This window comes from Thunnus thynnus, chromosome 10 (assembly GCF_963924715.1).
Source record: "Thunnus thynnus chromosome 10, fThuThy2.1, whole genome shotgun sequence".
NCBI classification, from domain to species: Eukaryota; Metazoa; Chordata; class Actinopteri; order Scombriformes; family Scombridae; genus Thunnus; species Thunnus thynnus.
In genome coordinates, this window is record NC_089526.1 from 17,411,526 (window position 1) to 17,474,231 (window position 62,706).

Below are 62,706 nucleotides of genomic sequence, written 5' to 3' on the forward strand. Positions count from 1 at the left end.
AAAAGAGAGAAAAGACACCCGCTTTGACAAAGGCAGGAATGGTGTACAGCAAAGCCTCACAATTGATTACCTCATATTTTACCGTATATCTCATAACTCTTTTTCATAAGCTTTGGAAATCATTTCTTTACTTTTTTGTGCAGGCTACAGCTTGTATGAAGAATAAGTCCCTCAGAAAAATGCCCTTAACGTGACAGATTTACCTGTGCACAACCTAAATCAACTGGCCTTTACAATGCCAGCACCAAAGTGCTCTGATGAAATTGCTTAACACGAAAGAGTAAAATGCTGAGGCTTAATTGGCTAATCTCCCAGATGTGAATGTGAGTTTATCCACACTTTGTTGGGCTTGAATAAAGCAAGGCCAATAAACAGAGTGCACAAAATAGTTACTTTTTAAAAAATCTTCTTCCCTTGCCACATTTTGTAAGTTTGCTGTCTTGGCAACCGATGCAGCAATTCATGCTGTGAATACTGTAAATCATTATTTCAAAGACAGCCTCATAAATGAGTCATTAAACTGACTACCAGCTTGCTGTATGTGTCAGTTTTAAAAGTGGTCTAACAAACACTATATTTATATGTGGCCTCTTAACTCATCATAATTCACATAATCACTCCTGAATTGCTGATGTGTCACTGCAAACATTGCAAAAATTATGTTTTGTATCAAGTAGGAAAAGTCTCAAAGATCATGTAGCTATACGGAGAAAAAAACTTAAAAGAGGAGCCACTGACTGAAAACTATAAAAAATATATTGTGAGATCACATTTTGTGATTAAATTTGTATTTCTAATAATGGAAGGAAAAACACATGTACACCAGAGATTCTGAGACATTATGTCAATCATCATGGCTAGATTTTAATGAACATAAAATATTCTCACATGAACATACCAGAACCATTTTCTGTCCATGTAGATTACTGCAGTAATTAATTATCCAAAAGGAGCTGTTCCCTGCTCTTCCACTCCTTAAATTCTTTTTATTGGCAACTTTAAAACCTGAAAGGAAAAGTCTTTTCAGATAGTCAGCAAAACTAATTCATGGATCATAGGGGGGGAAATGAGTGTGAGACAAAGCTAGAGCTGGAAAATTTCCTTACCATTAATTTTAATAAATTCTATTTCAATAAAAGAAACATATATTTCTGGATGTTTTGGTTATTTTGCACACCCTCTTCCCCCTTGGTGATCCCTTTAAGTGTAATTACTGCATTTTCCACTAGGTGGGACTGTTAGCAAAGACACTGAACAAAGACTAGGTTGAACTATTAGTCACACTAAGTGCAACTAATGATATCTTGGTTCCATAATATGAGTGGACATGATGGGATTCATGTGAAAAGTCAAGCCACTTGATTTCTCATTAGCTGGATAGTGCTATCTTAACAAATTGATTTCCTCCTTGCCTCCTCCTACCATCTGTATAGTGATGGGGCTGGACAGCTGGAAGAAGACGTTTTACATAGTGGTCTCAAGACACAGAGACTTTACAGCCATACATCTTAATACATACTAATTGAGATAGCTCTGGAGTGTGTGTATTTGTGTGTATCCGTGGTGTGAATGTGTGCACGTGTGTGTATTTGTGTGCGCGCTTGCACATGTAGGAGGAATGGTGATGTGATTTATGGAGAGAGCCCCTTTTAGAGGGACAGTACAGACATTGATCCATGCAGATATTACATCATTTATATCTGCACATTGGCTATATCTGCCATACTTATTGCTTGGCTCCCCTCCCTGTCAGCTGCAACATCATTCACTCTCCTCTCCATCACTTTCCCTCCGTCTCTTATCCCCTCCCCCTTACCTTACAATCTGTAATTTTCATTTTTTCCCTCACCTGAAGCCCTTAATGAAAATCTTCCGGCAGATCTCTTGTAAAAAGGAAGGAACACCAAATTCTTTCTGGGCCAGCGATATTTTTCCTCTCCTGTCATGATTCCAGTGAATGTGGATTTATGGCAACAGAAATGTGAAATAACTCTAACTGAGGCTGTAAGTGCACTTAGTTGCATATAATTCCTCTTTAGCAGTCCCAGGAGGAAGGTGAGGAGTTTTTAATAACTCCTTCCATTCACCTCCATCCTCATTAAGAGGTCTAGTTGAGTGAAAATGGAGAGATCTACTGAGGGGGTGTTGAGAGGATTGATCTCGGCAGAGAGAAAGACAAGTGAGGGGGCTGCACTTTTTTTCTGAGGGAGTTGTTGGAAGCTCTCTCTCCAGAGCTCCGCTCCAGAATTTGACACATCAAGAAGCCTTTTATGGTGTCATTAGTGCAACTGTTCCACCGAGGACAAATGATTCTGCAGGTTAAGAGGAGTTAATCACCTGCCAATCAAACCTCATCAAGCCGCCTCTACGGATGAGGCGCTATACAAATCTCATCATATTTACAGAGCCTTCAATTAAGCAGATACAGGCAGGGAGACACATGCAGAGAGGAGAGAGTGACAGGGCGAGCAGAGGTCAAGCTGGGAGGAATGGGAAGAGAAGAAAGAAAGGAAGGAAGAGATAGAAGGAGCCAGAGACAGTAAGCAGAGCTGGCTGACTCCTGTCTGACACTAAGCAGCAGAAATGTAATGTCTTAAAAGGCCATCGCAGTCAATAAAGTTCCTAATGTGCTTAAAGCAATTACTGTGTCCGGAGAGGAGCAGAGTGCATGCAGGATATTAACCTCAGTAACCCGCTCTATCTGGTCCATAATTAAATTACCCTCACATCCTCATTCTCATACAGACACACACACAAACAGACGTGCATTTATGCATGTTCACAAGAAGTATGCGTTGAACTGTATAGATATCCTGACCTGATGGGAGAAAAAAACACAAATGCAAGTGAAAGATCGATGATGATGTAGCATCTTACTACGGGAAACAGTGCAAGTATTGACTTTGACATTGATAGACGTGTTATGTTTTGAGGGCTGTTATGACAAGAAGACTTTCTGACTCACAACATAATGTAGTTTTCCAGCTATTTGAGGACAAATGAGCAGCGCTCTGATAGTGTCAATTGTGTCTCTTTTTCTTTATTATGATTTAAAAGAAACTATTTTATTTTATTTATTTTAGTTTCCTTTAATTTCATAGAAAGGAACTATGCAACTGTAAATTCTTGGAAAGGGTTCCTGGAAAGGAATTAGTACTAATTGAATGGAGATGGTGTTCATTCGTTTCTTAAAGAGTCAATTCAACATAGATGGATATAAGTACATTTCCAACAGTAAATAAATAACAAATCTTTAGCTCTTATAATTTAGACCAAATTAAATGGTTCTTTCCAGAAATGTCCAGGACAATTATTACACATTTAAAGCATTATAGAATGTCCTTGCACTATTCCATCTACAGTATTTGTACATAATATCCATTTTCCTCTTTGCGCTCTATAACCGTGGCTGACTTTGGGATCTGCTGACTGTTCCTTTTACTCCCCTTTCTTTCTCACTCTGCATGATGTATATTCTAATTTAAATAGCTATGTCCAAGTAGTAAAACTAATAAGCTCTTCAAGCTGATTTAATGCCATTCAATAGTTGTCATACAAAATGTTATTTGCAGAGCCAGAGAGAAATCTTGAGACTATGGACGCTAATTATTGCTTCTGAAAATAACTAACCACCTTGAAGCATTATGCACGGGGCCCAAAGGGAGTCCTCCTTGGCATATGGGACAGCTTTTGTGGTTGGACTGGGCAGCAAGCTAATTTTGTATTTCTGGATGATGCCTTGTTGGCTTATTTTGCTGTTGTGTTTGTATTGTTAAGTAATATTTTCTGACCTTGCCTTGAGAACACTAAGCTGCTGCTCTGGGTCAACATATAAGAAAGCTATCTGCTAAATAAGGATTGTGGGTATGATTGTGCATGCGGATATGTGTGTGGGTGCCTGTGCCTAGGTGTGCATTGTTTACCATGCTGAGGAGGACTCCATTGCTCTGGCGAGACGATACAGGAAGATAGGCTGTCTGGAAAAAAGGTGTTAGCCCATCAGCAGACTTTCAACCACACACTTTTTCCACACACACAGACACACACACACACACACACGCACAAGAAAAAAATACAGCCGTCAACTACTGACTAATACAGAGACGGGTAAGGGAAAGGTAATTTTTTCCACTAGTCACTGCCAGTTTGGTGCATCTACCAGTATGCATGCATATCCAAGAACACATGCAGATGGATTTACCCTCATGTAAGCCTTGTCATCAAAACAACAATTTGTCACCTTGTAGTGTCAAAGCTGTCATGATGAACAGTGTGAATATTATGAACTGAGTTTGTGCGCTGAATTTAATCCAATCAACTGCTGCAAACCCAGCAGGAATTACAGCTTAAACCACATTACAGCAAGTAAGCACTTTCTGAAATTCATACATATGTCCTTGAGGTATTTGAATATCACGTGTTAATGAATATTTAATGATGAAAATAGTAACCTCTGAGCAGACTTGAATTTTCAAACATGCATCACTGCACATTTAAGGAAATATACCAGTATGCTAACTTGTGGAAAATTATGATCTTAATCGGTAGATGTGAAAGCTGAGCGCTGTTAACTGACAGCCTCCTTGTGGCACCAAAAAAGAATTAAGTAGGTAGAGAAAGCAGATGAAAAATGATGTTGCATTAACAGCTTGCTGATGTCACTTACACAATGGGAGGAGGACTTGATCTTTGGCAGTATTATGCCACCTCTCGACAAATGTAAAGACTTGTCTCCTTGTCTATCACAGAAGCCTCTAACGGGTGTTTGGAGTTAATGACACTTGACCTTTGAAGCTTGAGTTTGTGCTACCCTTGTAAAGCAATGTATTGTATAAATGACTCCAGTATAGTACTGCATGTGCTCCAACTGTGGACTTACTCAGCCTTAGGATGAGGTGAAGACTCAGATGAAGTCAACATGCTGTTCATGACTGCGTTATATTGTCCAAATGGAAAGAAAGATTCTAATGCAACACACAGGGATGTCATGCAGCTCACAATATATCTTTCCGTGTGTATTCATGTGCAAGTGTGTACTTTAAGGACCGTGAATTTCAAACATGTATGTACAGTACAAACATATATGTCTGCAAGGATACAGAGTGAACATAAAAGAGTAGAAATTAAGCATTTTTCTGTTTGCCTTGAGAAATGCTAGCTGGTATTTCAGTGAGGGATAAAGCCACTAGACAGTTCAATACTGCATGTACTGCTAATATCCATTTTATTTGCTCTCACTGTGTGTTCACTCTCTTTTTGTGGTCATGGATCATAGAAGGCCAGCGAGAACAAACAAAAACATTTAATATGAGGTGAAAATGCATGACTGTAGCCTTGGGACAGTAGGACAGCAGGGTAGAGACTGTTAGTGTGTGTGTGTGTGTGTGTGTGTTTCTGTGTGCATGTGTACATGGGTGAGAGATAAAAAGAAAAGGACCATTTCTCTCAGAGCCAAAATGAGGTTGGGGAATTGGATAGAACACTTTTGTTCCTCCCAATGAAAGTGGCTCTCTCATATTCGCAGGAGGACATATGGGGTGTGAAGAAAAGCCATCGGATGACGACAGGGAGAGAGGAATGCTCGCGAGCCTGAAGAGATGATGAAAAAAAGAGCAAAAACAAGTTAAGGGGGAATCAGTCGGAGAGATTGCTTGGGAAACCTCGCGACTGGCACCACAGTAAACTTTAATGAAGAAACTTCCTGAGTCTGTCTTATGGGACTCGGTGCAAGTGTTTCAACCATCTAAACAAAACACAGGGATTCTGTCAAACTCTGATGTGCTGCACAGCATGTTCTAACACCGTAGAGCACGACAGTCAGTGTCCACCTCACCTCACTCCATCACCGCCAATGTGCTGATACACTTAGGCTCACACATGTGCAGACATACAGCACACAGCACACACACATTAACAGATACACACACAAGCAAGACAAGGTGGTAGACAGTCAGTGTGGAGATAGATGGGGGAGGTAAATAGGGGTGTCATGGCAGTGTGATGGAATGAGGCAGAGGAGAATTCATCCTGTGTTTCCTCTAGCCTCTGTCCCCCTGCTGACAGCATCCTGAAATAGGGCCCACTGTGTCTGTATATATACCTATATGTGTGTGTATGTGTGTGTGTGTGTGTGTGTGTGTGTGTGTGTGCATTTCTCTTTTGTATGTGCCTCCTACTTTTCTCTGTGTGTTTTTTTAACTTCAGTGTGTGTGTCTCTCCCTCTGTGTTGTGTATCTCAGCTCTGGGAGCCGGATGAAAGCGGCCAATATGGAGAGAGATGGAGATAACAGTATGGAATGAGTGAGAGAGAGAGAGAGAGAAAGAGAGAGAGAGAGACCTCTGGGAAAAGGAAGCATCCTTCCTGTTCAATTTTTATGTTCAGATCTGGTTTGAAGTGGAATCCCATTGGGCCAGTGGTCAGTTAAGTGTTATTAGATCCCACAGAGGATCTGTTTATGTTCTGTACTGGTTGGCAGTACCTGGGGGTAATCATTTAAATGTTGTTGCCGCTAAAGACCGATAGCCGTAAATGTGTTAGTTAGTGTATGTTTTCCTAATTTCAAGCACCAGTGGGACAGGTTTGGGTCATTCAAATAGTGTCTTTGCGAAGATAAGAAAGAAAATAAAAAGTCAAAACAAAAGAAAACATCCTTTGGGTGTGGGAAGATGTTGCCATGGCAGTGTTCCCAGCGCAATAATGCAAATCTACCTTCTGCTACTTCTTTAACAATGGCTATAAAATATAGATTAAATTCTGCTCTGAGTGTTATGTTTCACCAATACTCATTAAAGACTAATCTAAAATTTCAGAATCAGGCAGTAGACCAAAACTCACTTTTTTTTTTTTATCTGTCCCTCCCACCTTCTTGGAGCAAGACTGACTCGTGTTAATATGTTATTTCTGTTTGGCAGACACGACTATGGCCTCTTGGGACGTACATAGTGAAAACGCCATCAATATGGCAGAAAGAGGCTTTAACAGAGTGGCTAAAAATGGCAAAAAAGAAAAAAAAAAATCTTGCAGAAGTAGTAGAGAAAATTGGCTTTAGGCAGTGCCTTGGGAGTGAATGAGAGATCCTTTTGTTCCACATATTTTAATCCTTATAAAGAGAGATGTTGGGGGTTGGTGCTTTGTCAACAGGTTGACATTGATATGGTAGTTCTGTGTCCCAGCAGTACAGAGCACTGTTGTTTAGCACGTTTGCACAGGCAACCTTTTGTTTAGCGGTTGGCCTGTCTAACCCGACCTGCTGGTTTTTTTAAGTGGCATGTTTGTAATTTTGCTGCCATGTACCTCGTAAAATAAGATTTCCCTTCGACTCTGCTGGTGGAGCTCTGTGTGCTTGTCTGCACCTGTCATTTAGAAAGCTAAACACCACAAACGTAGCCATCAGTGAAATAGTGTTAGTTTTACTTTCCTCTTTTCACTTTCAACTCTCTGTTTCTGTTTTACTTTCTTTATTTTCCTGGCTCTGTCTGTCCGCCTTTGTCTCCTACAGACTCTCCTTCTTTCTCAGGGGAATAAAGACCCTCCCAGTCTTCAGCTCATTGAAGCCAGTGTGGAGTAATTAGAATTAAAGTATTAGAGTTAAAAAGGAGGATTTGAGTCTGATTATGATGAAGGAAAACTATAATCCAAATGCTCCCTCGTGGGTTTCATAAAATTTCAGTGCAATCCACTCTTTCAAATACACACAACTAAACAGACCAAACATTATTTGCTGTTTGAAGCTGCTTGTGTGTACGTGTGTGCATGCTTCATACTGTAGGTGTGTGTGTGTGTATTGTGTAGGCTTGTGTGTGCATGGGCGGATGTGAGTGAATGGGCCTCATCTATCTGCCTTTCTCTTTGCAGTGAAGCTGACTTTTCCTCTCGATTAAAAATGAATGTCCCCCCTTCTGCTCTCTGTCACTTTTCCTCGCTTCTGTTCCTGCTCCCTCCCTTTTTCACTGTTATCCCCCTATATCCTCTCTATTTTCTTCAAGCCATCTCTATATATCACCCCACCACCACCACACACACACACGCACACACACACACACACACATACACACATACCCTGACACTTTCTTCCCTCCTGGCTCCTCCTGGCTCTCTCCTCCCATCTCATTCTATACGACCCCCCACCCCCCCCTTTCTGAACATATTTCATCAAAGGCCTCCTCACAGGTAACACTCACCCTGATCTCATTAACTGCTGCTAAGCGCAGAAGACTTGAAAGAACACACTGTCTCAAACACGCACAAGCACACGCAGACACACACAGCTTGTATAACCCTAACAGTAGCATAGGACAAGAGAATCAAAGACGGGAACCTTCCAGAAAGCTCATGTATAATTCTTAAACTGAGGAGAGTTATAACAATCTAATGATTTCAGGCTACGGCACGAGGGCTGAGATAGGCCTTTATATTGGCTCTGTCTGTGTGCGCATGTGTGTGTGTGTGTATGTGTGTACTTCCCTCACTCAGTCTCTGTCCTGTTAGTAGCTGTATTAACCTGGGGTCTCTCTGCTCTCCCGATCAGTGTAACCCCATTAACTCCCATTAACTCTCATTACCACCCTCGTGAGGATCGTTACTGCTTGCTTTATCTAATTTCCTAAACACCACAGTATGCATTCTGTGGATGCCGGTTCAGTGCAACACAATTTTTGTCAGTAATTGCGAGTGTGTTGCGTTGGAGGCGGGACCAGGTGTGAATGGTGGTTTGCCAGTCAACGATTGACAGTAATTGAGCAATCCACTGCCGCCGAAAAAACGAAAAGGCAGCCCACACTGCTAAGGAAACAGTTTTTTTCTGAGGCCTGAAGGGCTGTGTGGAAAAACTACCAGAGAGGGGGCACTGGAGTGACAGCTTGACACAGAGTCAACTATAATTATACATGACTGTCAGAGTGAAATATTCAGCAGTGTGTGGTCATAGGGATGAATTATATATTCACTACCGTCAGGACTTCTGTTCCAGAGTGGGATTTGATGTTGGAGGGGCTGAGAGGGGGTGGAACCTGGAGAAAAAAGACAGAAAAAAGAGTGAATGGAGTGATTAAAGACAGGAAGGGAGGGCAAATTAGATTAGACATGGAGGAAGTGAATTTTTACTTCTACAGCTCACTGAAGTCTGTAATGTTTCCAGGTGCACAGAGATGTGGATTGTGATTTTTTAAATCACATATTTCATTATTTTATTTATTTTAATTTATTTTAGATTTTTGTTTTCAGTATGCATTCAACAGTGTAGGTTAATATTTTCTTTTTGATTATTTGGACGTTACAGATAGCACACACTGAAAAGTGGTGATTCATCCACATCCTTCCTGCAAAACTGCTGAACAAAGCATGCTGCTTCGTTTCATTTCCTTCTTTAGTGTGTTTGACAAAAGATAGTTTTTGTGAAATACAAAAAATATACTTATAACATTTCAGAATTGATTTTACATAACTTATTTCTACAGGTATTGTATAATACAAAGAGTACCTCATGAATGGAACAGGCAGAGATTTCTAGCTGCACTGCCACATTCACACGTGACACACTCTAATTGCTGCAATATCCAACAGAACCTTTGTAATATGGTGGAGTATTTAAGCTGTCAAAAGCCCAGGCTACACCAGAGCAGCTGCTTTATGACTCAGTTTGGAACTTCTGCTGCCACAGCTGCTGCTGCTGGACTTCTGCATTTCATCAACGGCTGGTACTTGACCCACACAAAAGGTTTCGCTAGATAGATATTCCTCTCAATGGCTTGAGGTGTCTAGTAGTGGAATGACCATATGGTAGCTGGTGCCTGCTTCACATATAGAAGATCCCAAATAATATAGCTGATGGCTATATATGATTTGGCTTTGGCATTACTTAATTATAAGCTGAAAAACCTGTGATAACCTGGCTTAAAGTCTTATTTGTCTGTAAAATTAAATATTAATCACTAAATAAGCAACAATCAAAGTAAAAAAAAAAATCTTTAGGTATTATCTATGAAGAGTTTCACACCCAAAAACTGCTAATCTCCTTCCTGAGGACTGTGTGAGAGTGGTTTGATCAGATTTTATTGACAACGACCAAACAAACAACATCAGATTCTTTTTGAAATGTTGATACATCCTGATTGGTACATGAAAATATGTGACATCATTTTTTTGTAACCAAACCCCACTCACTTTGAACCAGTGAGAAGAGTTGAGGGGAAAAAAAAGAAAAAAGAAAAAAAATACAGAAATCTCTCATGTGTAATAACCAAACTTGGAAAGAAAATTACATTTACCCATTGCTCATAGTTAGAGGCTGATAAGGAAAATTTTTTAGGGCTTTTGCAGTGAATGATGAGGTCAGAGCCCATTATATGTGCATAGAAGACATATTGTAAATGAGTGAAGAGTGATAATCAGTAAAAATAGCCAAACATTCTTCATTAAAAGCATTGTTTATTTTTATCCAGCATAAAAACAAAGCTAAAAGATAAAACAGTTCATCTATATTTTAAGTTGAGTCATCAAGTGCTGAGTTTTTTCCCCAATTTTTGTTTAATGTTCTATATTTTAACACCTCTACATCCTTTTAAAGTTTGTTTTTTTGTGAATGTCAATGTGTTCACTTTCAGTGTACTCTTCCATCCAGTGTCCAGACTCTTAGTTCCTTAGGGCCTCTGTTATATTGCATACATCAGTGTTTCCAAAGAGCTACTGCTCCCTCATTCAGTCAGATTTTATAAGCGCTGTGATTAGAACCTCTATAAAGCTGAAACCATGTCCTGATGCTGCTCTGCATTGTAAGAGTCAGAGAGAGAGAGATATAGGAAGATGTGTGTGTCTGAGGAAGAGAGAAAGCGAGGGAAGACATGTGAGTGTGTGCGTGTGGAGTGAGGTGTGTTACAATGAAAGATTGGATCTGACCCATTAACTTTACAGGCCACTCATTGAGCACCAGTGCAATAGGGGTCAGTTAGGGGATTTCACTGTAAATCTCTAAAACGATCACAGTGATAGACCGGAGGGAGAGAGAGCATAGGAGAGAGAGAGAGACAGTGAGAGACGGAGAGAGTCCTTCCTGTCTAACAGGGAAAAAGCTGCTTGCAACACTGTTCCTGACTCTCTCTAAAGCTGAGACAAGTTTCACTCAGGATATCATCTGCTGCCAACCTGCCAGCTGGACATTATTTTCTTCTGTTATTCATTTAAACGAGCTACAAAAAAAAAAACAGGTGCTTTGACTAGCTTAGCCCATTTTCTGAGTAAATGATGAGGGTATATATATATGTGTGTTGTTTTTCAGCTGGGTCCTCTCATATTCCTGCTTTAAGAAAAGCTGTTTTTAGATGTGGCCTTTCCGGCTGTGTCGGGTCATGGCCTGCAAACCCAAAACATAGCCTCAAAAAGACAGCCAAGGGGGCTCATATGAGGACACCCAATGCCTTGAGGAAAACACAAACAGCAGATGTGTCATGTAAAGGAGGTGAAGCGAGAAGAGGGAAAAGTCACTGTACCAAACATCGTCCTCAGACCGGGATGTTTCTCGCTCTTTGTTTTTGCCCTGCGGCACAGCATCTCCCCGGCTTGGTCACACCTCATATCCAACTACTTCTACCCACCAAACCCCCCTGCAGTACTGTGCAACTATTATCTAGCAGGACTTCTATCACACCCGTCCCTTTTCTCTACTATCTCTCTCTTTCTTTTTGACATCAAATCACACTCTGCAACAAATCTTTCCACTGTAGATTATTAATAATTCATCCCCCCTGACCATGCTCTCCACTGAATAATTGCTACAGTTATTCATGTATCTGATAATCCATTACCTGGGGAGCATCTGCTCTGATAACCCCGTCATCATAGAAAACCCACATCACCTCTTCCTTCTTTCTCTTCAGCTCTTTATGTTCTAAATGCCGCCTCGGTCATAATTATACATTTATTAGAGCTGCTTTAAAAATAGCACAGAACCCCACACAACACACTGCATTCAAACCTCGAGAAGTGTAACTAAAAATCAATCATTTCGATAGTATAATGATCTAGAAAGCAGGATGTTACTGAATCAGTGAGCTTTATTTCATGCACCAGAATTCATTAGCATAGACTTGTGTCTCTAATGCACTCTGTGTTTTGCTTAGATAATAAGATATTGAGCAGTATAAAGCCAATCATGGTAATGGCCGTAGCCTGGGAATACTGGGCGATCCAATCATCACCCTTGCCTGAGAGTGCCTTTTTTCCCCCACATCTGACATTTGTGATTGCAGCTTCTATTCAGTTTTGTTTTGATCATCAGAAAGCCACCCACGCCGTTCAGGGCTGGATCGTTTGGTATGTGGCTCACAAGTACTTAAGTGCAGCTGAGGTCAAGCTCTGTTCTTTAGTGCCTGGGCTGTTACTGGTCGATCTTTAAGCTTAGCTTCAGATGGCAAGAAACTCTGGGTCAGTCATAACTGACCACTAAATAATGCAAAAAAATACATCTCACCACAGCACAGCATTGAAACAACGCTGACCTGCCGGCTTTACATTAAATCTTAACACTTTTTTCTCTCAGCCATTCTTTTGTTTGCTTTTGTTCTTGTGTACTGATGCAACAACTGGTGGCTTTTCTTTGTGTATCAAGCCTGACCCAATATCGCATGAACACCACGCTGCTTTTGGCTTCAGGATCTTGTGGGAGGAAGCATACGGGAGTAATTGTTTACCGAACAGCAGATTAATTGCTGTTAAGGTCTCAGGCTAATTACTGCCCAAGAAACCAGATCAGCGACAAATTTCATTACATTATCTTGTGTATGTGTATGTGTGTGGGTGTGTGTGTGTGCACTAGTAAAATACCGTTATATTTGTGTCACATGTAGACACATGCATACTCGCACAAACACACACTTGCCACTTAGTGAAGCAGCAGAGCAGAGGGAATAATTACAGTGTAGGACAGGTCACTAGGTCTGTGGTTCACCTCAACCCTGAACACTGAAGCTATTCTGGACCTCTGGGAAAATAAGAGGGGCTGCACTCAGAGGCCAACTTCAGTTATGGGGCTAAGAACATTAATTACTCATAGGGGCGACACAAGAGTGCAGATTAGACTGTAATTGGAGGGTTTGCCTGCAAACTCCATGAATCAGCTGTTGCCTCTACTGACCACTGTATCAGTGACTGATTATATGGATTGGGTTCTTTCACTCCAAGTACATGGCAAATAACCCCCTGCTAATAAAAATGTGTGTTATTTGTTTCACACACATGTCAAAGTAATTATGTGCTTGGTAGGTTGTGTGAATTTTAAGGTCATATAATGGAGATTGTGTAGGGGAAGAGAGCAGGGGGTTGGCAGCATTCCAGCACATTGTGTTTGCATACTGTGACCTAGACTTGGTCCAGATTATATGTTTGTAGAGAGAACCAGTATTACTGCTCCACAGTTGTGATGAGTAAACTGTCAACTAATCCCATTTTTGTCCGAACTTTCAAAGTTTTATGAGTTTTGTGTAAATTCCTTAATTTGTTAAGATGATCTTGTCTTTGAGCACCTTATATCACAGAAGAAAAAGTCTCACATTGTGCTAGATGTGCATGTCCTTTTTGTCCTCAAGTTCACTGGGCGTTTCACTTATTACCTTCCTGTTTTTATTTGTGTTTCTTACTGCGAGCATTCATTGCAGTAATTTGGAAAGACCAGAGTGTTTTGGAGTTAAAGTGTTTCCCATTGTTGCATAACCTCTCACATTTGAGCTGCTGGTTTTTCCAGAGGAAGGCCATACTTGAATCTTTGCCACAAGATGTCCTAACCAAATAGAAACACACACAGACATAAACAGGCACAGAGTTTGCACAAAGAAAACATCACATGTAACTGTCAGCACAGACACACATGCCTCCCACCTTTTTGCCGCGGAGTTTCCCAGTTTAGGCACACTTCACCTTGAGTTCATTCTAAACTGGGAGGGGATGGGCCAATACAAAAACTGATTCACAGCTGAAAAATGTGTCACTTCAGAGTGTAATGAGTTAGAAGAACAGACACATGGGCACCAGAGGCATTTGCTGAGGCTTTTTCCAGAATCACCCAGAAGGGCAGTTTCTCTGAAGAATCATTTTGTTTCATCTTCTTTGGATCTGGACATATTACTCAGTCATATTTGACTACAGCTGTCCACGACTGACAGAAAACCTGGTGGAGTGTTTTGTTCTTTCAAAACCACAGGAGATATCCTCAGTGTTTGTGTCAGACTGTGGCCGTGTCGACTGACAGACTGAGCGGCATGTCAAAAGAGGTGAAGCCACAGAGCGTGGAGCTGTGTCCTCTGGGCACGGCAGCTGCCCCTGAGCAGGAGCTGCTGTGTATCTTTGGGACGGGGGACTTAGGGCGCTCTCTGGGCCAGCGTCTGCTCCAGAATGGCTACAGAGTGGTGTACGGCAGCCGCAGACCTCACAGCTGTGGCCCCTTGCCTCAGGGAGCTCAGGTAAAAAACATGGCATGACATCTTCTCAAACCTTTTCTGGGCTTTATTTTGAATAAAAATAATCGAAAGTTGATTCTTCAGAATATGCGCAGCATGCTGGTTCTGAAACAAAGTCCAATAACTGTGTCGATGAAGCCAAAGTGCATCGTCTGCTGCTGGGAGAAAGAAAACAGTTCTTATCAGGTTTTGAAAGCTGACTGAGCTAAACAAGGTCACTGATAATGTCTGTGTGTGTCTGTATCTGTGTGTGTGACATTCTGCTGCATTTTGTTTTCATCTTTTGTGCACTACAGTATGTAAATGAATAGTTTATGTGCTTAACTAGCGAACTAGTGTCACTGAACATGCTGAGCCAGTCATTACAGAGTGTGTTGCCATGTGTAATGACCGTGCATGACAACAGTAATGTGTGTGTGTGTGTGTTTGTGTGTGTTGTGCAGGTGATGAGCCATGCAGCTGCAGCCCAGTCAGCCAGTCTGGTGTTTATTTGTATCCACAGAGAACACTACAACTTTCTGGAGATGCTTGCACCTCAACTGAGGGGGAAGGTACCCTGTTGCATGGTCAGATGCCTTTGTGTAACATAGCGGTTTTCTAATTTTTAACTTTTCATCCACTCCGCTAATCTCATTGATTGGAAGGTGCTGGTGGATGTCAGCAACAACCTCAAGAAGAATCTATACCCAGAGGCCAATGCTGAGTATCTGCAGAGGTAAGGGGAAATCAGGCAATAAAGCAATTACCTGAAATATTGGGATATGTGGTTTGAATCACCAACTACATGAAGGAAATGTTGTTTGTTGTCCAGGCTGATTCCTGAATCGCATGTGGTGAAAGCCTTTAACACCTTGTCTGCCTGGACCGTGCAGAACGGACCCTCAGATGCCAATAGACAGGTACCTGTGTTGCTGTTGTTCTGTTTCCAAACAATGTTTCTCTGTTTGAATTTAAAAACATGTTCTTTTTGAAATTGAACACTTGAAATATTGACAATCAGATTTCAGATCAATAGAATACTATTGTTTCATTGGCAAAATGTATTGGCAACTAGCTGAAATTTAAAAGGTACCAAATTAGGTTTTCTTCTTTTGCTTTTTAGGAATGAGTGTTGTTGTTTTTTCTAATGGTGACAGATCTCATTTTGGAATTAATCTATTCAGTCATGTTTGTCAAATTCTTCCTCCGCTGCAGAACTTCAAGCATTTGACAACTGTCTGCTGTTCACACAGTGGGGTACTGACCAACAAGTTAAAAATAATAGTCTCTTGCAAACTGTAAAGAATTTGAGTCCAAATTATATTATTAACTTGTTTTGAAGTTTTGATCAAACCGAGTCAAAGTAAAAGCAGCCAAATCTGAGAAGTCAGCCTTATGTCTTTGCTGTGAGTGCCATCTCTGATGTATCCTCGAATCAATTAACTCCACAGTCGCTCTTAGATCTTAGCTTCCCATCGCATGCTTTGCTTTCTCGCTCTGTACTGCAAAGCTGCGGCATATGTGGGTTTTTCTGTTTCATTTTGATCTGTTTGTGCAATCCCAGAGGACAGTAAAACCACACAGGAGTGCATGTGTGTGTTGTGTGTGTGGGGGTGAGGGAGTGGGGTAGGGTTATGTTTATGTATTGGTGTGTGTTGGTGTATCACACATAGATAACATAGATGTTGACTGAGAATTGTAAATTGCTAGTTTCTACCTGCTTTCTTCAACCAAATTTAGCATTTTATACAGGAAGTACTTTAGTGTTTGATCCTCTGGAGTTAGAATCATCCTTTCATCATTGTATGTGTAAATGCAAAAACATAAATGCATAAATATAATATAATGAAGACATATATTAGAGTTTTAAAAAGCGTGAATGTTTGCAGGTGTACATGTGTGGGAACAGTGCTGAGGCAAAGCAAGCAGTGGCAGAAGTGGCCACCAAGCTGGGCTTCAGTGTTCTGGACCGGGGGTCTCTGTCAGCAGCCAGAGAGCTGGAGGACTTCCCCCTGCAGCTGTTCCCAGAGTGGAGGCTGCCACTAAAGCTGGCGATCGGCCTCACCACCTCCCTCTTCTTCTACGTGCTTATTAGAGATGTCATCTATGCGTATGTTGAACAGGAGAAAGACATCTCTTTCAGAATCATGGTGTCCCTGGCTAACAAGGTAAAGACTATTAGTGTCCTGCAGATTGCTAGCATGTGTTCCTCTTTCAAAGGTAGCCTCTAGGTATGTTTTCTAGAAACCATTTAACTCATATCTGGTGCCTGTTGTCCTCACAATAATCTCCTCTGTGTTTATTCTCTATCTTTCAGGTGTGTCCCATTGTGTCTCTCATCATGTTGTCTCTGTGTTACCTACCTGGTATAATAGCTGCCGTCTTCCAGCTCTACAGAGGAACCAAGTACAGGTCAGACATCAAACCAGGATTGTCTTATTTTTAGTGCCTGCATTGAGGTTTCCCAATATATTTTAAAATTGTATCATATAAGTCAAGCTATGGCTCTTTCAGGCGATTCCCTGACTGGTTGGACCGCTGGATGCTGTGCAGGAAACAACTGGGACTGGTAGCACTTGGCTTTGCCTTTCTACATGTGCTTTATACTCTTATCATCCCCATACGGTATGTAGCAGGTGCACAAATCCTCATACTTTAATACAATATATCTGAAACATTTTATTACGTCTTTGTTGTTGAATTCTTCCAAAACAAATAATAGCTTGTTATCATTGTAAATTTGAGGCACAGTGGTTACCAAGTAATAAGAACTGTAACTGTAACTATAGCCTACTAAGTTGACACTATGAACCTTGTGGAAGGCTGTAGTATTGCTGTTGTTAAATTGCATGGCATTATGCTGAGAGGATTTTCCAATATTTAGTCTACCCTCAGTGATATGAACAGGGTTGCAGGGCTGTTGTAGACTGCATTATCATGACGTAAACAGTTTAAAAATAGTGGGGTAATTAGTCTTTGTAGGGTGTAATAAATGTTTGTAGCAGTCACAGACACATTGCTACTGGTGGTAGCAGTAGCAGCAGTACTGTTAATGACATTAGTGGTAGTCAAAGAGGAAATATTGATAGTGTCTAAGTATGACTAGGATGAAGTGTTGAACAGACATGTGATCTTAAAAAGGATAACATATTCAATAACATATTAAAAGGCAGGTTCACATAGTTTCAAGCCTGATACTCACATGCCTATATGTACAATGAAACAGTTTTGAATTGTGTCACTTTTGTTTACACAGATATTATGTGAGATTCAAGATTGCTGCAAGTACCATTTCAAAGGTAAGACAGCCACATTACTAAATAACAAGTGTATTTGATAAATTCAAAGCTTTGTGTTTGCATTAAAAGTACTTGCTTATTCGTACAGTATATAACAATACATTCAGATGATTTTGGATTTTGGACACATCTCTGCCTTGTTTTATTGTCACTCTAAGATCAAGGAAAACAAAACGGCAACATTTGACACCACCACAGCCTGGCGCGGTGACTCTTACCTTTCTATGGGGATTCTGGGATTCGGCCTGTATGTCCTGTTGGGAATAAGTTCTCTCCCTTCAGTCAGCAATGCTCTCAGCTGGAGGGAGTTCAGCTTCATACAGGTGTGTACTGGCATTTGTGGCTGGGTCATATGATATGTGTGAACTTAAGTGTATCCGCACATTCACAGCGATGTAGAATTCACAACTCTGTGGGCTATCAACATTTGGCACAATCTCTGCATCCTGTTTACAAGGTGAAATACTGGCAGTCACAACTGGAGGAACGAGTCTGGAATTTTTTATTACATTTTCCAGTCGTGCTGGCCCTGTGGTCTCTCCACCAGATTTCCCCTTAGGCACATGTTGGTGTCTGTGCCTGTGTGTGTGTTTACAGCAATTATTAAATGACAGATTGTCTACATATTGCATTCCAGTTGAATAGCTTGTAGAATGTTGAAATCTTCTTCCAGAAACCAAACGTCTGTATTCTGATCACATCCTCATACACACATCCGCCCACAAATGAAGAAGGTACATGTGGGTACTCTCCACTTAAATTTGCACTTAAATACACTCACTTTAACAAAATGAGAAATAGCAAAGGCTTTCACACCTATTGTAGCCAACAGATTTGGCATTCTGAGTCAGCAAAGGAAACTGAATGGCAGGCAAGCACTTTGCTGGTCATTTTAGAGACATTTCTATGACACCTCAAGAGCCAGCATTTAATAAAATGAATACAAACAAGCTCATTTGGGAAATTTAATTTGGGACAACTGATTATCTCACCTCTTCACTGTGGCCTTGAAAAGCAGCAAATGACAACTAGATTGATGATTCAGTTAACACAGAGATACATGCTCACAATATCAAACAGGCTCAGTTGGTATCCAGGTAGAAAGTGCCTGATGGATATATTTAAAGAGTGTACTGTATACTGCCACTATTGCACCTGTTTATGCTCTAGGCTGCTGAAGTTCATTTAGTGTCAAAATATACGGAGAAGCTACTGGACCTTTAAGGAATGTGGATACTGAAAGCAAAATTATTTGCCACAATCTTCATGTCATGTCCTTTAGCCAAGATTCAAGCTATGAGTGATGAGGACAATTCTGTGCTTTAGCCCAGATGTAAAATAGTTTTTAAGATTCTCTTAAATTTTTTCCTATTGAAGGTAATCTGTTTAATGTATGTTAGTAATATTTTCATCTTTCCCTTTCATGTGGGCAGACACAAATGTTTACCCTTTTTCGACTTTGACCAATTGAAAATATAACCGGCCTCACTACAGGGAACAAACTCATTCATAAATGTAACTGGGTCATGTCAAACTCATTTCCTCATTCCACACCCCTCCCCTTTACTCCAGCCCAAATTAGAGCAGTGATTTAAATGTTAAGTTATTCATCAAATGTAATTTGGGGGGCATACATTATTCTAGCCACAGTCTTTAAGTTATGTTCATGTGTATGGAATGGATCTACATGCCTGTAAATGTGCAAGTGTGTATGTATGTGTGTGTACGTGTACCTACGGTAGTTGAATTACCTCTATGTACTTCTGTGCACACAAATTAGATGAATGTGTGCACATGTATAGGTCAAAAGCCTGTCTGTGTAAAGGTCAGTCTTTCACATTCCAGCTTACTGAGCCCATTATACAGCAATTAGACCTGTGTTTTCTGTGGAAGTGTGACTGTGTGTGCGTGTGTATATACACTGTGAGTGTGTCTTAACTGGTTTTCCTCTCTTCCAGTCCAAGCTTGGCTACCTCACCTTGTTCTTCTGCACCTTTCACACTTACTTGTATGGCTGGGACAAGTTTCTTCGCCCGTCTTCCTACAAGTGGTACATTCCTCCAGCCCACATGCTTGCTCTGGTGGTGCCTTCTGTAGTGCTGGTGCTCAAGCTGCTGCTCCTCCTGCCCTGTGTGGACCGCAGCCTCACCCGCATTCGACAGGGATGGGAGAGGACTGAACCAGATGACAATAGCAAGAAAACATTGCTACCATAGGACTGTAACAATTAGACACACACACATACACAAAGACCATGCACAGAAATCACAGATACAGAGGCACCACGGTGACTTGCCTTGCAAGAGTTCTATGATCAGGTAACCCTAGCTCAATGTTTTTAATGTCATAAATCAGTTATCAGGCTTTACAGTTACACCTATTGTTCTGCTCTCAACAGAGAAATTAGACTGAAACTCTTGTCACCGTCTCCTTGCACAACCATGTTGGAATTGTTCCATTTTGCAAACATATTATATGATATAATGCTATGTATCTAACTCACAAATGCTCAACTTTGGTGTATTTTCCTTTACATCATCCAACTCTGATTTTTATTTGCACCTTTGTGCATCTCATTTTTTAAAAAATCTTTATGACTTATGTTTATTGGATTTATTTTTCATCCACTTCTGTACATTTTTACTCGTGGATTTGGTTCTCACAGTATTTTCATTCTCCGTAATTAATGTTCCAATATGTAAAGTGTAACCACTGTTAAATGCTCTTGAAACTAAACTTCAGTGTGACTGAATAGCATTGCCTTGTCTTTCTTATGCTCTCCAACCACCTATATCTTATCCTGTCTTGAAGCTCAGTCAAATTCAGGGAGTTTTTCCCCGCTGAGTTGAGTATGCTCTGTCTAGTCGTCTCGGTCTGATCCCTCTCCATGGTTCATCCCACCGGCTGATCTGATGCCGTTCTCCAGGAAACATTCACTCTGAGCTGCAGGCTTGTCCCCAGTCACTACTGGATCTCATCACATCAGCGGAGAGAGGAGCGTGCTGACTCCTCCTTCACACAAGTTAAGCATTAAGTCCTCTGCAGAGAGGATATAATACTTGGATGTGACAGTACAGATAGGCCCTTGATGTTGTGCTGCAGCAAGTCATTTTTGCTGATCGAGAACAGAGTGAATAAAGCATAGCATTCTGATAACTGGTAGTTCTTAGTGACACATGATCAAGCATTCATCTACTGGCAAGCAGGCATGCACACCTGCAGTATGTTGTTACATATGGGGTGCGAACTACAGGAGATCCAGGAAAAGCTTGGGGGGAAGGGGTTGGGGGTCTCTAAAATATTGACAATATGCTATTTTTGCCATGCATTTCTGTTTTTCTGTATCTTCATCATCATGGATCATGTGTAAAATTGGACTATGATTGATGTGTGATTCATACATGAGGGTGATTCATCACTTATTCACTTTTATAAAGATATTGGTAAGCATGCTGTTCTTGCCATCACCATTGAAGCGTGGTGGCACAATATTATAAACTTCCACTCAAAGATCAGTCCCATTCAGTCTGTGCGCTGAATCACCATTACTCATTTCTCTGTTTTGTAGTCAGCATACAGATATGTCAAAAAGAAAACAAGTTAGCTTACTCACAAATTTCAGATCTAGTTAAAAAATAACACAACTGTTGGCGAGACATAAGAAAGAAAAGAAGGGGAGGAAAAAATAAGATAGTTTCACAGTCAAACAAAATATCCACCAATCACCTGAGAAAATATGGAAATATTGCTTCAGTGATACAGAATCCAGTCAGCTACAGGTGAGTTGAAGCTGTTCTTCCCAGCCCAGGGAGAGAGAAAGCACTCAAAGGGACAAACAGCAAGGGCCAGGCTCATATATTGTGGGCATATCTATCTATCTATCTATCTATCTATCTATCTATCTATCTATCTATCTATCTATCTATCTATCTATCTATCTATCTATCTATCTATCTATCTACCTATCTATCTGTCATTCTATCTATCCATCCATCCATCCATCTATCTATCTATCTATCTATCTACCTATCTATCTGTCATTCTATCCATCCATCCATCCATCCATCCATCCATCCATTTATTTTCCACCACTTATCTGGGACCAGGTCAAAGTTGCATCAGACTGAGTAAGGACACCCAGACATCCTTCACCCCAGCAATGTCCTCCAGCTCCTCCTGGTGGATCCCAAAGTGTTCCCAGGCCAGAAGAGATATGTAGTCCCTCCAGCATGTTCTGGGTCTGCTCCAGGGTCTCCTACCAGTTGGAAGTGCCTGGAACACCTTCAGGGGGAGACTGCCAGGAGGCATCCTAACCAAATTTCCTGCATTAGCCTAATGCTTTGCTACGTAACACACACGTCTTCTTATCTGTTTTTATCATTTATATAAAAATCTATATTTTACAAATTAAATTTGTGTCATTGAGTAGCAGGACAGCATTTAGTCACCTCTTATGTGTATGTGGTAGCTACTACTGCAAATATGTTGAAGTGAATATGTTGAAGGATTGGCACCAATATTAAGATATATTCTAAACAATGCAATGTTATGGTGATTTTTGTTGTCTGTTGTCCTGATCTTGTACCTGCTCATGACAACACTGGGCTACAAACAGCTTTAAAAAAAATACAGAACATGATATTTCAACATGAACATGACCTTTTAACATGAATTCTGCTGAAACAACAGAAATGACTGAATATTGGAAAATACTTTTTATATGAATCTCAACTGAGAAACAACACAAAGAGAGACAGAAAGAACTTTAACTATGTAACAAACAGAAATAAGCAAGCAGCAAGTATATCAACATCTCATTCCCATTTGTCACACAACCCTGACACAGACTTCAAGGTAAGACATGATTACCACTACGAAATAGAGAAATTGAAATTGACTGTATGTAAAATATGCAAACTTTTTTTTTTTTTGCTTATTGCTTTTCTATCTGCATGGTGTATTGTAGCAGACCAGACAGTCCATTACAAGCTGACATTGAAAGTTTTGTAGCAACAAAAACATTGTGTCTTTCTATTAGATGTTTTTGCTTCTCCTGGGTATGCTGACAGCATGAGCTGCAAGTCCTCAAGGGTAAAAGATATATTCTTTATCTAATATACCAATATACCGTATGTCCCAAAAGGAAATGTCATAATAAAAATAACTTAAAGGAGTTTGTTGCCTTTTCATTCACTTTTAACTTTATGCTATGGTGTGGTAACATTTTTCCTAAATAAGGATTTTCAAACTGACTTTATATGGTTGCAACTTGGCAAAACATGCAAACTGTATGACTAAATTACTAATGTTCTCTACGGCATACATATCATATTTTGTCTTTTTATAACTCATTTAAATTTAAAAATATAAAAACTTTTCCTTTTTTTTTCAATTTTTCATAAAAATTACAAGAAGGGTATTTATTAAGAAACTACCAGTTTTACCAAAAAAAAAGTACAATATAATATTTATTATATTTCAAAGCCTAAAAAACCCCCAAAATAAATCTTTTTTTTTCTTTTATGAAAAGAATGTTCTTTCCAATTTCAATGAGGAATTATTTCCAGATGAAAATTATCTTCTGTACATATTAACTTTTGCAACACAAAAAGATACTGGACAAATCAATGAGAAAATAAAGAGAGGTGATTGAATGGTCTTTAGTAAGCTAAAGATAAATCATGAATGATGGGTTGGCCACATGGGGAGCAATATATGAATTCAATTCCAATTTCAAGAATCAATAGTTTGCAGTATGTTCCTACTATTCTGAGAACATCCAACAAATATTGCTACCACACAGCTCATGTGAAACTGAGTACATCAAGACAGGATTGTCACTGTGAAAAGGCAACATATATGACCATTTCTTTTTAATGACTTCAGGTAATTTACAGACCTCCGAAGAGACCACATCCTTTTCTCTCTGGCCATGCCCTCTGCTGACAATGACTTGATCTTCAGGGATGCTGTAAATTATGAGATTGAGCTCTGCAGCTGAAACACTGAGGCAGGATTCAGAGAGCAGGTTGAACATGTGGCACTCTATTTTTCCCTCATAGGTCTCTATGTCTGGATTGGTGCAGCTGTGGTTTGATGGACAACCTTCAATTACAAAATTTGTCATGTCTGGATCAAACATCGCTGGACCCACTGTATTTATTTTAGGCCAGGTATAGTTTTTTTGTTGAGCACCACTGCTACAGTCCTGCTATTTTTCAATTTGTTGTTTCTTTCTAGCGTATAGAGGTATAGATTTTAGAACAAATATTGTACAATGTTGTTCATCTATTTATCTGCAACCTCTACAGGAGCAGGATTTCCACAGTGGCGGGTTTGACATCAAGCAGTCATTCGTTGGTATGATGTCTGATGTCTACATGAAGTACTACATCCTTTCCCCCTGTGAGATCCAGAAATATGTGGCTGAACTAAACTTCACTGCAGAGAATGTGCTAAACTGGCATGCACTGGAGTTTCAGATTATAGATTGCTTTGCGAGGCAGCTGGATTCATGAGATCACGACAACGCAAGACCATGCAAAAATCCATCTTGTCAGGCTTCAAGTTACGAACATGTGTCCGAAGCACCGGTCTCAGAACAGTGGTTCTCAAACTTTTTCACATCAAGGACCCCTAAACTGACACAAATTGGACCATGGACCCTCATCTGATAAGATTTTTGCTTTTAGATGTTTTATTACAGAAAGTAAAACCATGACCAAAATAGTCATACATTCTGTCATTGTGTTACTTATCGATGGAATTATAGTGAAAATAAATTATTCTCCTTTTTCACTGGGGACCCCCTGGAATCCCCTCAAGGACCCCTGGGGGTCCCCAGACCCCACTTTTAGAACCACTGTCTTAGAAAGTCAAAAAAATCAGTTTGTCTGTACTTCTATGTCCAATTTAAAGGATTTGATTCAATCATGTCAGCGTTTTGTCTTAAATCATTGCTTATGAATTTGGTAATGTAATATTATACTATACTTTATATATCTCTCCTCTGTTTAAAGTGTAAGCATCTTTAGCTCTATTCTATTAATACATTTTTACTACATGTAGTACTTTCATGTTTTTGTTTACCATCAGTGAATGGTGTTCTCAGCTTACTGCAGTGATGTATTTGGGGTATATTCAGTTTACCCTGACATCATTGTTAGGTGTGGTTATAAGGTGCAACACGGCATACTTATAACAACTTTCAACTAGCAATTTCATGCCAAAATGAGAACTAAAATTATACTGCGCCACCCTAAAAATAACCCCAGCTGTGCCAGTCCCAATGCCATGGCGCAAGCAGGTTTGAGGCTGCATTTCATTCGTCGTTCAACATGCCCTCATTGACTTCCCCTTGGCACTTTTGGCACTTGGAATCCCCGCCGCTATGTAAAGTGTAGTTCCAATTCTCTGAAAAACTCAAGTGAACTTCTAATAAGTTTAATAATTTCCGCTATGATGTCAACAAGCTGCTGATTTATTCTTCTGCTACCTTTGCGATTGTATAAAAAATAGCCACAATGCATGAAAGTGACAGAAGAAATATTAGCCCTTCAAAAAGAGAGTGAAGAAAGCAGAGAACATCTCTGATAACTGAGCGGTGTTAGTCACCAATGTTCACCAATGTTTACTAAAAACAAAACAAAACAAAACAAAACAATTTTGCAAATATTTCATATTTCAGTTATTTAAATTTTCTGAACAAAAGCTCCAGATATGATCACATGTAGGTCTCAGATTTATTTTCATCATAGAGTTCATCATAATAGTGCACAGAGCCTGCTATTAGCCATGTGTATTTGCAATACAGAACAATATGTATTTCAGCATTAAGATGACTTTTAAATGCAAATTCTGTTGAACTCAAGTGAGATCCACCCTTCGAGGGCTGAGCAAGTGAGTGATCAATGATGGTCACTCAGCGCTGCAGATTAACCATTATGCATTGCAAAGTCTCATAATTTCCACTATGATGTCAACAAGCTGCTGATTTACAGTATTTAAAACAGATGTTTGCTGTCCTGATACTGTTATTGTTTGGGGAAAAATTTGCCCAATATACTCATTGTAACATTTCTGTTCAATTTTCATTACTATACAAAGATTTGCTGTTCGGTTCTTATGACGTCTGTAGTTCAGAACAACAATATTATATCATAAATCTTTTCATTATCTTAGCAAAACTTCACATTCACAAAGTACATTTTATAACAGAAACCTTTATTTATTTTTTTATAAATTAAATGCAACAATACATACAAACTATTCAGCGCTCTACAAACCCCAAAACTTTAAAAACTCTTAATATGAGTAAATTGTATAATTGTCTTAACTGCTGAACCTTTTTTTTTTCTTTTTCTTCTTTCATTATATAATTTATTTACCACTTAACCCTTGGCATATATGTTTATTGATGTTTATTATTGTTACGTTTTGCAGTACATAAAATATATATTTTTAACAAAAACACATGTTTGTGATTGGAACAAACAGAAAGAATGTCTGAGCAAACAATCTGCAAGTGTAAGAAAATCATAGTGATCATGTCGAAATTCAGTTTTGTCGTGCTATGGAATTTCCTTTATGCATTTACTTCACTAGAATGTTATAATTCCCCATTATTTGCATTTGAAACTACCCACATTACTGAATTATGCTGTTCTGTGCACCGTTTTCACATTATAGTAATGTTAGGCCACGCAATAGTGTTTGTTTATGGTATTATGGTATTTAAGAGTCAGAAGAAGAGACAGACCTCTTCGTTAGGTTGAGAATACTGACTGCAAGGGCAAGTGATTTACATTTACATCACCTGCTCCTTCCCTGCCCACTTTCCCTGTGCTCTCCAAGTGGTCTCCGTGCAACATATGCTGTTAAGTCATACCAAAGGCTGAGGGGAAGTGAACAAGGGGAAGTGGAACTACTAATGAAACGCAGCCAGGCTACCACCCATTAAAAATTGGATTTATTCTTCTGCTACCTTTGTGATTATTCAAAAAATACCCACAATGTATGAAAGTGACAGAAGAAACTTTAGCCCTTTCAAAAGAGAATGAAGTAAGCAGAGAACATCTCTGATAACAGAGAGGTGTTAGTCACAAGTGATCAACCTTTAATCTGTGTGTAAAGATAACAGTTAATGCACGTGTAAACATGGATGAATGAATTAAAAACACAACAACACACATATACACAGTCGTTTGGGAATTACTCAAGAAAATACAATATTCTGCATGTTACAGTATTAATATTGACACTGTTTAGATTTAGTAAAAAAAAAAAAAAAAGAAAGAAATTACAATTTTGTGAACATTTCATAATCCAGTTGTTTCAATTTTCTGAATAAAAGTGCCAAACATGATCACATGTAGGTCTCAGATTTATGGAGTTCATCATAATAGTGTAGAGAGCCTGCTGATAGCCATGTGTATTTGCAATACAGAACAATATGTATTTCAGCGTTAAGATGACTTTTAAATGCAAATTCTGTTGAATCAATGGAAAAGTACTGCGTGAGGGTGGATAACACTTACATTGTGAGCATTTGAAGCCAAAAAAAAAAAAAAAGAAATAGAGGAAGGAAACACACAGACGCATAGACAGAAATGAGGAAGCAGTGAGTGTATAAAAATCACACTTTTTCACTGCTGTACACAAAATCCAGATGCAACATTTCAAGGTAAGATCAACACATTCAAAACTGCAAAATATAGAAATTTTAAGTGATTGTATTACAAACATATTCCATTTGTATCGTTAATTGTTGTAGGCTAAGCCCAATAACAGTAAATTCATTTGGACGACATTGGATCAAATTTGAATGTTTTTTCCATGGTGCCTTTTTGTCGTTTTGTTAGATGAAGTCTTTGCTTCTGCTGGTGATGCTGACAGCATGTGCTGCTACTCCTCGAGGTAAAAATATATATTCTTCATTTAACAGACAGAATCAAAAATCACAAAAATGTTGCACTTGAGACACTTTATAGGACTTTGTTGCCTTTTCTTATTTAACTTTAAACTCACTTTTCCTACTTACCTGTCATGCACTACTCTTTTGGGTATAAGAAAAAAAATCCTCATTTGATAGGGTCAAAGAAACTGTAGATTTTGCAAGATATTAAAAGCAGGAAATATGTCACATGTTTTTCCTTAAATTACCAATGCTGTATGGGCATTATTGTTTTTCTTATAATAACTTACATTTTTTTCTATTTTTTAACATTTTTTGGATAATTCTCAGCTGGCATGGGTCAATACAAAATTACGATAAATATAATGAAGAAAAAATTAACAAATGGTAACACCACTAATGTGAACAGAAAAATAAACAACAGCGTTTAAAATGTTTCGATTTCAAACTTGATGGCCTTTATGGTTCATTTTAACTTAATTTTTTTTAAAATTCTGGACATTTGCTTGACTTGACTCAGCCAAAACACTGGCACTCGTTCTGTTTTCAAACAAGAACTAATTGCATATTTGCAGAAGGAAATGATCAATATATGAACGTCTGCTAAACAAATAAATATTGTACAAAAGAATGAGCCAACCAAAAAGCTAAATGGAGTGTCAAAAATGCTTTTGTCTTGTCTTGTCAATCTATGGTTGACATCTTAGCAAGCTGTTCCTAAAATCTTGAAAGTTGTCTTATAAATCTTGAATGATGAGGTGGCCACATGGGGAGGAGTGCTGACATGTGTGCAAACACATTTCAAGAGTCAGTGGTTCATATGGTTCATATGTATGTGAATGTGTTCTCACAATTTTCTGTCAAATTATTTTCCCCAAAATACACAGTAAATTCATCATGCCTCAATGTGGTTACCTCAATTTATTGATGTAGTTAGCTAACTTTTAACTTTGTTTTTAATGCTAAAAACCAAATCTCTCTTTTCAGATCTGTCAGGGAAAATGTTCACCTTCCCACAACAAAGCAACACAGCTCGTGTGAGGCTGATTACATCAAGACAGGATTTCAGTGCTGTAACCGTCTGTCACAGGTAGCATCAAATGTAAAAGAACCTGCTGCATCACTGACTTTGTACAGTATCATGCATGATAATTTATTCTCGATGCCTGCAGGTCCTTCACAGACCTCAAAAGAGACCACATCCTTTTCTCCATGGCCACACCCTCTGCTGCCAATGACTTCCTGATTTACTGGGACCACACAAATACGGAGCTTGAGCCCCATATTAGAGACAAAAAGGCAGAATTTGGAGGGAGGGACTACAAACCGAACATGTGGCACTCTATTTGTTCCACATGGGACTCTGAGTCTGGACTGGTGCAGGTGTGGTTTGATGGACTACCTTCAATTAGGAAATTTGTCTCTGGAACAAACATCACTGGACCCTCTATAATTCTGTTAGGACAGGTATGGTTGCATTGATAGTCAATGATTTTTCAACAAATGCTATGTAAGCTAACTATTTATTACTTGTCATAGTGTATACATTTCAGAACAAATGTAGCTTTTATTTACTGAATCTCAACTCTTTTCAATTTCTACAGGAGCAGGACAGCCATGGTGGGGGGTTTGACATCAGGCAGTCGTTCGTTGGCATGATGTCTGATGTCCACATGTGGGACTACGTCCTTTCCCCCTGTGAGATCCAGAAATATGTGGATGACCTAAACTTCACTCCAGGGAATGTGCTCAACTGGGGGGCCATGGAGTTCCAGATTATAGACAGAGTACTGATAGAAAATAAACAAATGACCTGTCAGTGAACTTTAAAAACAATACTATCAATATCTCTCAAAGTCAAAAATTACATTCTCTACTATACTTTTATGTCAAATGTGAAGTGTAAGTTACCACTTTCAACATTTTGTGTTAAATCATTTATTAAAGGTTCAGATTCTTTTTCAAGTCTATATTAATACAATAAGCACATGAAAGAATTATTTTTAGTCACTCGTCATTTTACCTTACCATAAAGAGATCTCTTCCTAACATGACTGTGCTGTAAAAGATGGAGGACAAAATCGACGATACTCTTTCTGTGCAAAAATTCCAAAATTCAGCCAAAGCGTCAGTAGTGCTCAGTACCCAAATCTTTCTCTGTAAAGTCTCTCTATGAAGGTATCACTTTATTGCCAGTTTTACCAATATTTACTGAGGTTAGCAACAGAGAAAAAAACATTTTGGCAATTAGATTCCTTCACTGTGAAGCATCTTCATTAAGTGTGGGTCCATATGAAGATAGGAGAGAGTGTGCACAAGATATTATTAGCATTACTGAACTTTTGCCAAAGCTTAATTTTGGAGAGGAAGAATGATTATAGCAACCTATAACTCTTTTAATGTATACATGTGAGTTGTAGTGGCTCAAGTAAACAAGGTGTGGACTCAAATGCACAACTTACAGCCAGAACTTTTAAAGTAAAAGCTAAGGTTACTGTGTCGAATACAGCGATGATTGTCAATAAGTAGGCAGTCAAAAATAACACAACTTAACAAAAATACTTGGATGCTACAGGCAGGGAACAATGGCTGAAGGGGCATAAAGTGGGGAGCTAAAGGGGGAACTGGGAGGAGGTGTGCAGGTGGGTGTGGAGGTCAGAAGATTTGTAAAGGCAGGAATACATGTGAGACAAGTGCTGGGAGGGAAGGGCAGGTTCTGAAGTGACAGGAGGTAAACTGGCAGAATGGCAACAGAACAAAAAAAAGAGTAGAAAAAGGTTGATTTAGATGATATCTTGACAGTGAGGTGAGGTGTATGAATACTGGAAAAAATCCAAACTTAACCTTTAACTTATTGCAGTAAAAAAGTGGAACGTTTTCCTGAAGTGGTTGTCTTAGATGACTTATGTCTTTGGCAATAATGGACACTTAAAATACAAAAGAGAAGTGCAAAAACTCCCTTGGATTTATTACCAAACCATGACATTCAGCAGAACATTACAACACGCATAGTTTTTCAGTTAATGTCAGTTTGCAATTTGTCTGTGCAATTGATTATGGTCACTGAATTTATTTCCTGAACTATTTTCATTTCATAGCTTTTCAAACTGTAAAAATATAGATCAAAGAGGGGAAAAAAAGACAAAACACCAATTTAAAAGATTAGACTAGAATGTGAAAGGAGTCGCTCTAATAAAATCACACAGAGAGTTATCACTCCTCTAAAGAGATTTTTATCCCTCTTTACCACATTGTCTTGGTTTTCTGTGTACTTTTTCCGTGTGGTTCAGTCTCACTGTATTTTTCTCAGACTTAGGCTAAAAGATTATAAAGTTGCTTCATGCCTGCTTTGTAAGTAGGTAATTGCTTTTTAACACATTAGCCATAATAACTTCATACAGTGACAAAATCAGGGCTGTGACTCAATCCACTTGTTTTGCAGGTCATCTGCCCCCTAGTGTCCAAAAATGGATAAATGCAGCTTTAACACAGTTTGGAAATTTCTTTCAATTGCACAGACCTAAGCCTGTTTGTTTGTTTTTTGACACTGAAATAAACAATCTGCACTACTTTGTAGTTACTCCCCTATATGTGAATGGGCCTATACTTAAAAAAATTGGCAGAGGGCCACAATTTCTCCATGTTTCATCACTTCTCCCCATTCTTTGATAATAAATCACACACCCTTCCACATGAACTTTTGATTGTTCATGCAAGTCATTGTGTGCTGTCAGATGTTGCCTGTCTCTCAATCATTAAAATTACTAGTCTCTTCCATGGATCCACTGGGGCCAAAAATCAGCACAGTCTAGGCTGATATTTAACAAAGACATGTTTTTGGTACTTTGACACCTGCTTGAGTATAAAATCACACATAAATTACTTTACATTTTGTCTGCTGTTGAAGGTCCATAAGTTAAGACTCATTGCTTATTGGAAGGATGAGGCTCATTAGAAGAAACTGAATGAAACTGAACTGACTTTCTGAATATCTCCACATTTTTAGCTCCACATTTTTAATTACAATACAGGTACTGTAGATGTGTGGCTGTGATGAGTAACAGGATTGAGATTGTTCGGATTCTCGTGGTAACAGGCAGTCAGCAGTTATTTTTGCATGTAAAACAATCAACTTGAATAATAATTAAATGATAAATAAATTGGAAATTGACATGCAAAACACTTGACCACATTTTAAACAAAAATATTACAAAAATATAGATTATAGGCACTTTAACTGTAATTTTACCAGTAACTAAGAAGGTGCAAGTCTATACTGGAGACATCAGTACAGAAGCAAACACATAAATCCAATGAGGGCAATGAGGAACAAATTAGGGTATAAAACAATCTTGCACGTGGTTGCACACAACAACGTGACACAAGATTCAAGGTTAGATCAAGGTTAGATCAAGGCATGTATCTGATTTATTGCATTAAATCCCGGCATTTTTCACAGTTTTTATTTGTCTTTGTATAAGATGGTTTTTTTGGTTCTCCTGATGATGCTGACAGCCTGTGCTGCCAGACCTTAAGGTAAAATATATCTTCTTTATTTAACAGAGGGTATACCAAAAAGAGCACTAAAATAAAGATGCATGCAAGTGTCACAGGGTTTACAGGAGTTTATCTTTTGATGTTTGTTACCTTTATGCTGTCTTTTAGGGTATGTACAATTTATTTTTCTCCTACTAAATAGGAAATAGAAAAACAACAGATATGGGTTTTACTTTAAAAGCAAACTTCATATAACAATTGGGCAAAACATGTCAAATGTATGATTAATTACCAATTTTGTCAATAGGCATACATCTATTATCTTTGTCATAGCAAAATGTTTTTGGTTTTTAATTAAAGAATTAAAATTCAGAAAAAATAGCATCTTAAATAGGTATTTAGACAACTACTTGGTCAACAAGTGAGATGTCAGGATAAACAAACAAGTCCAAGGTGCAATGGCAGGGGCAAAGTCCATAAACAGTTAAGGGGTGATGGCAGACATCAAAAGAGGAAACAAACAAACACAGTAACCTTGGCAGAGATTCCAGCTTTATCATTTTCTATGAGATAGTGGCTATAGGCAGGTACTGCATGGGGCAAAGTTAAGCTATGAACTATAGGTGTGGAAAATAGTGATGTTGTAGCCACTCACATACATAGCATATATTTTTTAAAATATTTTGCAGTTTAGTATTAGCCATGCTATTGGCGTGGCTCTGGATATGGTAAAGTATACAGCAAATTCAAAATGTTTTAGAATTGTTACGAGTCAATTAATCTAGTTATTAGGATTTTAGTTATAAACTAGTTATAGTTTGTCTTTCCTCAAAACATCTCTGTCTGAAACATTTTTTGATGGAGTATGTCTACTGAATAATAATTAATTTGTTTATTATATAGGCTAATTAACATGAACACTGCATTCTGATTTTGAATTTCTCTACTTTTTTAAGATCTGTCAGGTAAAATGTTCACCTTCCCACAAGAAACCAACATGCTCATGTAAGGCTGACTACATCAAGACAGGTTTTGAGCGCTGTAACCGTCTGTCTCAGGTACAAAAGCATCATGTTGACTATACAAAATAAATGAAACAACCCACTGTACAGTATCTGTGAATATGAAAAGCATCATGCATGACAATGTCTTTGTAATGCCAACAGGTTCTTTACAGATCTTCGTAGAACCCACTCTTTTTTCTCTTTGGCCACACCACCTGCTTTCAATGACTTTGTGATTTTCAAGAATACTGCAAACCATGAGATTGAGCTCTATGGCAGGGATAAGTTGGTAGTATTTGGAGAACAGGACGACAAGCTGAACATGTGGCACTCTATCTATTCCACATGGGACTCTGCCTCTGGACTGGGGTAGCTGTGGTTAGATGGAAAGCCCTCGAGTAGGAAATTGACCAGGTCTGGATCAATCATCAACGGACCCATTCTGATTGTTTTAGGACAGGTACGGTCGTATTTTTAAGCATCATACTTAAATGAATAGTTTGACATTTTAGGAAATAGGCTTATTCGCTGAGTTTGGAGAGTATAGCTAGAGCCAGCGGCCCAATAGCTATCTTGGCACAAAGACCAGAGACGGGTAAATAGCTTGCCTGGCTCTGTCCAAAAGTAACAAAATCAGCCTATCAGCACCTCTAAAGCTCAATGATTAACACTTTACAACAAGAGGAACAATGTCACTTCCCCGTTTTACTGGTGAGGTATGTGCTATTGCGGTGATTTTATTTATTTATTGATTTGTTTTTGTTGAAACTTAAGAACAGAACAGTTAGAAATATGAATGTAAACAAATGATATAGCATTGCAAGTACAAATTAGTACAAATAAATTATTATAAATAAATAAATATAAATATCAAGACAGACATACAGACAAAAAAACAATAACAGAAGAACAGAGAAACAAGCACATACAGTGAAACACCATTTAAAAAAAGAATTTTAAAAATACAAAACAACAACAACAAAAGACAGAGGCACATACACAAGGCAAAAAGATAAAGCATATATTAGTCCTTCATGGAGCAAAGTAAGCTATATTAGTCCAGCAGTTTTATGGATTTCTTTTAAAGAAAGTTAACAGAGGTGAGTAAAGAATCTGTTTTGTTCTGTTTCTGTCTGTGTAGAAAGAATTTTGCTATTGGAGCAAAGAAATTAACTACGTAACCAAGTGTTTGATGCTTTTTGTCAAAATAACAGAAAATGTCTCTGAGGCCAAAGGAATATGTGGAGTTGACTTTGGCAAACAAAGACTAAGATCCTCCAATAATTTCAACGTTTTCTCACAGGTAAAGAACAGATGATTAGGGGTGTCTTCACATTTTCCACAGAAGGTACAAGACCTGTCAGTATCTGCAAATTTAGCTAAAAACGAGTTTCTGATATTGATCTTGTGAACAAGTTTTAAGTGGGTTTCCTTCACTTTGTTGAAGATGCAATATTCGTAAGGTAAAGACCAACACTTCCAAAAGTGCTGTAGAGTTCCATTTTGTTTGTCTTGAAAGTATATATATACCAGTCCCATTCTCTTGAATGAGAAAGTGTGTCCAAACTTTTGAATGGTACTTTACATGTGTATATCAGAAAAATATATTGTACACTATAGCTGTTGTCTCAAATGTCTTTCTCAGGAACAGGATTCCTACGGTGGTGGGTTTGACATCAAGCATTTGTTCGTTGGCATGATGTCTGATGTCCACATGTGGGACTCTGCTCTTTCCCCCTGTGAGATTCAGCACCACTTGGATGATCTAAATTTCTCCCCCAGGAATGTGCTCAACTGGAAGGAGCTGGAGTTCCAGACCATAGGAAGGGTGCCGATAGAAGATAAACAGATGAACTGTCACTAAAGTCACATTAAAACAGAACCTTAAGTGATGCTCCATAAAAGGTTTTACAAATCACAAACCTTCTTTGAATGGACACTGCACTAGTAAAGAATCAATATGACCTTATATATCTTTATACTTTAACATGCTTGAAATGCAATGACAATTCTTTGAGAGAACATACAAATATTTAAGAAGCATAGGAGTTTTTAAAAATGGGAATGAGGGGCCCTGACCTGTCATTAGGTCCACAGTACTAACAAGGTGTACATGTGTACCGCCAACCACATCAAAATGACCTGTAAAATACTTGTTCCCCAACCTTTAGTGGCCTTCACAGTCACGTTTATTTACCAACATACCATCTATCTGTTGTAATCTTAACTCACGTAAATAAATAATAAAAATAAAGTCAACAGTCTGCACTTTGTTATCTGTGGTTTTATCAGCCTTGTGTTCACACCTTTATTAGGTGAGTAACGTGAGGGCAAATTCCATCAAACATCAGCAATCATTAAGCTGTGGTAGATGCAGATTACTCAATAATCTCACTCAAAATTGATACATTTTATTGGTACATTTAGGGTTTATGAGCAAGGCAGTGATATATTTATGAGTGCCCATTTCTCTCTGAGTTGATCACTGTTCATCACTGCTGTCTCAGGTGAGCAACACACAAACCGACACACTGTTTCCACACAGTCTGTAGGTTTACATTACACGACACAGGACAGGGGAAACATCTAAAAAGCTAAACAAGATGAAGAACATACAAAAGTGAACAGGCTAAATACTTTAGTATGAAAAGCTGCTCTGTTTATTCTGGTGTTTACAGGATGTTCAAGTTAGTGCTGCTGTTCCTGACAGTGTCAGGTAAGATCTCACTGCCTTCATTCATCTGATACTTTAACTTCAATACATATAGACAACTAATCTCTGTGCCATTGTGTCATAATATATAAGCAAATATTTATTTAACATTACATGACTTATTAAGTGCTTTGCCAATTATGTGATTTTTAAGTGTCCTTGTCCTTTAAGTGTTCTTGACCAAGGACAAGTATGTTATTTCTCATATTTCATTTTCTCATGATCCTGTTTTCCAAAAATAATTATTCCGAGATCATGACAAAGAGGTTTTGCCAGTAGATTGTCTTGATGAGATCACAAAATAACTGCAAAAAATAGCTTTTCATGCAATCACGAAAACAAACCAAACAAAAAATATATTTCTTTTGGTTTTTAAGAACTTTTTTTTTTACTATCTCAACAGTTTGTTTTTTTTGTAGAAGTTCACAGAATAATTATCATCATGATAAAATCTGGAAAACATGTCCATGATTTGACCTTCAGTTCTCTCTCATACTGTTATACTTTTGATTTATTTGGACTATATGAAAAAATGTATCCCAAATTAGACACTTTTAACAGACTACTGGTTATTGTGAAGATACACATGACTGCTCAATAGACAGAAACACAAGAAATATCTCAGAAATGGAGAAAAACATTGTCAAACATTCACCGAGTTCAGAACATATTGATTTTGTTTGATGATCCCAATTAACTTTGATAATTTGGGAGTCATAATTAATTGTGGTTTTGTAGTTTGTTTCCTTCGCAGTAAAACCTTTGACTGTGGCAAACAGTAGCATAATCAGAGCAATCGACCTGTACGGAGATTAGATTTGATCATTATTGATTAATTACACTGTTAAAGACAAGATGTGGCCTGGATATTATTCTGGCACAATAGTTAACAACTGATGAAAAACAGCCAACAGTTAGAGATATCTATCTGTTAACTGGGAAGGTTATTTGTTTCATCTTTTGTTTTATGTATTCAAACATGCACTTGGGTTTGCGTGATCATAGATCTTGAGTGTAAAGGTTGGTTCACAAACCTTTTCAGCCTGTGAAGAAACAGCCAACAAAAGCTAACTGGAATATAAATGATTCCTATCACAGGCCTCCAAGCTGTCCCAGACACAGCCCCTATAGGTTTAGAGACGGCATCTTCCAACAAGCTTCCTGACGACTTCCAACAAAGTACCGAGCCTTCCAGCAGATTCCTCGATGACCTCAACACTAGCCTGGTGCAAAAACACATCAGTGAGATGAGTCGGAGGGCTGGTAAGTAAAGACACACTGATGTACTGTCTGTCAAAACCTCAACAAGAACTAGTATAGAGAGAAGAGAGACTTTGCAGTTTACTATTAACCATGCTAGTGGCGTGGCTCTAGAGATGGTAAAGTATACAGAAAATTCAACATGTTTTATTAGGATTTTAGTTATGAACTAGTTATAATTTATCTTTTCTCAAATCATTATTTCATGAAACATTTTTTGATGCAGTATATCTACTGAATGCCTTTTTTGCTACTATATAATTCATTTGTTTATTATGTAGGCTAATTAACATGAACACTTTGCATTCTGATTTTGAATTTCTCTAATTTTTTAAGATCTGTCAGGTAAAATGTTCACCTTCCCACAAGAAACCAACACAGCTCATGTAAGGCTGACTACATCAAGACAAGTTTTGAGCGCTGTAACCGTCTGTCTCAGGTACAGTAGCATTGTGTTGACTATACAAAATAAATTAAACAATCCACTGTACAGTATCTGTGACTATAAAAAGCATCATGCATGACAATGTCTTTGTAATGCCTACAGGTCCTTTACAGATCTTCGTAGAACCCACTCTCTTTTCTCTTTGGCCACACCATCTGCTTTCAATGACTTTTTGATTTTCAAAAGATCTGCAAACCATGAGATTGAGCTCTATGGCAGGGATCACTTGGTAGTATTTGGAGAACAGGACTACAAGTTGAACACGTGGCACTCTATCTGTTCCACATGGGACTCTGCCTCTGGACTGGGGCAGCTGTGGTTAGATGGAAAGCCCTCGAGTAGGAAATTCACCAGGTCTGGATCAAACATCAACGGACCCATTATAATTGTTTTAGGACAGGTACGGTCATATTTTTAAGCACCATACTTAAATGAATAGTTTGACATTTTAGGAAATAAGTTTATTCGCTCTTATTCTTATTCAGAGAGTTAGATGAGAATATTGATCCCACTCTCATGTTTGAGAGTGGGATCAATATTCTCATAACTGGGGGGTTATGTGCTATTGCTGTGATCTTATTTATTTATTTATTTGTTTATTTATTTGTTTATTTTTATTGAAACTTAAGAACAGAATAGTTAGAAATATGAATGTAAACAAATGATATAGCATTACAAGTACAAATTAGTACAAATAAATTAGTATAAATAAATAAATATAAATATCAAGACAGACATTTAGAAAAAAAATAAGAAAAACAAGCTAACGCAGTAAAACACAATAAAATAAAAAAATAAAAAATCCCTGCTCTATCCTCATTGGAGAAAGTTTTTTAATCCCCTTGAAAAAGGAATTATATCAAAAGTATATAACCTACTGATTCCTAGAATCCTAGAAGCAGATATCAGATATTTTATGTGCCTTTTAAAAGCCAAAAAAGTCATAGCATTAACATGAAAAATTACTGGTGGACTGCATTTGTTGTAGATCCAAGTGATTACATTTAGGTATTGTAAAAGTGTAAAAGTTGTTTTCCTTTACTTTGTTGGAGCAATATTCGTAAGGTAAAGACCAACACTTCCAAAAGTGCTGTAGAGTTCCACTTTGTTTGTCTTGAAAGTATATATACACAGTACCATTCAAAAGTTTGGACATACCTTCCCATTCCCTTGAAAGAGAAAGTGTGTCCAAACTTTTGACTGGTACTGTACATATATCATATTTACATATGTTGTCTCAAATGTCTTTCTCAGGAACAGGATTCCCATGGTGGAGCGTTTGACATCAACCAGTCGTTCGTTGGCATGCTGTCTGATCTCCACATGTGGGACTACGTCATTTCCCCCTGTGAGATCCAGAAATATGTGGATGATCTAAATTTCAACCCAGGGAATGTGCTCAACTGGAATCAGCTGTGGTTCCAGACCATAGGAAGGGTGCTGATAGAAGATAAACAGAACTGTCGATAAAGTCACATTAAGAAGTTGGAAACAGAACCTTAAGTGATGGTTCAAACAAAGTTTTACAAATCAGAAAACTTTTTCATCAGTGTCTTCTTTAAAATTGATGTCACTGACTGTTCAGTTATTACATGTATTTATATGAATGTGAAATTGCAGTATATGTGATATATCTTGGGTTGGTCTGCTACTGGTTGCTTTAATATCTTCTTGTATTGTCTTGTGATCTTCTTGAAAATGCATTAAAATGACACACTTTGCACTGCAGTCTCATGTCCGATCTTTTATATCTGTCTGACATGAAACTTTTAATAATAAATAGCACTCCTTCCATCGACAACGTCTACACTTAGCTATATTTTATAAATTACATCTGTCTATCTTAATCTATATGCAATTATAATTTCAGCCCATTGGTACTGCTTAGTTTGCTGCATCAGTGTCCATAACTACATACATGATCTAAATTTCACCCCGGGGGAAAGTGCTCAACTGGAGGGAGTCATAGGAAGAGTGCTGGTAGAGAATATACAATTGACCTGTCACTAAATTTTTGAAACCAGAATATCAGTGTCTCGCCGATATAAAGTCATAAATCAGGTTTTCTGTACTTTTGAGACTGGAATTAATTTGTTTTATGTCTATGTGTTGCCTGCATTAATTGTTTAGGGTTTAATGTGTCCTGGTTTTAGTGTGACACAATCATTTATCTAGTCAAAGCTAACTTTGCTAAGTGAAAACATGACTTGCTTTGCAATAAAGTTTGTGAAATTAAAACCAGTGGAAGAGGGGAAAAAATCTGATTGTATTGTATCAATGCTAAATGTAATTTAGCCAAACATATTACTCTTATGGATTATGCACATTCAGTGTGATTTGTCCAATGCATGAGTAGTAGCTTGTCATTACTGTATATTTCTCCTCTTTTTATTACTACAACTGTTTCATTCGTCCTTTCAGTTATCTCTCAGCGGTCTCATTTGTGACTGCTAAAATTTGTTGTATTTGAGGTAAGATCAAACAACTTTATCCCGCCCTCCAATAAAGTTGTTTTGTGTTTAATTAATTCTGTGGCTCAATAATGAACAAAAATGAAATATTGTAAAAAAGGAAATTGTAAATAATAAATTGGATATCAAATACTTACATGGTTTCACAAACTATTAAATAAATAAATTTACTGTAGCGGCTTATCACTGCAAAAAAGTGGATGGTTTTCTGTAAGTGGTTGTAATGAATTAGGACTATTAAGGTTCCAGACTTGTGAAGTTTTAAAGGGAGCTTTAAAGGGCAACTCTGTTTTCTTTGTCAACTCTGCTTGAGGTTAGCGGTTTGCTTGTATTCTCAGCTCGATCGTGCTCTCTCTCTTTTTCTCTTCTCTTTTTCAAAATGACTCAGGAAACCCACAACAAAACCTAACTTTTAACTTTATCAAACGAAGAGAGGTGTTTTCCCCTCATATCTCTCATGGCAGGGTTGTACAGCTCTGATCATGACATGCAGTAGCAGAGCCCAGAAGCCCCACCCTGCTGCTGCAGAATGGAGTGGCTCACTGATCGCTTGTTTATTCCAAGTTTATCAATATTAAACGTGACGTGTGTCCAAATTGCACCACATTTGATACTGCACTTTAGACTTTAAGATACTTTATGATCTCTGCAAAGGGTTGTTTTCATGAACGCAAGAAAAGCTATTTTTTGCAGTTATATTGTGATCTCATCAAAACTGTCTGCTGGCAAAACCTCTTTGTCATGATCTCAGAATAATTATTTTTGCAAAACAGGATCATGAGAAAATGAAATATGAGAAATAACATTCTTGTCCTTGGTCAAAGATACTTTGACCAAGGACAAGGACAAAGGTAAAGGACACCTAAAATAATATTTGGCAAAGCACGTATTAAGTCATGTAATGCAAAGTAAATACTACCTACAGTAGTGTGTAGGCTGAGCAGTTGGAGTGCAGCAGGCTTTGGAGAGTAAATACTAGGGGTGTGTCTGAATCCAAATACATTGTTCAGCAAAGCACAAATAGTGGGTTTTTTTATGAACATTTATTTTGTACAAATATTTTAAAAATTATTTGTTTTTAGGAAGAAAAAAAAACATGTCAAATGTCAGCGCACAGATCGGTTACATCGCTATCTCAGTCTCTCTCCTCTGCTCCACTGTCACGTCTATCAGCAGGTCTCAACAAGGGGAGTCACATCCAACTGCTACATGATGCACATTTCCTTATTTGGACATCACTCCTGGAGTTGTGGATGTTCCCCAGAGATAAAGCTGAGCCACTGACACAAGCAAAGTGCTTTCAAGGGACTCTCCATAACCGGTTGTTCCCCTGAAATGTGCAAAGGAAGAATTGCCTTTGAAGTTCTTCCCTACATGCTACATGCTGTGCTGTCTCTGTGTTATGGGTGTATAAATAAGTAGAGGTCTGTCTGTGCATTTGCAATGCACTCGGTTTTAGCTCAGTAGTCAGTGCAGTCGTCTATGATCTGGGAGACTTCAGTTCGAGACGCTGTGTGGGGATCTCCTTTGTGAGATAGTTTATTCATAAACACTTATTTTAACACTTTAATATCCTAAAATTAAAAGCCTATTAAAAACAAAAATGGATTTTTAGACCTATTTCCACTTTTATTCGAATACAAATACAAATACAAATATAAATAATTTTGCTGCCTCAACAAATTTAGATACAAATACAAATACTGGGTTCTCTGCACATCCCTAGTGTGTGTGTGTAAACGGGATAAAGATGGGGTTATCAAACTGGACTTTACATTTCACATCCCTCATTTAATCCCTGCACTTGTCACTTTCATATATTTCATCAAACTGGACTTTAGATTGTGCATTACATTCAACCTCTACTATTACATAATTTAATTATTTATAAATAATTTATGTTTAATTTTTGCTCTTGTCACCTTCATATATTTCGCTTCGTTTCTTTGTCCATAGCACAGTCCATATTTCCTTTGTACAGTCAATATTTCATTCCAAGTTTTATATCCCATTCCAAAACAATTCCATTCTGTAAACACATAGTAAAATTTAAGCTTCATTTTAATATTACTTTGTTTATTTCATTACTCTAATTGAATGTGCAACTGTATGCTGACATAAAATCCCTAAACCAAGAATCATAAAGGTAGAAAAAATCTCCTGTGTTGTGTGAATAGTAGCCTCTTTTTAATTTTTTTAAATTGATACATTCGTCAAATGATACATACATGTGCAGTTCTCGAGAAATAATAAGCACTAGTACAAGTAGTACAAGTAGTTCACAGTTGTTTATTCACCAACATACCATCTATCTGTTGTAATATTCACTCTCTGTCCACATTCACAAATAACGCTGGCAGCCTGCACTTTGTTATCTGCAGTTTTATCAGCATTGTGTTCAAACCATTATCAGGTCAGATATTACAAGAGCCTGTACCAGGAGTTGTGCTGCATAGTCAGACAGGTAGGGTCTGGTCTGCCTGATGTTGTACAGGGCAAATCGACACCATCGAGTGATTGAGGCCACGAGAGCCTAGTTGGTCATTGATCATGACACCCATGTTTCGGGCAGACTTTGTGGGCATGAGTTGGGTTGATTCGAGTTGGAAGCTGATGTTTTGTTGAATAGAGATACTGGCTGGGATGACAAGGAGCTCAGTCCTAGAGAGGTTAAGTTGACGGTGGTGTTCTTTCATCCATGCCAATATATTGGCAAGACATGATGAGATCCGAGGTAAGACTGGGAGCAGATGATTGTGCTTAGTGAGGTGGCGTATACTGAGAAATGTAGGGGACCAAGCATTGACCCTTGAGGAACCCCTGTGGATAAGCTGTGCGGTTTGGACACTTCTTCCTTCCAAGATACTCTAAAATATCTCCCTGAGAGGTAGGACATGACCCAGCAGAGGGTAGATCCTGGGCGGATACCAAGCTCAGTGAGTGTTGAGAGGAGGATTATAGCTAGAACCAGCAGCCCATTAGGTTATCTTGGCACTAAGACTGGAAACAGGGGGAAATAGTTTGCCTGGCTCTGTCCAAAGGTAACAAAATCAACCTGTCAGCACCTCTAAAGCTCCCCAATTAGCACCTTACATTGTGTTTATTTAATCCTTAGAAAAAAAAAACCCTGTTTCACTGAGGGGTTATATATTTTTATTGCAACATAAAAACTGAAAAGCTAGAAATATGAATGTTAACAAAAGGCTCAGCATTGCAAGTACAAATTAGTACAAATAAATTATTATAAATAAATAAATAAATAAATAAGAACATCAAGACAGACATACAGACAAAAAATAAGAAAAACAAATGCACAGTAAAACACAATAAAAGAAAAAAACAAAAATGCAAAAAACAAAAAACAAAAAACAACAACAAAAAAGACAGAGGCACATACATAGGCAAAAATCAGATAAAGTATACATTAGTCCTTCATGGAGCAAAGTAAGCTATATTTGTCCAGCAGTTTTATGGATTTCCCTTTTTTTAAGAACGTTAACAGAGGTGAGTAAGGAATCTGTTTTTGCTAAGAAATGATACATGTTTGATACACCTTTCAGTACTCTTTTCTTGTGTAGAAAGAATTTTGCCATTAGAACAAAGAAATTAACTACGTAACCAAGTGTCTGAGTGTTTTTGTCAAAATAACAGAAAATGTCTCTGAGGCTAAAGGAGTATGTGGAGGTGAATTTGGCAAACAAATAAAGACTAAGATCTTCCTATAATTTCAAGGTTTTTTCATAGGTAAAGAACAGATGATTAGGTTTTTCTTCACATTTCTTTTTGTTTTCTTTGTTTTTCTCTTGGAATTTATATGTTTTTATATGTCATTTTTTTAAAGGAATTTTTTAGATATACAGTATATCTTTATCCTTTCTGTTGTTGTTGCACTGCTCCGGGCTGGGAGGAACAGCATTTCATTTTTTGTGTATGCAAATACGCAAGAAAATTACAATAAACTAAATTTTGAATTTTGAATCTTGAATCTTGAATTTTCCACGGAGGTTACAAGACCTGTCAGTATTTGTAAATTTAGTTAAAACGAGTTTCTGGAATTAATATCCAATTTTGTTGGAGATGCAATATTTGTATCTAAAGACCAAGCCTTTTTCCAGCAAATAATAACAATGTATAACCTCCAAAATAATTAACCTAACTGCCTTCTGGCCCCAACTACATATTTAAACCGCCATTACAGACATGAGTAGTAATATATATATTGTACAATATTGTCTCAAATGTCTTTCTCAGGACCAGGATTCCTATGGTGGAGGGTTTGTCGCTCAGGAGTCTTTCACTGGCATGATGTCTGATGTCCACATGTGGGACGATGTCATTTCCCCCTGTGAGATCCAGAAATATGTGGATGATCTATCTTTCACCCCAGGGAATGTGCTCAACTGGAAGGAGCTGGAGTTCCAGACCATAGGAAGGGTGCTGATAGAAGATAAACAGATGAACTGTCAATAAAGTGACATTAAAACAGAACCTTAAGTGATGTACCAAACAAGGTTTTATAAATAACAAAACATTTTCATCAGTGTCTTCTTTAAAATTGATGTCACTGACTGTGCAATTATTACGTGTAATTATATGAACGTGACATTGCAGTATATGTGATACATCTTGGGTTGGTCTGCTGCTGATTTCTTTAATATTTTTTGTGATCTTCTTGAAAATGCATTAAAATGACTCACTTTGTACTGCAGTCCAGTCTCATGTCCAATCTTTTATAACTGTCTGACATGAAACAACAGCTCAACAAGCTTTGATGCAAGACATGTCTACACTTAGCTATACTTTATGCATTACATCTATCTACCTTAGTCTATATGCAATTATAATTTCAGCCCATTGGTACTGCTTAGTTTACTGCATCAGTGTCCATAACTACATACATGATCTAAATTTCACCCCGGGGGAAAGTGCTCAACTGGAGGGGGCCAAAGGAAGAGTGCTGGTAGAGAATATACAATTGACCTGTCAAGAAAACTTTAAAACCAGACCATCAGTGTCTCACCAATATAAAGTCATAAATCAGGTTTTCTGTACTTTTGAGACTAGAATTTTTTTTTTATGTCTATGTGTTGCCTGCATTAATTGTTCAGGGTTAAATGTGTCCTGGTTTTAGTGTGAAACAATCATTTATCCAGTCAAAGCTAACTTTGCTAAGTGAAAACATGACTTGCCATTGCAATAATGTTTGTGAAATTAAAACCAGCGGAAAGTGAAAAAAATCAGATTGTATTGTATCAATGCTAAATGTAATTTAGACAAACCTATTACTCTTATGGATTATGCACATTCGGTGTGATTTGTCCAATGCATGAGTAGTAGCTTGTCATTACTGTATATTTCTCCTCTTTTTATTACTACAACTGTTTCATTCGTCCTTTCAGTTATCTCTCAGCGGTCTCATTTGTGACTGCTAAAATTTGTTGTATTTGAGGTAAGATCAAACAACTTTTTCCCGCCCTCCAATAAAGTTGTTTTGTGTTTAATTAATTCTGTGGCTCAATAATGAACAAAAACGAAATATTGTAAGAAAGGAAATTGTAAATAATAAATTGGATATTGAACACTTACATGGTTTCACAAATGATTAAATAAATAAATTTACTGTAGCGGCTTATCACTGCAAAAAAGTGGATGGTTTTCTGTAAGTGGTCATAATGAATTAGGACTATTAAGGTTCCAGACTTGTGAAGTTTTAAAGGGAGCTTTAAAGAGGAACTCTGTTTACAGATAGTCTGCTCCTTATCTGTGCTTGAGGTTAGCAGTTTGAGGCTACATTAGCCACTACCCTAAATCTTCAACCGAAATGTCAGCTGCATTGTGGGTAATGTAAGGAAGAAGAATGCATTTAATAAAAAAGACTCTGTTCTCTGGTCTTACTTTGATTCTGCTGCACAATTATGATCCTTTTTTAAAAACTCCACCACCACACCCCTCTTCTTTCAGGAATAACGTTATGGCAGCTAGACAGTATATCTGCCAGACTGGTGTAACACAATAGCACCAGCACACAGTAACATTGTTTACCACTTTCCTAATTCATGCAGACAGCATATTTTTGTAATAATTGAAATTTTGCAACTAAATGATATTTTGTTTTAGCAAACTATCCTGTTGAATGTTTGTTGTCTATTGTTGAAGTTATTATATTTATGTTTATCATTAGCTAGGTAAACCAAAAAACATTTTTGGCAATGAAACCTGCATATCTTTGTACCAACCTGCTTGGTTCTACATAGTTAAAAATTTCGATATACTATAAGGGGAAAATGCATTTCTTTAAGCTTTTTCAGGCAATATGACAATTTTCCTTTGATTTTTGGAAAATTATAGTTCAAACTTTATATAAAAGAAAAGAATGAAGATAAAAATTGAAAACTTGTGGATAGTCATCGTTCAGAATTTCATTGTACCTAAGTTTCATAAGTCCATAACCTTATATATTAAGCAGTTTAATATTTTCAGCCTGGTTGCCAGAATAAAACATTGGCACTGTACATTTCTGCAAACCACAGATACATTGAATATCTATGTTTCAACACATGTAATACATAGCATATTAACATTTCCAGAATACGTATCCTATAAACATTTCAGCATTTCCAGAATACGCATCATATCAACATTTCTAAAGTGATGTATTTCACATGACATTTATATGAGCTTACTTTCTTATTAGGAGGAGGAGTTGGTGGATTGTTAGCAAGTTTCTTGGCAAGCAGCACAGTTTGAGACAACCTCGAAACCAATGCACACTTCCATTTCAACCCACAAAACCGGGTGTTCTTAGTGAGACATCAGGACATTTGCAGCCGTTTTTATTTTATTTTTTATTTTATTTTAACCCAAACCATGATCTTTCCCTAACCCTAACCAAGTGGTTTTTGTACCTAAACCTAACCAGTAGGGGTGTGCCCAAATACAAATACGTTATTCGGCAAAGCACAAATAGTGGGTTTTTTATTAATATTTGTTTCATACAAATATTTTTAAAATTCTTTGTTTTCAGGAAGGAAAAAAACATATCTAATACCAGTGTACAGGTCAGTTACATCGTTATCTCAGTCTCTCTCCTCTGCTCCACTGTCACGTCTATCAGCAGGTCTCATCAAGGGGAGTCACATCCACCTGCTACGTGACGCACCTTTCCTTATTTGGACATCACTCCTGGTGCAAAGTGCAAAGCAAGAATCACCTTTGAAGTTCTTCCCTACACATTACATGCTGTGCTGTCTCTGTGTTATGGGTGTATAAATGGGTAGAGGCCTGTCTGCAATGAGGCAATGAGTAAAGTTTTAGCTCAGTAGCCAGCACAGTCATCTATGATCCGAGAGACTCCAGTTCAAGACCCGGTGTGGGGACTTCCTTCGTAAGGTAGTTTATTTATGAACACTTATTGTAACACTTTAATTTTCTAAAATAAAAAACAAAAACAGGATTTTTAAGCCTTTTTCCACTTTTATTCAAATACAAATACAAATAATTTCGCTGCCTCAACAAATACAGATACAAATACAAATACTGGGCTCTCTGCACATTCCTACTAACCAGACCTTAACCTCAGCGTTGTCACATCATAAAACATCACTATTCAACGGATAATTGCCAACATTGAAACACAGACATTCAACATATCTGTGGTTTGATTTTTCTGTATTAACTGTATTTGCAAGAGAAATAAGTTGAGGATTTGGATGGTGTTATTACAATGCACTCACCAAGTGCATTATACCACAAATTTCTCTTGGCACTTTTCAACATCCCAAGTGTACATTTCACAGATGAATTTTGTGTGAATTCTTCATTAAATGTTTTCTAGGCTCTGTGCCTTTACCCACAATGTATATATGCTAATATAGAAGTGAGTCTTCATGGCTGGACACACATAATATTATTATGGGTTTCAGAGATGTCTAGGTGTGTGAAATTAAACATGAGTGGAAATGATTAATAAAAGCTAGCTTGTTTCACAGCTTTTCTGTGTGTTGTTGCATCTTAATTTTTTCCCAGGGCGATACTGGAATACTCTCATTTATACATCGGCGTGCGCGTGCACACACACACACACACACACACACACACACACACACACACACACACACACACACACATACACACACACAGCCAAATACACCAGCAGGAAACAGGCTAAAATCAACAGCAGTTCCTGGTAATGGGAGCATAATACAATGCGAGAGGGTGTAAAGGATTGCAGATTGTGTGCAGATAATTTTGTTAGATGCTAGATAACAGGATGTCTCTGACTAAATGTTCTGCTTCAGGCAGAGAAGGCGCAGCATATTTCTCTCGTATAGCAGCCTTCTGTCATGGAGACAGCTGCTCTTTTTCCTCTTCTGCCTCTGGATCGTTTGATTAATCTTTGTGTTGTACATACTGTACTAACATCTCCTGTTGTTCCACACCTGTCATTCTGCACCTGCCCATAAATTGTCCCTATTGAGTCCAAGTCACTTGACACTATTTTATTTGAGTGTCCGAATTGCACTATATTCTGTAGTTCCGTCAAAAATAGGTGCTTGTATGTAAGACTTTATATGCATAGAAATCAGATTCAAATGGTCCAAGACTATGCATTCACACATTTTTTTCAGCTCTCTATTGTTCCACTGTTTCTATTTATGTAAACAAGCTGGAATTGTTACATTTTATAAATATATATATAAATATACTATATTAGCTGTTTTTCATCAGATATAAAAACCTGTCCAAACCTTAAGTGTAACAATTGTGATTGAAGAGTGTTGCCTTGTTTCTCTCTCTCTCTCTGTCCTGCCCGCCAACTTTATCAAATCCTGTCTGGAAGCTCAGTCAAACTCAGGGAGTTTTCCCCTGCTGAGTTGAGTGTGCTGTCTAGTTGTCTCAGTCTGATCCCTCTCCAGGGTTCATCCCTCCAGCTGATCTGATGCCGTTCTCCAGGAAACATTCGCTCAGAGCTGCAGGCTTCTCCCCAGTCACTACTGGATCTCATCACATCAGTGGAAATAGGAGCATGCTGACTCCTCCATCACACAAGCTCTCTGCAGAAAGGACATAATATTTGGATGTGACAGTACAGATAGGCCCTTGATGGTGTGCTGCAGCAAGTCATTTTTGTTGATACAGAGCTAAGAACATCCCTGATAACTGATAGAGGTTGATGATGAGTGATCAACCTTCAGTCTGTACACATGTAGGCAGGCACATCCATGAGTGTGTTAAAAATTCAAGCGCACAATCTGGCATTGGAAAAAAAAAGAAATAAGGAATAGGTTTATGCCTGTAGCCATAATCCTGCAGCATTTTTTTCAATCTTGAATCTAACTTATCTCATGCAGCTAATCACCTCTTGAAAGTCTTGATTTCAATGCATTTTGATTCATTGTTCCTCAATACACTGAAACTAAATTACAATACACGTGGTACCATGCATAGATTTGTGTATGGACAGTACAGACAAGTCTCTACCAATGTCAAGGTGTTGCTGAGTTGTCCCTCCCAATATTTCTACCAATCTCAAACAATCTTGTCATTATCTTAACTCTACATAACATTACTGGTGTTGTCACAGTGTTTTGTCACAGTGTTTAACTTTGGTCAATATTATGTTGTCAGACACCCCCCCCAACTCCAGTGAAATGTGTATCATGAAGAATTGAAACTGTTTAGCAAAGGGGTCCCCTTACCATCTCATAATCCATTATACTCTCTTGATGCTTTCCTTGGGAAAACTGTGCAACTCCCCGCTTCCCAACTCCATCATAACCCTGCAAGATCATCATATCACAAAGATGATGATTGCTCATCACCACAAAAGGATGAAACATCAGGGTAAAGGTCTCACCATTAATGAGGTCAGGTCCAACAGCTACTGGATTCCACAAATCAACCTGTCAGTAGCATCCTACATTTGTCAATGCGTCACCTGTAGATGGCACCACCCATTCCTTACGAATCAAGGAAGAAAGGAGAACAAGAGATATGGTCTTCTCTTCACTTGGCTCAGCTCCCATGCCATCCATACTGATATGGTTGACAACATGTCAACAGATGCCTTTATCAATTGCCTTCAATGTGTCATTAACATACATGGCACTGTTCGTCAGATCAAGTCTGACCGAGGAAGGAACTTTGTCAGCGCCAAAAATGAACTCAAAGAAGCTCATTGAAGCTATTTGAAGTTAATGCAGGCTGGCTGGCTGCATTTCTTGCTGAGAAAAATTGCGACTTTAACATGAACGCACACTATTCAAGTCATGTCGGAAGGGTGTGGGAGAGACAGATTAAGAAAGTGAGAAGCATTCTAAGGTCCATGCTTACCCTTCCCTCTGGTATGCTAAATGATGCTCACTATGGGCTTTCCTCTATGAAGCTATGGCAATCGCCAACAGTCGTCCACTGACCTCAGTAACAACCTCAGTAACCCCCATCGCCTCCAGCCTCTCACTCCCAATCATTTTCTGACTATGAAATCTACCAAGGCCTTACCTCCCCCGGGGGAATTCGTCAGGGAAGACATGAATGAATGAATGATGACATGTTCAATACCTGGCAGAACAGTTTTGGAGTCAATGGCGGAAAGAATACCTTGCCAACATAGCTCTCAAACATTGGCATTCCCCAAGAAAAAATCTAGAAGTTGGAGATGTAATGATGAAAGGAGATCACATGCACAGGAACAAATGGAGACTGGGTAGAGTTTCAGGAACTACCACTGACAAAGATGGACTAGTAAGAAGAGTTAAGATCTGAGTCGGTGACAGGAAGCTTGGCAAGAAAAGGGAGCATCTCCAGCTGGAATGGGAGCAAGGTATTATGTGATTCAATTTGTTTTTATGATTATGTGTAGTGATATTTGATTTGGTTGATTTAATGGCGAGGGAGTGTTTGAATGTATTGCCATTGTAAAAGTCATGCTAACATTAGCTTTGTACCACAAGATTTGTATGGATATCTGTAATGTCATGGTAATGCAAGCTTCATGGGCTTGTACCAGATGTTATATATCAGTAAACATTTTGATTAATGCCCATATGTATGGTAAATATGGCATACAAGTAATGTTTGTTTGTTTCTTATTTATCTATACTGTAGCTCTTCCGGTGTTTCATCAAGACAAGGTGTAACAAAAGGAAAAGTAAGTTTGTGTTCAAAATACGAATGACGGCTGAACATGAATAAAGGCTTCTGGAAACATCAGTATGCTTCACCATTGTCTGGCTGGGGTTTGCTACAGGTTAAATGAACAGGCAGTTTTCTAAAACTGATTGCCTTCACATAATATCCTCATTCTTATCTGACTTGTCCTTTCCAGAGAACAGCCTGGCTTGAAAAAATAAAAGAGAAAATTGTCAGTAGAAACAATTTGGGTCTGGAAGAACAACAACAAAGGTGTGTTATCCTACATTCCACTGACTGACAGAGAGATCTTTCAGTTTCCTCATTCATTTGTGATCTCTATCTCCTGGTTTAAAGGATAGTCTGATATTTTTTTCAAGTATGCCAGGTGCTTGTAAGAACATTGAAACAGGTTTTGCTTACTGTAATTGCTCCTCTTGTTCAAACCAGCCATGACAAGATCCCTCCTGAATGTATACATAGAAAAGATATATTGCACAGAACAGATTATAGTTAAGGGAGGGGTGAAATAAATAAAGGAACAGTCACAGTGGATGATAAATAATTCCATTATTGCACTTGAGGAGAGGTAATGTTAAACAGTCATGGTGCTGAGATATAATACAGTCAGTGTCAGTATGGACAGTTGCACATGATCAACATAGTGTTTAAATGTGCGTAATGTAGCTGAGGTCCAGTTCAGCAGTGTGACAGCACTGAGATAAAAACAGCCAGACAGCAGAAGGGTGAAGATGCTGTGGGTTGGGTCTCTGCAAATGAACTGTTTCCAGTGTAACTGATGGGAGATAAAATCTTGGCTTCATTCTAAAGTTCATCTGAAATTAATATGAAGCTTCAACAGTCTGCTTGTCAAATCAAGGGGGGATCGTCTACTTACAGTCTTTTTACTACAAAGTTCCCTCTTTATGTCACTATCCTTCCACCAAAGCTCAGCAACCAAACATTGTCAAGGAAAGTACAAAGAGCAAATTTTGTACCAAAAAGACAGACATTTTGGAAGATAATCACTTGATTTGACCAGCTCAGATTGAAGCTTCATATTAGCTTCAAGTAAACTTACAAATAACATACATTTTTGCACAGAACGAGGACTGTGGATTTTGTTCCTAATAACCTATATTGGAAGCATGTTAGGAAGGAATCTCTTAATGGCCAGTATGAACAAGAGGAATCATAGACAAAAAATGGTTTCAATGTATACATGAGCACCTGCATACTGTTTTAAGATAGATTTGAAAAAAATGTGAATCTATCCTTTAATCTCTGTTTCCACTGTGTCACATAGCCTTCACTCAGCCATGTAATTAGTCTGACTGCAGGACAAACATGTTGGATTTATACTTGATTGTATCAGTTAGTGATTTGGTTGAAGAAAGCACTGATGAAACCTGAACAAGAGGTCATATCACCTCATATTCTGGGATTTGTCACAACCTGGCTAAGTTGGAGCTCTGACTGCATAGTCCCACTCACTGAACTGAAACACAGCTGAACATTCAGTTCAGCTCACTAACTGGTGAACTGAGAATGATCGTTCGTGAAGGATAAGCCAGTGAGCTGAGAGTTTAGTTGGATAAAGATACTGTTTTCAAACTGAAAGCTGCTATAACATAGTCCTACCCTATCATGTACAGCACGTATATTTTCGCAACATCTGATTATTAAATAAAGTATATGGTGCTACTTCGTACTTCGAGACATCGAGACCTGAGAGGGAGGGAGAAGGAGTGAAAGGATCTGAGACAGTCTCAATCACCCGTTTTTTCATATTGCAGGTTTAACCATGCATTGTAAACATACACACACACACACACACTCTCTCTCTCTCTCTGTTCTATAAGTGTATCCTTATAGCTGTCTTCTTTTCCAAACAGTAACATTGTGTGTGTCTGTGTTTGTGTGTGTGTGTGTGTGTGTGTGTGTGTGTGTGTGTGTGTGTGTGTGTGTGTGTGTGTGTGTGTGCAGCACTGCATGCAGTAACGTTAAATGTTAGCCTATGCAAATAGTATCATTCTAGATAATGTCATACATCTGGATTGCAGTCCAAGACCAATGCTGTTGAATCATTGCAGCTAAATGTTGGCAACCTGAATCAGCAGTGTATTTGCTGTCTTGAACAGACCCCATTCCTCCTGCAAACGAATCTTGAATCACTCACTCAGTGAGAGACCATGTTGAGACCACTGTGATCCCATTTAAGGTGAAAAGTTTCCCAAACTGTTCTAAAGCCTTACTCTACAGTTATAAAATCATTCACCCTTTGTGTAGATTTAGTTTCATGTTGAGTAAAATTAAATTTTCCAGTTGTGAGAGACTGTTGTTACTTCAGTGTTGAAGAAGTGATGCTGCTTAAGAAAGTTGATGAAAGCAAGGTGAGAGGACTGACTGAAGGACCAGCAGTTGCCCACGGTGTCAACAATGGAGAATTAGATTTATTGAATGTTTTTAACCGATCATGATGTAACTGTATCCAATAGGCCTATGTCATGTGGATGTATATATTAATGTGGGCAATGCACCCTGAATATGATGATTGAAATATTTTTTATGAGAATTCTGCTGGTCTTTGGTCTGTTATTAAACTAATTGTGAATCCTCCAATAAAACCCCAGTAGCTATTTGTTAATTTTGATACTTTACATTGAGGGTAAGTAATGGCTTGAAGTAATGAGAGACTACCTAGTAACTACTCAGTATTATGTACCACTTTACTTGAGGGGGCACGAAAAGGGTAAGTAAACATAAGATAACGAAGAGTAATCATAATGGGGCAGCTGTTGCTCAGGAGGTAGAGCGTGTCATCTACTGTCATCTACAAATTGTTGGTTCGACCCCCAGCTCCTCCAGTTCACATGTCACAGTGACCTTGGGCAAGATACTGAACCCCAAATTGCTCGCAAAGGCTGCACCATCAATAAGTGAGTGTGTGAATGAGCATTAGAACTCCCAATGAGCAGGTTAGCACCTTGCATGGCAGCCTCTGCCATCAGTGTACAAATGTATGTGTGAATGGGTGAATATTAGCATGTAATATAAAGCGCTTTGAGTGGTCGTAAGACTGGAAAGGCTCAATATAAGAGCAGTCCACTAACCATTTACCATGAATGACGGACTACTTAGGACTACTCAGTATTACTACTTGAGGGGGCACAAATGGGTAAGTAATCATAAGATAATGATGAAGTAATAACGAGGGACTACTTAGTAACTACTCAGTATTATGTATCTGCATGGGGTGCACCAAAACAGTAACTAATGTTTAAGAAATTATAATGAATGAGTCGTTACTAGCTTTGTGCCACTCAGCAGCTGGTTCAGAGCTAATCAGGAACGACTCATGAAGAAAGTGGTCAGTATGATCGATTCATGGATATTCATGAACTAATCATTACCTAATAATTCATTAATATAGGATCTCCCAGTCTGTTCTCTAGTAATTCATCAGTATCTACTATATAATCCTTCATAAAAATTATTAGGGAAGCGCTTGTAAACGGTTCATCAAATCAGGCCATTCCTGATTTGTTTCTCACTTATTTCTCAATTAACTAATCATTAACTAATCATTAGCTACTCAATGAAATTTGATAAGAAGTTACTTAAGAATTGCCCAGTAACTAATGATTTACTAGCAGTTAGTTCCTCATTTGTTCCCTGGTAACTGCTCAAAATTTTGTGCACTTTATTGTGTTATCATCATGACTTCCCTTCACTGAGTGTACTACTGATCCTCAAAAGGCAAGATAATTGATGTTTATTTGTGGTTTCAATGACCTACAAGCAACTGGTTTATCAATTTCATACTGTACATATGAAATATATGTTGAAAATAAAACACACACACTGTGACCTATTCTGTTGATGACAGGTGTCATACAGTATTACTTAATTCTTAGGGCTTCAGCCAAATTCCTTTTGAATGATTGGGTTTTTCAGAACAAAAGAGCAAACGGAATCACATGTAAGTTTAATTATACCTCAGCCTGATGAAATCTCTTTCGGATTACCTTGATTTATTAGGGACCGAGCCCAAAAGGCACAGGGCTACTGTAAAACAGTAGTCCTCACCTAAGGGCGGGGACCCTATTGTTTTCGTGTGTTTCTTTCTTTCTTTCTTTCTTTCTTTCTTTCTTTCTTTCTTTCTTTCTTTCTTTATTATTATGCCACTTAAACCCATAATTTGACCCCCTAAACATGCTCAAAAATTTTGGCACGCACATCAGGTCTGGTGAAAAATTTGATAAAATGTAAAAATTAACCCCCAAAGTGCCAAAATATGCTCTTTAGCACCACCTATGTAACTAAAATGGCCGCCACAGCCCGTTGGAATGTCGTAGAGAGATCAAACCAAAACTCAATTATTCGTCTCATCAAGACCTACGAATCATACACTGACACCCCTGTCCTAAATCCAACAGGAAGTCCGCAATCAGCCTTTCAAAATAAGACTTTGCCCCAATTTTGGCCCCCGAACAAACGCTGTCTCCTCTGAGGGCGTTAATGGTATTGGCTTCAAACTTTAATAGATGACTTATGACTCTATGCTGAAAAAAAGTTGTTAAAAACTTTGCAATAACTTCAACGGTTTGGATTTTATAAGCCCTGAAAGTTGCAGTGCCACATCACCCTTACAATGTAAAACAATGGGGAGGCATGAACTTTGTGTCAAACAGAGGCTTCTGATGTCTAAACTATAGGTCTGACCACTTTCAAACCTGTATACTGGATTTGCCACGAAATTTCCTACTAAAATATGATTTTTAATGTAAGATTTGGCCAAAGTCATGGGAATTATGAGGAGATTTCACAAGAAGCGTACTCTGAAATCCTCCTCTCCAAGTGTTCCTGGTGATGTCACTCCCTCAGTGCTGTGAAACATTCCGCAATACATTATAAAATCACAGGAGGAGCAAGAAAAGACTTTAAAACTCAGACTCTAATATCTCAAAAACAATAAAAGATAGAAAAAACATGTAAATTCAAGATTCGTAGGTCAAAGTCATGACTCATTTAAAGTTCAAATGAAGTTTGTATCTAAAACTATGTGGAAGCAGTAATTGTTCAAAAAGATGTGGGTTCACTCACACTCTCCATTCAAATGTATGAGTATTTTTCTGTGTCCAGTTGCAGTTACTTATTGTCTTTACACACCTGACAGTACACGTATCAATCAAACTTTCAAAATAAAAGCAAAGAAATATCTCTCATTTTTAAAAAGCAAAATGATCTGATCCCGACGGACCAGAGTCTGACCAACGCTGCTTGCAGCTTTAATTTATTTCCTTATTCCTATTCCTTATTTAATTTTCATAGTTATTTTAGTACCTACATTGTTAAATTTGTTAAATTTAATCCCCAATTTTTCATTATTTTATAGTAACTAAAGAGCTCTGATTGGACGTGTATGAATATAATATGCCTTATAAGACCGCATTAAGAGCCCACAGTTAGTCATGCGCACTTTCCTGCTCTTAGTGACAACAATGCTCCATTAAGGAAGCTTCTAAAATAAGAACACAATATGTTAACATGTGCATGTTAATTGTGTTAAAAGGAAACAAAGGAAGTCATATGTGTGGATTGTCACGCATTGGGCAATACTGGATTCTGAGGCCAAAAATATCATAATCACAGATCCACGATTGAAATGCAGATACACCCTGGCAGGAATGAGGAAGCAGCAAGCGTATAAAAGTCACAGTGTTGACTGTTGCACACCACACCCTGACACAGACTTCAAGGTAAGATCAAGACATAATCGATTCAAAGTTTACTGCACTTTTTCCCCCACATCTGTGTTGTATGTTGTATTCAGTGAGTTGATTTGTAGTGTGCAACAGCATTTGATTTATTGGATTTAAACTAAGCATTTTCAGTGGTGTCTGTTTGTATGTCTTTGTATCAGATGGCGTTGTTGCTTGTCCTGGTGATGCTGACAGTTTGTGGTGCAAGTCCTCGGGGTAAAAAAATCTTTATTTAACAAAGGGAATAGCAAAAGGAAAATTCACAATGAAGTTGTATGTATACAGATGTATACAGTTTGTTACCATTATTTGTTATCTATATTTTCCTAAATTAATAGAATGAAACTAAATATGATTTAGATTTTTTGCAAACATCATAATTGCAATTGGGCAAAACCTGCTTGTATAGTATAACTAAATTGCTAATGTCAAAGATATCTAAAATCTCTGTCATATAAGTATTTGTATTTCATAGCTAACATTGTGGCAGAATTTCATTTTCAAATTTAAAATAAATAACAGGAGATGTACTAAGAACCAACTGAAAAAAGAATCCGTTGAACCAGTAATAACAAAAGTATGTGTGTGTGTGTGTGTGTGTGTGTGTGTGTAGATCTGTCAGGTAAAATGCTTACCTTCCCAGAGGAAACTATCACAGCTAATGTGACGTTGAGTACACCAACAGAGGATTTCAGTGCTGCGACTGTCTGTCTCAGGTAGTGTTAAAAATGCAAAATGCATGAAAAAAATCCAATGTATCTCTCACAATACTAAGTATAATAATTTCTTTTCAATACCTACAGGTCCTTTACAGACCTCAGCAGAGGCCACGTCCTTTTCTCATTGGCCACACCCACTGCTCCCAATGCCTTCCTGATTTTCAAGCTTCCTGATTTGTTTGATTTATTTGTCATGGACAAAAGAACACAGTTTAGAGGACAGGACTACAAGCTGAATGCATGGCACTCTATTTGTTCCACATGGGATTCTGCATCTGGACTGGTACAGCTGTGGTTTGATGGAAATCCCTCGATTAGGAAATATGTTGGCGGATCAAAAATCAGTAGTCCCATTATTATGTTAGGCCAGGTAACACTTTATTGTTAAACCTTATGGTTTATAGTTTTCCAGCAAATTCTGTAAATTGGTAATTTTGGATTCAATGTATGTCTGTAAAGTATAGATTTCAGGGTTTTTTAAATCTCACCTCTCTGTCATCTCTACAGGAGCAGGATTCCTATGGTGGGGGGTTTGACATCAAGCAGTCGTTTGTTGGCATGATGTCTGATGTCCACATGTGGGACTATGTCATTTCCCCCTGTGAGATCCAGCGCTACGTGGACGATCTAAATTTCACCCCAGGGAATGTGCTCAACTGGAGGGCGCTGGAGTTCCAGATCACAGGAAGGGTGCTGATAGAAGACAAACAGACAATCTGTCATTAAAACAGAACCTTAAGTGATGCTCCATACAATGTTTTACAAATCACAAACCTTTTTCCTATCAGTGTCTTCTATAAAATTAATGTCACTGACTGTGCAATTGTCACATGTAATTATATGAATGTGACATTGCAATATATGTGATATATCTTGGGTCGGTCTGTTGCTGGTTGCTTTAATATTTTTTGTGATCTTCTTGAAAATGCATTAAAATGGCACACTTTGCACGGTGGTCTAGTCTCATGTCCAATCTTTTATAGCTGTCTGACATGAAATATTTAATAATAAATAGCACTCTGCCTTCCATCGACAACATCCTCAACAACAGCTCAACAAGCTTTGATGCAAGACATGTCTACACTTAAAAATACTTTATGCATTACATCCGTCTACTTTAATCTATATGCAGTTATAATTTCAGCCCATTGGTACTGCTTAGTTTGCTGCATCAGTGTCCAGGACACATTTATACTCAGTTAAACCTGTGCTCAGATAGTTATTCTCCTTCTCCGTGTAGTGTCAGGTTCACAAATCCATTTAATTTTTGCCTAGGTTTCCAGATGAATAAGTTAACTAACTAACAAGAACTGCCGCCTAAAAGGAATAGTTCAACATTTTGGGTAATACACGTTTTCACTTTCTTGCCAAGAGTTAAATGAGAAAATCAATACTCATGTCTGTGCGGTAAGAGTCCTTGACAGCCAAGGAATTTAACTCTTAGCATATAACTATTTCTTTACGGCAAGGAAAATACTCATTGAGATTGTTTACTTGTGACTGACAAATATGATGATAACCTTGTGGCCCTGGTGCCTGCATTAATTGTAAAGTATAAAGTTGTGTTCACTTTTGGACAACAACCATTCATTCTGCCAATGATTTATGATTCAATGGTTAATTTCTGAACTGATGTGACTTGAGAAGTTGAGTGCCTGGATTTAAAGACTACTGGCTTGTGACTACTGTATATGTCTCCTCTTTTTATAGCTTTTTCATTCTTCTTTTTATGACTCTACCTCATTTTAATTCTTTCTCCTAAGCCTTTTTCAGAGTAGTATATATTATTACTTGTACTTGAGGCAAGCAAAACCAAAAACCCTAATAACTTCTGTAGCCAAACAACTGCAGCACTTAGCAAAGTTTGACAATAAATACACCAAATAAAATGTAAATATAATAAATCAGAAGTAGTCAGTAAAGAAATGGTGAACTCCACTCATTGACTTTTTTACACATGGCGTAATAGTTTCAAGCTTATCTATGATTGCACCAAGTGGGACAACCAGTCTTTCTACATTTTTGACCAGGTTGACTCTCTGAAGGAAGTGTTGCTCAAACTGTAGCACTGGTGATGCTGCATAGGCTACTTGCAAACCTCCAGGGACTTTTTGACAATACAGTTTCTGCACGATAGGAGGCGTAGCAGTAACTCTACTACCCTAAATACCTCTCTTTTGACATTCCTGCTGAATCAATTAAGCATTATGTGCCGTGTGAGAACTCAGAAGAGGCCCCTTGTGGGGAGCTATAGCTGCTTCCTGATGTAATGGAAGGCAACTTTTACCTCAACAGACTAAAAGTTTGAGAGTTTGAGCGAATTGTAAAAGTCAAATCCACAGGACAATGGCAAGCACTTTTGCTTGAAATGCGATTTGCTCCCTTGATGCCCTGGGTCACGGTGCATGTACCCCATGCTGTGCTGAATTATACAGTCTTAAATGCAACCTACGATGCTATAGTGTTGCACTGCTGGTTCTGTATGAAGAAATAGACTTGATTTATCATATGGGGAAACACTTTTATTCAATTTATTTCATGTAATAAGACTAATTTTTTCTTTGAAACTGAAAAGCTCATAATTTCAGAGTTCATAGAGGGCAGAATGATGGAATTTAAAAATACATTATACAGTAGATTAAATAGATTCTGGAAAGTCTTTTTTTCAGTGTAAAAACACAAAAATTGTCAGTGATGATTCTTTTTGATTCTTTATAACTGTTCACTAGTAAACTGTTTGCAAGGCACTTTTATGTGGGTGTTGAATGTGTACACAGCCTTGGATTTCACTGAGGAAAAACACTATTGAGACAAGACAAAACATAGGATTTGTGTGACGTTATTAGTTTGTTAACTCACTGTGTCAGTGGACATAGCTGAATGTCTTAAAACACAACACATTTACACCGTATCTGCCTTCCACTCTGAGAGAAAACACAGTCAGCAGCAGCTTGATTGTAAGATCCAGAAATATAACACTGGAATATAACATTCATAAGTATGTTTTAACTAGTGTATGTATCCCATGAAAATAACAATTGATGTTTTTTTGTTAGCTTAGCCCGCCATGTTGCACCACCATGTTTCTACTGTAGCCCAGAATGGACAAACCAAACACTGGCTCTATCGAGGGTCTTTCGTGTTTTTTCTGGCTACCGAAGCTTCTCCTACACGCTTGGAAGGGGAAGGGGAGGGGAGGGGTATTCATTTGGTTACTATCTGCAATCTCACCGCTAGATGCCACTAAATCTTACACACTTGCCCTTTAATACAGCGTTGAATAGTAATCTTGATTAAAAACTTGTCTTTATGTATGTATTAAGCACAGGGCATGTGTATACAGTAATTCACTGAATGTCTTTATTTATTTGAATTTTCAAAAAAATAACCAAATAACTTTGTAGCATTTAGACAAGAAATTTCAAATAATTTAATGTTAAGATAAACTTGTAAAAAAGCACATTGTGCAAAACCTCAAGCTATGTCTAAACTTTGACATAGCACTGTACAGTATTTCATTCAAGAAAACAAACAAGTGTTGGTGTTACATACCTAACATTTCTCTTGCTTACATTCAACATCCAAGTGTACCTTTCACAGATAAATCCTGAGTGAATTCTTCATTAAATGTGGTCCGTGATCTGTGTGTTTACCCATCAGCTGTTTATTCATGCTCATATTGAAGTGAGCCTTCATGGCTGGACACACATAATCTTGTTATGGGTTTCAGAGTTGTCTAGGTGTGTGAAATTAAACATGAGTGGAAGTGATGAATGTAAGCTAGCTTGTTTCACAGCTTTTCTGTACGTTGTTACATCTTAATTCTTTCCCAGGGCGATATATTGAAATACTCTATCTCATTTATACATCAACATGCGCGCGCACACACACACACAGCCCAACACACCCCAACAGCAGGAAATTGGCTAAAATCAACAGCAGTTCTTTGGTAATGGGAGAATAATATAATGTGAGAGGGTGTAAGGGATTGTATATTGTGTGTGCAGATAATGTTGTTAGATGCTAGATAACAGGATGTCTCTGACTAAATGTTCTGCTTCAGGCAGAGAAGGAGTAGCACATTTCTCTCGTATAGCAGCAGTCTGTCATGGTGAGAGCTGCTTCATCTTCCTCGCATCCCTCTTCTGCCTCTGGATCATCTGATTAGTGTTGTACATATAGTAGTAACTTCTCCTGTTGTTCCACACCTGCCATTCTGCACCTGTCCACCAGCTGTCACTACTGAATCTATCCCTGATCTGCAATCAGTTCTAGGTTATTGAGGTCAGTCTTTTTCTGTCTATGGCCTTATGCTATTTTTACATCATGGGATGGACGTTAGAGATAAGAAAGATTCCCATGTTAACACCTTATGAGCGTTCATGTTATCAGACAGCTTGTGTGATTAGTTTGTTTTGTGAGAGTTAAAAATAATGTGTATTGATAAAAGAGCTCCACATCAATTACATTGGGGTTTAATTACATTGAACAACATGCTTTGGCTGACACGTGGCGTCCATGTTTGGTTTTCAGGCACTTTCTTTATTATTAAGTTGGATATATCAGAGCTTTCCTAAAAATCTGAGTTGTAATTACTACTTGGATGTTGAAATGAACACTATTCATAAATCAAAACCTTTTAATTATGATAAGAACTGATATGACATGAATGCAGTATTTGATCCTTTGCAAGCCTGTACATGCTATGAAGACTTACCTCTCTATCCTCTGAATTGGTTACTGACTGTAACACTGCTGTAGATCTAGTCAAAACTGTTTTATCATACCCTTTCTGCCTCCTCAGTCTACGTTTTGGGTGCCAAATCTGTGATAGTGTTACATTCATGGTATTGGCAAGTTGGTGCATGTGGTAATGATTTTGTTGGAATATTAATACTTTTATTAATATAAAACTTTGTCTGGGCACCACCTCCTACAAGTAACCTTTAATGTCTGGAGGAAACATTAAAGCTTGAATTTAATTATCAATTTGGTCAATTAATTAGTCTCAAAACCGTAAGTTCTTGGCTAAGCAGTGACCTCTGTTTTGCTGTGCAAAAGAAAAC

General features: G+C 38.0%; 3 protein-coding genes and 1 pseudogene across 3 annotated transcripts; all 4 read left to right on the forward strand.

Annotated features, from left to right (window-relative positions):
- The first annotated feature begins 13,891 nt into the window (after positions 1–13,891).
- Positions 13,892–20,475, forward strand: LOC137191503 (metalloreductase STEAP4-like). Its single transcript, XM_067601632.1, has 10 exons — positions 13,892–14,448; positions 14,889–14,996; positions 15,090–15,160; positions 15,257–15,344; positions 16,314–16,592; positions 16,742–16,836; positions 16,939–17,049; positions 17,681–17,723; positions 17,882–18,046; positions 19,682–20,475. The coding sequence occupies exons 1-10, from the start codon at positions 14,248–14,250 to the stop codon at positions 19,937–19,939; spliced, it is 1,419 nt and encodes a 472-aa protein (XP_067457733.1). The 5' UTR covers positions 13,892–14,247; the 3' UTR covers positions 19,940–20,475.
- Positions 20,476–23,613: 3,138 nt separating this feature from the next.
- LOC137191504 (serum amyloid P-component-like) lies at positions 23,614–24,340 on the forward strand (annotated as a pseudogene).
- Positions 24,341–26,900: 2,560 nt separating this feature from the next.
- On the forward strand, positions 26,901–44,679 carry LOC137190672 (uncharacterized). The gene is made up of 12 exons (XM_067600196.1): positions 26,901–27,405; positions 27,584–27,638; positions 28,624–28,726; positions 28,809–29,103; positions 29,241–29,456; positions 34,783–34,965; positions 35,592–35,644; positions 35,816–35,853; positions 36,949–37,113; positions 37,447–37,549; positions 37,658–37,955; positions 44,278–44,679. Exons 1-12 carry the CDS (start codon positions 27,391–27,393, stop codon positions 44,494–44,496), a joined length of 1,743 nt encoding a protein of 580 aa, XP_067456297.1. The 5' UTR covers positions 26,901–27,390; the 3' UTR covers positions 44,497–44,679.
- A 12,403-nt stretch (positions 44,680–57,082) lies between these two features.
- Positions 57,083–58,595, forward strand: LOC137190592 (C-reactive protein-like). Its single transcript, XM_067600133.1, has 4 exons — positions 57,083–57,137; positions 57,535–57,637; positions 57,725–58,010; positions 58,148–58,595. Exons 1-4 carry the CDS (start codon positions 57,083–57,085, stop codon positions 58,364–58,366), a joined length of 663 nt encoding a protein of 220 aa, XP_067456234.1. The 3' UTR covers positions 58,367–58,595.
- Positions 58,596–62,706: the final 4,111 nt, after the last annotated feature.

Coding starts and splice junctions, on each gene's coding strand:
- LOC137190672 (XM_067600196.1), top strand. Junction 34,966..35,591: donor AGTTCCAGACCATAGGAAGG/GTGCCGATAGAA, acceptor CAGTGATATATT/TATGAGTGCCCATTTCTCTC. Junction 35,854..36,948: donor GCTGTTCCTGACAGTGTCAG/GTAAGATCTCAC, acceptor TTCCTATCACAG/GCCTCCAAGCTGTCCCAGAC.
- LOC137191503 (XM_067601632.1), top strand. CDS start 14,248: ATGTCAAAAGAGGTGAAGCCACAGAGCGTGGAGCTGTGTCCTCTGGGC. Junction 14,449..14,888: donor CCTTGCCTCAGGGAGCTCAG/GTAAAAAACATG, acceptor TGTGTTGTGCAG/GTGATGAGCCATGCAGCTGC. Junction 17,724..17,881: donor CTGCAAGTACCATTTCAAAG/GTAAGACAGCCA, acceptor TGTCACTCTAAG/ATCAAGGAAAACAAAACGGC.
- LOC137190592 (XM_067600133.1), top strand. CDS start 57,083: ATGGCGTTGTTGCTTGTCCTGGTGATGCTGACAGTTTGTGGTGCAAGT. Junction 57,138..57,534: donor TTGTGGTGCAAGTCCTCGGG/GTAAAAAAATCT, acceptor GTGTGTGTGTAG/ATCTGTCAGGTAAAATGCTT. Junction 58,011..58,147: donor CCATTATTATGTTAGGCCAG/GTAACACTTTAT, acceptor TCATCTCTACAG/GAGCAGGATTCCTATGGTGG.